At 42.5% G+C, this 72,089-nt stretch overlaps 3 protein-coding genes across 5 annotated transcripts; 1 reads left to right on the forward strand and 2 right to left on the reverse strand.

Moving 5' to 3' along the window:
• Positions 1-13,551: 13,551 nt before the first annotated feature.
• siae (sialic acid acetylesterase) lies at positions 13,552-31,652 on the forward strand. The gene is made up of 10 exons (XM_023966729.2): positions 13,552-13,896; positions 23,672-23,836; positions 24,566-24,723; positions 24,801-24,939; positions 25,050-25,230; positions 25,494-25,612; positions 25,711-25,844; positions 28,818-28,972; positions 29,194-29,380; positions 29,817-31,652. Exons 1-10 carry the CDS (start codon positions 13,839-13,841, stop codon positions 30,060-30,062), a joined length of 1,542 nt encoding a protein of 513 aa, XP_023822497.1. The 5' UTR covers positions 13,552-13,838; the 3' UTR covers positions 30,063-31,652.
• Positions 31,624-37,214, reverse strand: tbrg1 (transforming growth factor beta regulator 1). Of its 3 annotated transcripts, none has more exons than XM_023966965.2 (15): positions 36,926-37,214; positions 36,498-36,670; positions 36,235-36,292; positions 36,027-36,109; positions 35,799-35,835; positions 35,254-35,316; positions 34,669-34,905; positions 34,407-34,477; positions 34,077-34,291; positions 33,824-33,963; positions 33,404-33,550; positions 33,171-33,268; positions 32,966-33,076; positions 32,621-32,765; positions 31,624-32,427 (listed from the first exon to the last, which is right to left on the reverse strand). In XM_023966965.2, exons 1-15 carry the CDS (start codon positions 37,001-37,003, stop codon positions 32,422-32,424), a joined length of 1,662 nt encoding a protein of 553 aa, XP_023822733.1. In that variant the 5' UTR covers positions 37,004-37,214; the 3' UTR covers positions 31,624-32,421. The 3 variants fall into 3 exon arrangements, with proteins under 3 accessions (XP_023822733.1, XP_023822730.1, XP_023822731.1); XM_023966962.2 differs by having other exon boundaries at positions 32,617-32,765; positions 36,926-37,213; XM_023966963.2 differs by having other exon boundaries at positions 32,617-32,765; positions 36,498-36,741; positions 36,926-37,213.
• Positions 37,215-37,943: 729 nt separating this feature from the next.
• On the reverse strand, positions 37,944-60,459 carry mmp20b (matrix metallopeptidase 20b (enamelysin)). The gene is given in 25 exon segments (XM_024134508.2): positions 37,944-38,106; positions 42,620-42,668; positions 42,670-42,757; positions 42,871-43,063; positions 43,158-43,319; positions 43,407-43,487; positions 43,490-43,519; positions 43,610-43,752; positions 43,983-44,118; positions 44,121-44,218; positions 45,810-45,891; positions 46,196-46,338; positions 46,661-46,739; positions 46,879-46,974; positions 47,184-47,335; positions 54,041-54,140; positions 54,234-54,337; positions 54,456-54,612; positions 55,049-55,182; positions 55,282-55,453; positions 55,620-55,781; positions 55,910-56,035; positions 56,273-56,421; positions 57,007-57,251; positions 60,297-60,459. Coding segments are annotated over 25 exon segments (3,126 nt in total). The 5' UTR covers positions 60,438-60,459; the 3' UTR covers positions 37,944-38,002.
• Positions 60,460-72,089: the final 11,630 nt, after the last annotated feature.

The following is a 72,089-nucleotide window of genomic DNA, read 5'->3' on the forward strand; positions in this document are numbered from 1 at the left end:
GCCACCCTTTTCCTTGATGACAGCTTTGCACACTCTTGGCATTCTCTCACCCAGCTTCACCTGGAATGCTTTTTCAACAGTGTTGGAGTTCCCACATATGCTGAGCACTTGTTGGCTGCTTTTCCTTCACTCTGCGGTCCAACTCATCCCAAACCATCTCCATTGGGTTGAAGTCGGGTGATTGTGGATGCCAGGTCATCTGATGCAGCACTCCATCCCTCACCTTCTTGGTAAAATAGTCCTTACACAGCCTGGAGGTGTGTTGGGTCATTGTCCTTTTGAAAAACAAATGATAGTCCCACGAAGCGCAAACCAGATGAGATAACGTATCGGTGCAGAATGCTGTGGTACCCATGCTGGTTAAGTGCGCCTTGAATTCTAAATAAATCACAGACAGTGTCACCAGCAAAGCACCCCCACACCATCACACCTCCTTCTTCATGCTTCACGATGGGAACCACACATGCGGAGATCATCCGTTCACCTACTCTGCGTTGCAAAAAGACAAGGCAGTTGGAACCAAAAATCTCATATTTGGACACATCAGCCCAAAGGACAGATTTCCACCAGTCTAATGTCCATTGCTCGTGTTTCTGAGCCCAAGAAAGTATCTTCTTATTATTGGTATCCTTCATTAGTGATTTCTTTGCAGCAATTAGACCATGAATGCCTGATTCATACTGTCTCCTCTTAACAGTTGATGTTGAGATGTGTCTGTTACTTGAACTCTGTGAAGCATTTATTTGGGCTGCAATTTCTGAGGCTGGTAACTCGAATGAACTTATCCTCTGCAGCTGAGGTAACTCGGGGTCTTCCTTTCCTGTGGGGGTCCTCATGAGAGCCAGTTTCATCATAGCGCTTGATGGTTTTTGCGACTGCACTTGAATAAACTTTCAAAGTTATTTTCCGGATTGACTGACCTTCATGTCTTAAAGTAATGATGAACTGTCATTTTTCTTTGCTTATTTGAGCTGTTCTTGCCATAATATGGACTTGGTCTTTTACCAAATAGGACAATCTTCTGTATACCACACCTACCTTGTCACAACACAACTGATTGGCTCAAAGAAATTCCACAAATTAACTTTTAACAAGGCACACATGTTAAATGAAATGTATTCCAGGTGACTACCTCATGAAGCTGGTTAAGAGAATGCCAAGTGTGCAAAGCTGTCATCAAGGCAAAGGGTGGCTACTTTGAAGAATCTAAAATATAACATTTTGATTTGTTTAACACTTTTTTGGTTACTACATGATTCCATATGTTATTCATAGTTTAATGTCTTCACTATTATTCAACAATGTAGAAAATCGTAAAAAATAAAGAAAACCCCTTGAATGAGTATGTGTGTCCAAACTTTTGACTGGTACTGTACATCTACCCCTACTCGGTCCAAACAAAACAGATACACAAGAACATGATAGACCTGATAAACAACGCTTTGCAGGACATCTGTTTGAGGTAGAAAATAGTGAATTATTTCTCTCTCTCAGACATGGGGAGAGAAGCGTTAGCGTCAGCATGTGATTATTCGTTTTGTTGCTGTGTGTGTGACAGAGGTCAGTAATAATTTACTCAGATACGTTTTTGGTTATCATAAATTTTATTCATTTAGGAAATGACAATGGCAGATATGAATAATGTACAGCAAATATTTTATCCTGCCGTATTAAGGTCACGCCAGTGGTCCATCTCCTCTGCAAGGTTCCTCATCATCTGGCCCATTTTCGGTTGATTCATGATGCTACTTGTGATGTTGAATTTATTATTAACATGTCTTCTATTTTGCAGTGCACACACGGAGATGGTAGGATGATGAGAGGAGGAACGTCCAAATCAAATTCACATCAAATTGTATTGGTCACATACACATGGTTAACAGATGTTAATGCGTCTGAAGAGAAATGCTTGTGCTTCTAGTTCCGACAGTGTAGTAATATCTAACAAGTAATCTAATAATTCCCCAACAACTCCTAATACACACAAACCTAAAGAGGTGAATGGGAATATGTACATGATCTCAGCATAAAAATAAACGTCCCTTTTTCAGGACTGTGTCTTTCAAAGATAATTTGTAAAAATCCAAATAACTTCATAGATCTTCATTGTAAAGGGTTTAAAGCATGTTTCTCATGCTTGTTCAAAGAACGATAAACAATTCATGAACATGCACCTGTGGAACGGTCGTTAAGACACTAACGGCTTAAAGAAGGTAGGCAATTAAGGTCACAGTTATGAAAATTTAGGACACTAAAAAGAGGCCTTTCTACTGACCCTGAAAAACTCAAAAAGAAAGATGCCCAGGGTCCCTGCTCATCTGCGTGAATGTGCATGGTGCAAGGAGGCATGAGGACTGCAGATGTGGCCTGGGCAATATATTGCAATGTCCGTACTGTGAGAAGACAGCGCTACAGGCCGGACTGCTGATTGTTCTCGCAGTGACAGACCACGTGTAACAACACCTGCACAGGATCGGTACATCCGAACATCACACCTGCGGGACAGGTACAGGGTGGCAACAACAACTGCCGAGTTACACCAGGAACGCACAATCCCTCCATCAGCGCTCAGAGACTCTCCACAATAGCCTGAGAGAGGCTGGACTGAGGGCTTGTAGGCCTGTTGTAAGGCAGGTCCTCACCAGACATCACCGGCAACAACGTCGCCTACGGGCACAAACCCACCATCGCTGGACCAGACAGGACTGGCAAGAAGTGCTCTTCACTGACGAGTRACGGTTTTGTCTCACCAGGGGTGATGGTCAGATTCGCGTTTATCGTCGAAGGAATGAGTGTTACACCGAGGCCTGTACTCTGGAGCGGGATCAGTTTGGAGGTGGAGGGTCCGTCATGGTCTAGTGCGGTGTCTCACAGCATCATCTGACTAAGCTTGTTGTCATTGCAGGCAATCTCAACGCTGTGCGTTACAGGGAAAACATCGTCCTGCCTCATGTGGTACCCTTCCTGCAGGCTCATCCTGACATGACCCTCCAGCATGACAATGCCACCAGCCATACTGCTCGTTCTGTGCGTGATTTCCTGCAAGACAGGAATGTCAGTGTTCTGCCATGGCCAGCAAAGAGCCCAGATCTCAATCCCATTGAGCACATCTGGGACCTGTTGGATTTTAGGGTGAGGGCTAGTGCCATTTCCCCCATAAATGTTCGGAGAGTTGCAGGTGCCTTGGTGGTAGAGTGGGGTAACATCTCACAGCAAGAACTGGCAAATCTGGTCCAGTCCATGAGGAGAAGATGCACTGCAGTACTTAATGCAGCTGGTGGCCACACCAGATACTTACTGTTACTTGTGATTTTGACCCCTCCTTTGTTCAGGGACACATTATTCCATGTATGTTAGTCACATGTCCGTGGAACTTGTTCAGTTTATGTCTCAGTTGTTGAATCTTGTTATGTTCATACAAATATTTAAACTTGTTAAGTTGTCTGAAAACAAACGCAGTTGACAGTGAGAGGACGTTTCTTTTTTTGCTGAGTTTTTTTGCTAAGTATATGGATGAGCGATGGCCGAGCGGCATAGGCAAGGTGCAATAGATGGTATAAAATACAGTATATACATGTGATATGAGTAATGCAAGATATGTAAACACTATTAAAGTGGCTTTATTTCAAGTTGTATTGTTTAAAGTGACTAGTGATCCATGTATTAAAGTGGCCAGAGATTGGGTCTCAATGTAGGCAGCAGCCTCTCTGAGTTAGTGATTGCTGTTTAGCAGTCTGATGGCCTTGAGATAGAAGCTGTTTTTCAGTCTCTCGGTCCCAGCTTTGATGCAACTGTACTGACCTTACCTTCTGGATGGCAGCGGTGTGAACAGGCAGTGGCTCGGGTGGTTGTTGTCCTTGATGATCTTTTTGGCCTTCCTGTGACATCGGGTGCTGTAGGTGTCATGGAGAGGTAGTTCGCCCCCAGTGATACGTTGTGCAGACCGCACCACCCTCTGGAGAGCCTTTTGGTTGAGGGTAGTGCAGTTGCCGTACTAGGCTGTGATACAGCCCAACAGGATGCTCTCGATTGTGCATCTGTAAAAGCTGGTCAGGGTTTTGGGTGACAAGCCACATTTCTTCAGCCTCCTGAGGTTGAAGAGGCACTGTTGCACCTTCTTCACTACACTGTCTGTGTGGGTGGACCATTCAGTTTGTCTGTGATGTGTACATAGAGGAAATTAAAACTTTCCACCTTCTCCACTTCTGTCCTTTCGATGGGGATGGGGGGTGCTCCCTCTGCTGTTTCCTGAAGTCCACGATCATCTCCTTTTTCTTGTTGAAGTTGAGAGAGAGGATGTTTTCCTGACACCACACTCCGAGTGCCCTTACCTCCTCCCTGTAGGCTGTCTCGTCGTTGTTGGTAATCAAGCTCACTACTTTTGTGTTGTCTGCAAACTTGATGATTGAGTTGGAGGCATGCATGGCCACGCAGTCGTGGGTGAACAAGGAGTACAGGAGGGGGCTGAGCACGCACCCTTGTGGTGCCCCAGTGTTGAGGGTCAGCAAAATGGAGATGTTGTTTCCTACCTTCACCACCTGAGGGCAGCCCGTCACAAAGTCCAGGACCCAATTGCACAGGGCAGGGTTGAGACTTAAGGCCTCCAGCTTGATGATAAGCTTGGGGGTTCTATGGTGTTGAATGCTGAGCTGTAGTCAATGAACAGCATTCTTACATAGGTATTACTTTTGTCCAGATGGAATATGTTAGTGTGCAGTGTGATGGCGATTGCGTCATCTGTGGACCTATTGGGGCGGTATGCAAACCGAAGTGGGTCTTGGGTGGCCGGTAAGGTAGAGGTGATATGATCCTTGACTAGTCTCTCAAAGCACTTCATGATGACAGAAGTGAGAGCTACAGGGCAGTAGTCATTTAGTTCAGTTATCTTTGCCTTCTTGGGTATAGGAACAATGGTAGCCATCTTGAAGCATGTGGGGACAACAGACTGGGATAGAGAGCGTTTGAATATGTTCCGTTAAACACACCAGCCAGTTGGTCTGCGCCATGCTCTGAGAACGAGGCTATAGTGCCGTCTGGGCCAGCAGCCTTGCAAGTGTTAACACATTTAAATGCTTTACTCACTTCGGCCACGGAGAAGGAGGGGGGGGGGGGGGGGGGCACAGTCCTTGTCAGCGGGCCACGGCGGTGGCACTGTATTATCCTCAAAGTGGGCATAGAAGGTGTTTCGTTTGTCTGTAAGAATGACGTCAGTGTCCGTGACATGGCTGGTTTTCTTTTTGTAGTCCGTGATTTCCTGTAGACCCTGCCACATACGTCTCGTGTCTGAGCCGTTGAATTGTGACTCCACCTTGTCCCTGTACCGGCATGTCGCTTGTTTGATTGCCTTGCGGATTGAATAACTACACTGATTATTTTCAGCCACATTCCCAGAACTCTTTCCATGGTTAAACACAGTGGTTCGTGCTTTCAGTTTTGCGCGAATGCCGCCATCCATACACGGTCTCCAATGCACCAACATCTCCAATGCACTTCTTTATAAACACACTCACCGAGGTAGCGTATAGGTTGATGTTGTTGTCTGAGGCTGACAGGAACATATTCCAGTCCGCGTGATAAAAACAATTTTGAAGTGTGGCTTCCGATTGGTCAGACCAACATTGAATGGTTCTCGTCACTGGTACATCCTGTTTGAGTTTCTGCCTATAAGACGGTAGGAGCAAGATGGCGTCGTGGTCGGATTTGCCGAAGGGAGGGCGGGGGAGGGCTTTGTATGCATCGCGGAAGTTAGAGTAGCAGTGGTCGAGTGTATTGCCCATGCGTGTGGTGCATACAATATGGTYATAGAATTTAGGTAGCCTTGTTCTCAAATTTGCTTTGTTAAAACCCCAGCTACAATAAATGCAGCCTCAGGATATTTGGTTTCCAGTTTACATAGAGTACAGTGAAGTTCCTTGAGGGCCGTCTTGGTGTCTGCTTGAGGGGGAATGTGTCAAGCCCTGATCTGTTTCACCTGTTCCTGTGATTGTCACCACCACCTCCAGGTGTCGCTTATTTTCCCCAGTGTATTTATCCCTGTGTTTCCTGTCTCTCTGTGCCAGTTCGTCTTGTATTTTTAGTCAAGTCAACCAGTAGGATTTTCCTGTAGTCCTTTTCCTATTCTACTTTGTCTAGTCCTCCCGGTTTTGATCCTTGCCTGTTTCTGGACTCTGTACCCGCCTGCCTGACCATTCTGCCTGCCTTGACCACGAGCCTGTCTGCCACTCTGTACCTCCTGGACTCTGATCTGGTTTTGACCTTTTTTGCCTGTCCATGACCATTCTCTTGCCTACCCCTTTGGATTATTAAACATTGTAAGACTCCAACCATCTTCCTCCTGTGTCTGCCTTTGAAACTCGCCTTGTGCCTTGATAGAATGTACACAGCTGTGACTATAACTGACGAGAATTCTCTTGGTAGGTAAAATGGCTGGCATTTGATTGTAAGGAATTCTAGGTCGGGTGAGCAGAAGTACTTGAGTTCCTTGTATGTTATGATTACACCATAAGTTGTTAATCATGAAGCATACACCCCCGCCCTTCCTCTTCCCAGAGAGGTGTTTATCTCTGTCGGTGCGATGCATGGAGAAGCCCGGTGGCTGAACCAATTCCGACAACATATCCCGAGAGAGCCATGTTTCCATGAAACAGAGAATGTTACAATCTCTGATGTCTCTCTGGAAGGCAACCCTTGCTCGAATTTCGTCTACCTTGTTGTCAAGAGACTGGACATTGACGAGTAGTATACTCAGGAGTGGTGTGCGATGTGCACGTCTACAGAGCCTGACCAGGACGCCGCTCCATCTGTCCCATCTGCTGCGCCGTTGTTTTGGGTCGGCTACTGAGATTAGATCCATTGTCCTGGGTGATGGACCAAACAGAGGATCCACTTCGGGAAAGTCGTATTCCTGATCGTAATGTTGGTAAGTTGACGTTGCTCTTATATCCAATAGTTCTTCCCGGCTGTATGTAAAAAGACTTAAGATTTCCTGGGGTAACATTGTAAGAAATAATAAATAAAAACCAAAATACTGCATAGATTCCTAAGAACTCGAAGTGAGGCGACCATCGCTGTCGGGGCCATCTTGCTAGCCTCCATAGCCCACCTTGCAGGAGGAACTTGTTTCCATACACCCGACTTTGATATGTGCGTGTGCTTTCATCTGTAAATGTGAGTTACTCATTGCTACAAAGCGAATGAGTGCATGGTGTAAACAGTTAATATCTACAAAGTCTTACGGTTGTAGGTTGTGGCTGTAAAGGCAGCTTAATCCTCAGTTAACAATAAATTGATTGGTTAGTATAAAATTGTTAATGTTTTGTATTTACTGTGTAATATACGCAGAGTGTATGAAACATTCGAAACACCTTCCTAATATTGAGTTGCACTCCCTTTTGCCCTCAGAACAGCCTCAAGTCATCGGGCATGGACTCTACAAGGTGTTGAAAGCGTTCCAAAGGGATTCTGGTACATCTTGACACCAATGCTTCCCACAGTTGTCAAGTTGGCTGGATGTCCTTTGGGTGGTGGACCAATCTTGATACACAAGAGAAACTTTTGAGAGTGAAAGCCCAGCAGCTTTGCAGTTCTTGACACACTCAAACCAGTGTGCCTGCCACCTACTACCATACCCCGTTCAAAGGCACCTCAATGGCACACATACACAATCCATGACTCCATTGTCGAGGCTTAAATACATTTAAATTAAAAAATAAATGTACATTTAGTTAAAGGTTAAATTAAAAATGTAAAAATCCTTCTTTAACCAGTATCCTCCACTTCATCTATCTCCACTGATTGAAGTGGATTCAAAAAGTCAATAAGGGATCATACACTGTTAAAATAAAGTGTTTTGTAACACTAAAACTGAGCTGCCACCAACGTTAAGGAGACGAAACACATGGGTGTATGAGGTTATGAGACAGATTTAAGGTTTACATTCATCTTAACTCATGGATACCATTTGTATGTCTCTATGCCCACGATGAAGGAAGTCAGAGGTAATTTCACAAGCCAATGCTAACTAGCGTTAGTGGAATAACCGGATGTCTTTGTGTATCTGCTAGCAACGCTAGTTATCAATTGCACTTGTGCTAGTTAGCAACTTCCTTCAAACTGCACGCAGAGACATAAAAAAAGTAGCCAAGAGTTAATCTGACTGGGGAAGTAGATTAAGGGCCTCAATGCCAAAATCCCGACGTATCCCTTTAAGTTGATTTACTGCATGACTAACACCTGCAAACTTTCCTGCAATAAATTTGTATTTTTTGTGTTCCTCTTTGACTCCTTCAGATCCTCCAGCAACCAGTGCACTGCTTTTGAGATGTCTTGTGATGCACTTTTCTTGATTGAGATATGAATGTTTGGCCTGTGGAATTAGAAAATTAAACCAACTTCATGCAATACCAAATTGGTGTGCATAGAGTCATATATACTCATTACACTGGTGTTACTTGAATGTTTTTGTTCTGGATGAAGCTGTAATTGCATGAGTTAATCAGATATTAAAATCAATAAATACATTGTAACGATCTTCGTCTGGAGAAAGAGAGGAGGACCAATGCGCAGCGTTGTACGTGTTAATTTTCTTTAATAATGAACGAACACAGAAACAAAACAATAAACAATACGTGAAATACAAACCGAAACAGTTCCGTGTGGAACAAACACTGACACGGAAAATAACCACCCACGAAACCCAGGTGGAAAAAGGCTACCTAAGTATGATTCTCAATCAGAGACAACTAACGACACCTGCCTGTGATTGAGAATCATACCAGGCCAAACGAAAAAACCAACATAGAAAAACGAACATAGATAACCCACCCAACTCACGCCCTGACCATACTAAAACAAAGAAAAAACAAAAGAACTAAGGTCAGAACGTGACAGTACCCCCCCCCCAAGGTGCGGACTCCGGCCGCAAAATCTGAACCTATAGGGGAGGGTCTGGGTGGGCATCTGTCCGCGGTGGCTGCTCTGGCGCGGGACGTGGACCCCACCATAGTCTTACTCCGCTTCAGTAGCGTCTTTAGAGCGACGACCCTCGCCGCCGACCTAGGACTGGCAACCCTCCTAAAGGGCCCCACAGGGCTGAGGAGCGCCTCTGGACTGAGGGGCGCCTCCGGACTGAGGGGCGGCTCCGGACGGAGGGGCGGCTCCGGACTGAGGGCGGCTCCGGACTGAGGGGCGGCTCCGGACTGAGGGGCCGGCTCCGACTGAGGGCGGCTCCGGACTGAGGGTGGCTCCGGACTGACGGTCGGCTCCGGCGGCTCCTGACTGACGGACGCGCTCCGGCGGCTCCTGACTGACGGCTCCGGCGGCTCCTGACTGACGGACGGCTCCGGCGGCTCCTGACTGAAGGACGGCTCCGGCGGCTCCTGACTGACGGCTCTGGCGGCTCCTGGACTGACGGCTCTGGCGGCTCCTGACTGACGGACGGCTCTGGCGGCTCCTGACTGACGGACGGCTCGGCGGCTCCTGACTGAGGCTCTGGGCCCTGACTACGGACGGCTCTGGCGGCTCCTGACTGACGGACGGCTCTGGCGGCTCCTGACTGACGAACGGCTCTGGCGGCTCCTGACTGACGGATGGCTCCTGACAGACAGGCGGCTCTGACGGCTCAGGACAGACGCGGAGCGGCGCTCAGACGGCGCTGGACAGACGGGCGGCTCAGACGGCGCTGGACAGACGGGCGGCTCAGACGGTGCTGGACAGACGGGCGGCTCAGACGGCGCTGGACAGACGGGCGGCTCAGACGGCGCTGGACAGACTGGCGGCTCAGACGGCGCTGGACAGACCGGAGACTCTGGCAGCGCTGGACAGACGGGAGACTCTGGCAGCGCTGAGCAGGCGGGAGCACCTGTAGCGAGGAGACAGAGAGACAGCCTGGTGCGGGGGGCTGCCACCGGAGGGCGGGTGCGTGGAGGTGGCACCGGATAGACCGGACCATGGAGGCGCACTGCAGGTCTTGAGCACCGAACCTGCCCAACCTTACCTGGCTGAATGCTCCCCGTAGCCAAGTGCGGCCTATTCCACCTCGCCGCACTGGGCTGTGCTGGCGAACCGGGGACAAAGATATTTTCTTTGCTTCTGTTCTGGAGGTGTTCTGAATTCTTGTAATAAACCGGATTGATTTTTGATTAATATTATCATCAACAACTGCTCTCCTTTTGGTTCACCTGAAAATTCCCTTTACACGTGTTTTCCATATATCACTAATTAAGGTTATTAATTTGTGTGACATAAGTGATACTCAGGTGATCATCAGTCATTGACTGGCCATAGCGACATGTATCATTAGACAAAGGGTAATTATAATAGGAAGGTATGTTTAACAGTCTTGCAGTAAGTATCAGATATGCTAGAGGAGGAAGTGCATTTGTTGTCCATATGGTATCTGACAGCGTTTGCCTGCAGAGCACAGATGTCAGGACTGATAATGTCCTATTATCAGATAAAGTGTATCTGCCAGAGATACAGTATTGAATGGAAATTCCATTCAACGGTTGGTGCCGTTTAAGATGAGGGAGGAAGATTCGTATTTTTATGAACATAGCCTTATTTCTATTACAGCATATTGGATGACTGTCATTCATATTCCATTCACCCTGTTCAATGCAACATCAATAGATTTAGGCTCCTACATGATACTCAAATTTTCCATATACCCATCATGAGGTTGCTACAACCTAGCCTATGAATGAAAGTTTACAACGTAGGTGCACACAGGTCAAGAGAATTTTAAGGTGACAGACAGTGACACATTCAATACCGCCTTGCACACTATTTCCTGCATCTAGCTGATCTAGGGTGTAATCGTTAGTCCAACAGTTGCAAACGAGAGTATCTATTGACCAAATTCTATTGGATAAATTCATGTTTATCCCCGTTCCGTGTGCTTCAGCTTAATTAACGTTTTTCAACAGAATCGGTGGAATGTAAAACTTTACAAGCCAAACCATATAATAACCACTGACCACTACAGTCTACATCATTGTCACCATATTAGCTAAAGTAACATCATAGTCAACCTAGCTAATAGAACTAACGCGTTACTAAACCCGCTGCAATCATGCAGTACAGTCAGTAAGCAGTTTAGCAGTTTCACCGGCGGGCCCCGGTGGCAATAAATTAGTAAAACTTACCTTTACTTGGATAGTTCCAGTGTTGGATAGTTATAGCCAGCTAGCTAACATAGCATCCCTCTGTTTGAGCTGGGTGTTTGAGTTGATTAAACTAGCTAGCTGCATTTGCTAGCTATGTAAGGGAAAGTGAGAGAAAAAATCTCTTTCATTTTTGAATAAATTAATTTAAACTGTTCAATCATTTTCTCTGTCTCTCGTTTTGAGTCAACTACTCACCATATTTTATGCCAGCAGCATACCACCCTGAATCCCACTGCTGGCTTGCTTCTGAAGCTAAGCAGGGTTGGTCCTGGTTGGTCCCTGGATGGGAAACCAGATGCTGCTGGAAGTCATGTTGGAGGGCCAGTAGGAGGCACCCAGCTCAAACAGAGGGATGCTATGTTAGCTAGCTGGCTATGACTATCCAACGCTGGAACTATCCAAGTAAAGGTACGTTTCACAAATGTATTGCCACCGGGGCCTGGGGTGCTAGCTGGAGCTTATTCTTCAGTTCGAAATGCTTTCAGTATGAAATTCATTCTCTGATCCTTTGATTGGGTGGATGACATGTCAGTTCATGCTGCAAGAGCTCTGGAAGGTTGGAAGACGTCCTCTGGAAGTTGTCATAATTACTGTGTAAATCTATGGAAGGGGGTGAGAACCATGAGCCTCCTAGGTTTTGTATTGAAGAAAATGTACCCAGAGGAGGATGGACGCTAGCTGTCCACTGGCTACACCATGGTGCTACCCTACAGAGTGCTGCTGAGGCTACTGTAGACCTTCATTGCAAAACATTGTGTTTTAATCAATTGTGAATATATTTAGTATWGTTGTATCTAAAAATTATCACTTTTTAAACGTTTCACTTTTTATTTTATGAAATTCACAGAGGATGGTCCTCCCCTTTCTCCTCTGAGGAGCCTCCACTGCTGTATACAATTATTGTTTCCAGGGTCTTAGGCATTTTTATGAAAAACAAAAGATGTTGGTGTACAAAATAGAATTAGGAGGAACTGTCTGCAGCTGTGCACTTGGCCTTTTCTCTTGTAAGAAAGGCACGTAGAAATGTATGAAAAAGCATGTCTGAAAGGACGTGTATTTTGTCTGCATATTACTAGCACTTTATGGTACAGTACAACACAGGCATTCTGAGTGTGCACATACCTCCTACACACAGATGTGTGTGCTAGCGCTGCAAAATCTCTAAGTGTGTGGGATTAGAAAAACAAGATTAGTCTGCATAGCCATATTATAGTCCGGCTCAGACAAAGAAATACATTCAAAGCACTGTCTGTTAATGAAAATCCAATTATTCATATAAATATACTAACATCTAAGAGAACACACAGTTTCTCAGACATTTATAATCCTCTGAGGAGATACTGTACGTCTAAATACACAATGAAAAACAATATCCACATTTTTACAGTGTGTTGTTTATGGTAAACTATACAGTATTTGAATGGCACGTTTTGTAACTCTACTGTTAGAAGTGGTTTGCAGGTGTGCTGACAAGCTTGTAGCTTGATATGACAGCAAGTCCAATTATCAGAGATGTCTGTTGGGGAATGGCCAAGCATGAAGAACTCTAACGACATACAGGGACTTTAAAGTAAACAAATGAATTAACGCTAGCAGAAAAAAACATCTTCAGCAGATATCCAAGTTGTTTGTGAAGCAGACGTGCCAAGAGAACAATTAAGACATAAACATGTAGTATAACTAGCACCTCTCTCTGGAGAACAACTCCTTTAAAATGTATCAGTTTGTGAAATGACCACAAACATAAACGAATCACTCCTGTGTGTAGCCTTTTCATGGAGCTGAACATATGAAGTGTAATTCTCTCGTTAGTTATTGCGCCATCCAAGGCAATCTTTTCAATTATCTTCCCATCATCTATCACTAATTTCTGCTGAATGGGAAGTTTATTTTAATTATATGCATGCCAGTAAATCATGGCCTGTTCATGTCTTCACAAAAGGCCAACGTGTTAAAAAAAATCTTACATAAACACATTAATATTGTGTTTCTCATTTGTCACTTTTGACTTATTAAGTCTGTTTTACTGTGCAATAATCACAGTCGCACTATTTAAATATTAACTGGAAGAAACATGTGGCGTCAACCAATAATGAATGCAACAGTAATAACCTGCTATAGCTACCCTACTCCCCCTCTTCATTCAAGATCTTCCATTTTTTAAGATAACCAACATAATAATATGCTTAAAAATATGCCATGATGCTCATACAATTACATTTTTTATTTTCATGCAACATTTGTCTGATGCACTCACACGCTACTGAGGCACTTACCGGAGGATTCAACAACTGTCTCGGTCAGCCAGAGTTGGATGTGGACCAATGAATCTGTAGGCTACTAACATAACGTTTTCACTGTCGCACTGTTTGTCCTTTGCAGCAGCTGTAGTCTTTGCATTTTTTCCGTTCACAAATCAAAACAAAAGTTGCCGAACTATGTTAAATAGTACTGTAGCGAGCTTGATTATTATCAATGTGAACATGTGTGAGCGACAGACTGATACGTATCACACTGACCTTCAGTAGATTGTTAGAAACAGCGTTATAATGTTCCAGATGAAATATGAAGAAGAATCACGTGACATTTAGCGTTTAAAAGGCTATTACTTCCTTGTTTGGATTGTAGTGTAGCCTAGCTAACYTTAGCAACAGTAGCAAGTCAAGTTTAACAATGTGTCTGAAGATATGTTTGTGTTTTCTCACTATTTTAGGATCCTTATATGCCTCTGGTGAGTGTTAATTTCTTGTTTAATACATGTTTTAATTGCTACCCATGGAATTAGAATACTAGAACCTTCTTATGATGGTCCGAAGGTCAGCCATGTTGGTCAGGGAGTTGGTCAACCTTGCTTTGCCAGTGCTGTGATAAGATAATGTGTAAAACAATGAATGTGAAGAATTTGTGCACTGTATGTGTGTTAGCTACCTAGCCAGACAGTTTTAGAGGAATAATTCCATACACTTTTTCAAATTAACTGCCAATATGCCAACATTCCATTCAAACAATGCAGTCAATCCACAGCCATGCACTGTCTCAAATCAGTTGATGATAGGGACCCATGTCATGACTTATTTATTATTTGTTTTACCTTTTTATTTAAGTCAGTTAAGAACACATTCTTATTTACTATGACGGCCTACCGAAATGCAAAATGCCTCCTACGGGGGCTGGGATTACACATATTACGACGAGACAACACTACATAGAGAGAGACCTAAGACAACAACATAGCAAGGCAGCAACACATGACAACACAACATGACAACAATATGGTAGCAACACAACATGGTAGCAGTGCAAAACATGGTACAAACATTATTGGGCACAGACAACAGCACAAAGGGCAAGAAGGTAGAGACCACAATACATCACACAAAGCAGACACAACTGTCAGTAAGAGTGCTCATGATTGAGTCTTTGAATGAAGAGATTGAGATAAAACTGTCCAGTTTGAGTGTTTGTTGCAGCTCGTTCTAGCTGCAGCGAACTGAAAAGACGAGTGACCCAGGGATGCGTGTGCTTTGGGGACCTTTAACAGAATGTGACTGGCAGAACGGGTGTTGTATGTGGAGGATGAAGGCTGCAGTAGATATCTCAGATAGGGGGGAGTGAGGCCTAAGAGAGTTTTATAAATAAGCATCAACCAGTGGGTCTTGCGACAGGAATACAGAGATGCCCAGTTTACAGAAGAGTATAGAGTGCAGTGARGTGTCCTATAAGGAGCATTGGTGGCAAATGTGATGGCCGAATGGTAAAGAACATCTAGCTGCTCGAGAGCACCCTTACCTGCCGATCTATTAATTGTCTCTGTAATCTAGCATGGGTAGGATGGTTAACTGAATCATTGTTAGTTTGGCAGCTGGGGTGAAAGAGGAACGATTTACAATAGAGGAAACCAAGTCTAGATTTAACTTTAGCCTGCAGCTTTGATATGTGCTGAGAGACAGATGGTGTGCTGAGAGACAGATGGTGTGCTGTCTAGCCATACTCCCAAGTACTTGTATGAGGGGACTACCTCAAGCTCGAAACCCTCCAAGGTAGTAATCACACCTGTGGGGAGAGGGGCATTCTTCTTACCTAACCTTGTTCTGAACACCTCCAAAACAAACGGTAATTTGGTTAAGGGCAGGGAAAGCTTTGTTGTAGAGCGTTTAACACAAAATCCGGGGAGGGGCCAGCTGAGTATAAGACTGTATAATTTGCATATAAATGGATGAGAGATCTTCCTACTGCTTGAGCTATGTTGATGTAAATTGAGACGAGTGTGGGGCCTAGGATCGAGCCTTGGTGTACTTCCTTGCTGACAGGCAATGGCTGAGACAGCAGATGTTCTGAGTTTATACACTGCACTCTTTTATCTCCCCCTTTAAATAAAGGATGAACTGTGGCTGCCTTCCAAGCAATGGGAACCTCCCCAGAGAGGAGAGGCAGGCTTGGAGATGATAGGGGCAGCAACCTTAAAGAAAAAAGGGTCTAAACCATCTGACCCAGATGTTTTTTGGGGGTCAAGTTTAAAGAGCTCCTTTAGCACCTCGGACTCAGTGACCGCCTGCAGGGAGAAGCTTCGTAGCAAGGCAGGGGAAAAAGAGGGAGGAGCGTCGGGGCTAGTCGCGTTAGAAGGGGTGGGAGATGAGGAAATATTGGACAGGCAAGGAGGCATGGCTAAGTCAAATACGAGTCCTGACTTAATGAAGTGTCCATTGTGTCCATCTGTCATAGATCATTCTTTCAAAAGTTTTGATGATCATCCAGGTGCTTTTTGGCAAACCTGAGTCAACTTTTTGGATGACATGGGTTCCATTATGTCTGGCGAAAACCAAACTGCATTTCACAGTAAGAACCTTATACCAACTGTCAAGCGTGGTAGTGTGATGGTTTGGGGATGCTTTGCTTCCTCGGGATCTGGACGACTTGCCTTTAATAGAAGGAACCATTAATTCTGCTCTGTATAAGAGAATTCTACAGGAGGATATCAGGACATCCATATGTGAGCTGAAACTGAAGCGCAGCTGGGTCATGCAGCAAGACAATGATCCAAAACAAACAATCCAGTCTAAATGAGAATGATTAAAAAGCAACACATTTGAAGTTTTGGAATGGCCTAGTCAAAGTCCAGACCTAATCCCAATTTGATGTTGTGGCAGGACTTGAAACGAACAGTTCATGCTTGAAAACCCACAAGTCGCTGAGCTAAAGCAGTTATGAATGAAGTGGGACAAAATTCCTCCACAGCGAGGAGGAAGCATTTGGTTGCGGTCATTGCAGCTGAAGGTGGCACAACCAGTTATTGTGTGTAAGGGGGCAATTACTTTTTCATAAGAGAATTGGGTGTTGCATGAGTTTGTTAATTTTACATTAAGTATTTTTTTATTTTTTGTATACTCTGGTTCCCTTGATCTAATATTAGGTTTTAGTTTAAGATCTTATAACATTCAGTATCAAAAATATGAACAAATAGAGAAAATCAGAAAGGGGTCATACTTTTTCACAGCGCTGTGTATATATGTAAACTCAGCAAAAAAAAAAAAATCCTCTCACTGTCAACTGCGTTTATTTTCAGCAAACATAACATGTGTAAATATTATTATGAACATAAGATTCAATAACCTGAGACATAAACTGAACAAGTTCCACAGAAATTGATGAATGTGTCCCTGATCAAAGGGGGGTCAAAAGTAAGTCAGTATCTGGTGTGGCCACCAGCAGCATTAAGTACTGCAGTGCATCTCCTCTCTCAAGATTTGCCAGTTCTTGCTGTGAGATGTTACCCCTCTCTTCCACCATGGCACCTTCAAGTTCCCAGACATTTCTGGCCGGGAATGGCCCTGGCCCTCACCCTCCGATCCAACAGGTTCCAGATGTGCTCAATGGGATTGAGATCTGGCCTCTTTGCTGGCTATGGCAGAACACTGACATTCTTGTCTTGCAGGAAATCACGCACAGAACGAGCAGTATGGCTGGTGGCATTGTCATGCTGGAGGGTCGTGTCAGGATGAGCCTGCAGGAAGGAGGAGYATGTCTTCCCTGTAACGCACAGCATTGAGATTGCCTGCAATGACAAAAAGCTCAGTCCGATGATGCTGTGAGACTCCGCACTAGACCATGACGGACCCTCCACCTCCAAATCGATCCCGCTGCAGAGTACAGGCCTCTGTAACGCTCATTCCTTTGACGATAAACGCAAATCCGACCATCACCCCTGGTGAGACAACTGCGACTCGTCAGTGAAGAGCACTTCTTGCCAGTCCTGTCTGGTCCAGCGACTGTGGGTTTGTGCCCATAGGCGACGTTGTTTTGCCGGTGATGTCTGGTGAGGACCTGCCTTACAACAGGCCTACAAGCTCTCAGTCCAGCCTCTCTCAGCCTATTGCGGATAGTCTCTGAGCACTGATGGAGGATTGTGCATTCCTGGTGTAACTCGGGCAGTTGTTGTTGCCATCCTGTACCTGTCCCGCAGGTGTGATGTTCGGATGTACCGATCCTGTGCAGGTGTTGTTACTAGAGGTCAACCGATTCAGATTTTTTTTCCAACGCCAATACCGATTATTGGAGGACCAAAAAAGCCGATACAGATTTTAATAAATAATATTTTTTAATTTAATTTTATCTATTTGTAATAATGACAATTACAACAATACTGAATTAACACTAAGTTAATATAATACATCAATAAAATCAATTTGGCCTCAAATAAATAATGAAACATGTTAAATTTGGTTTAAATAATGGAAAAACAAAGTGTTGGAGAAGAAAGTAAAAGTGCAATATGTGCCATGTAAAAAAGCTAACGTTTAAGTTCCTTGCTCAGAACATATGATAGCTGGTGGTTCCTTTTAACATGAGTCTTCAATATTCCCAGGTAAGAAGTTTTAGGTTGTAGTTATTATAGGACTATTTCTCTCTATACGATTTGTATTTCATATACCTTTGACTATTGAATGTTCTTATAAGCACTTTAGTATTGCCAGTGTAACAGTATAGCTTCCGTCCCTCTCCTCGCTCCTACCTGGGCTCGAACCAGGAACACATCGACAACAGCCACCCTCGACGCATCGCTCCACAAAAGCCGCGGCCCATGCAGAGCAAGGGGAACAACTACTCCAAGTCTCAGAGCGAGTGACGTTTGAAACGCTATTAGTGCGCACCCCGCTAACTAGCTAGCCATTTCACATCGGTTACACCAGCCTAATCTCGGGAGTTGATAGACTTGAAGTCATAAACAGCTTGATGCATTGCGAAGAGCTGCTGGCAGAACGCACGAAAGTGCTGTTTGAAAGAATGCTTACGAGCCTGCTGGTGCCTACCATCGCTCAGTCAGGCTGCTCTATCAAATCATAGACTTAATTATAACATAACACACAGAAATACGAGCCTTAGGTCATTAATATGGTCGAATCCGGAAACTATCATCTCGAAAACAAAACGTTTATTCTTTCAGTGAAATACGGAACCGTTACCTATTTTATCTAACGGGTGGCATCCATCAGTCTAAATATTCCTGTTACATTGCACAACCTTCAATGTTATGTCATAATTACGTAAAATTCTGGCAAATTAGGCGTCCCAAACTGTTGCATATACCCTGACTCTGCGTGCAATGAACGCAAGAGAAGTGACACAATTTCACCTGGTTAATATTGCCTGCTAACCTGGATTTCTTTTAGCTAAATATGCAGGTTTAAAAATATATACTTCTGTGTTTTGATTTTAAGAAAGGCATTGATGTTTATGGTTAGGTACAGTCGTGCAACGATTGTGCTTTTTTCGCAAATGCGCTTTCGTTAAATCATCCCGCGTTTGGCGAAGTTGGCTATTTCTTCCTAACAAAGACAGTCTTCACAGTTTGCAATGAGCTAGGTGGCCCAAACTGCTGCATATACCCTGACTCTGTTGCAAGAGAAGTGACACCATTTTTCCTAGTTAAAATAAATTCATGTTAGCAGGCAATATTAACTAAATATGCAGATTTAAAAATATGTACTTGTGTATTGATTTTAAGAAAGGCATTGATGTTTATGGTTAGGTACACATTGGAGCAACGACAGTCCTTTTTCGCGAATGCGCACCGTAACGATTATATGCAACGCAGGACACGCTAGATAAACTAGTAATATCATCAACCATGTGTAGTTAACTAGTGATTYTGATTGTTTTTTATTAAGTTTAATGCTAGCTATCAACTTACCTTCGCTTCTTACTGCATTCGCGTAACAGGCAGGCTCCTCGTGGAGTGCAATGTAATCAGGTGGTTAGAGTGTTGGACTAGTTAACTGTAAGGTTGCAAGATTGAATCCCTGAGCTGACAAGGTAAAAAGCTGTCATTCTGCCCCTGAACAAGGCAGTTAACCCACCTAGGCCGTCATTGAAAATAAGAATGTGTTCTTAACTGACTTGCCTAGTTAAATAACGGTGTCCAAAAATACAAATTTCCGAGTGTTATGAAAACTTGAAATCGGCCATTCTGATTAATCGGTCGACCTCTAGTTGTTACGTGGTCTGCCACTGCGAGGACGATCAGCTGTTCGTCCCGTCTCCCTGTAGCGCTGTCTTAGGCGTCTCACAGTATGGACACTGCAATTTATTGCTCTGGCCACATCTGCAGTCCTCATGCCTCCTTGCAGCATGCCTAAGGCACGTTCACACAGATGAGCAGGGACCCTGGGCATCTTTCGTTTGGTGTTTTTCAGAGTCAGTAGAAAGGCCTCTTTTTAGTATCCTAAGTTTTCATAACTGTGACCTTAATTGCCTACRGTCTGTAATCGTCTTAACGACCGTTCCACAGGTGCATGTTCATTGAAAAAGCATGGGAAACGGTGTTTAAACCCTTTACAATGAAGATCTGTGAAGTTAATTCGTAAAAATCCAAATATCTTTGAAAGACAGGGTCCTGAAAAAGGGACATTTCTCTTTTTGCTGAGTTTGTGTATGTTTAATTGCCATGTAAATGCACTTATATTCTATCGTATAATAGCGCTGAGCTTTCCAAGAAAACAAAATCGGAGAACTTACTACAAATAATTGATAAAAACCTGTATAAACTGAATATATATATTTGACACTATTTCAGGTTGACTATAATTCCATTTACATTTTGGATACATCACATGGCTTTTATTTTCCTGCATAAGTAGAAGCAGAAAATGCATTGCCTCTACTGCCATTCATTCCAATTAGACTGGTTTTGGATCTCTCCCTGACCAAGATGGCTGCTATTTTGGAACTTTGAGGGTTTATGACATAGCCTCTCTAGTAATTTAATAGGATTGCCAGAATGRGCAGCATGAGCTGTCAACAACATGAATCAGTCACGAACTGTAGCTATGACTATTTATTCCTTCTAAAATGGTGTGGCAACTGTAGGCTCAATCTTTGATAGATTGTATCATTGTTTGTAGCTACACTGCATTTGGGAAGTATTCAGACCCCTTGACTTTTTCCACATTTTGTTAAGTTACAGCCTTATTCTAAAATGTACTAAATTGTTTTTCCCCCTCATCAATTTACACAAAATACCTCATAATGACAAAGCAAAAATGGGTTTTTAGACATTTTTGCAAATGTATAAAAAAAATCAAACTGTCACATTTACATACAGTACCAGTCAAAGGTTTAGACACCTCATTCAAGGGTTTCTTTATTTTTTTTACTATTTTCTACATTGTAGATCAAAAGTGAAGAAAGACATCAAAAATATAAAATAATGTAGTAACCAAAAAAGTGTTCAACAAATCTACATTTTAGATTCTTCAAAGTAGCCACCCTTTGCCTTTAACAGCTTTGCACACTCTTGGCATTCTCTCAACCAGCTTCAAGAAGAATGCTTTTCCAATAGTCTTGAAGGAGTTCACACATGTTGAGCACTTGTTGGCTGCATTTCCTTCGCTCTGCGGTCCAACTCATTCCAAACCATCTCAATTGGGTTGAGGTTGGGTGATTGTGGAGGCCAGGTCATCTGATGCAGCACTCCATTATCTCCTTGGTGAAATAGCCCTTACACAGCCTGGAGGTGTGTTTTGGGGTCATTGTCCTGTTGAAAAACAAATTATAGTTGGGACTAAGCGCAAATCAGATGGGATGGTGTAATGCTGTGGTAGCGATGCTGGTTAAGTGTGCCTTGAATTCTAAATAAATCACAGACCGTGTCACCAGCAAAGCACCATCACACCACCTCCTCCATGCTTCACGGTGGGAATCAAACACGCAGATATCATCCGTTCACCTACCCTGCGTCTCACAAAGATACGGCCAAAAATCAAAAATTGACTCATCAAACCAAAGGACATATTTCCACCGGTCCATTGCTCATGTTCCTTGGCCCAAGAAAGTCTCTTCTTATTGTCCTTTAGTAGTCGTTTCTTTGCAGCAATTCGACCATGACGGCCTGATTCACGCAGTCTCCTCTGAACAGTTGCTGTTGAGATGTGTCTGTTACTTGAACTCAGAATTCTTTTTGAGGGGGGCTGCAATCTGAGGTGCAGTTATCTCTAATGAACTTATCCTCTGCAGCAGAGGTAACTCTGGGTCTTCCTTTCCTTTGGCGGTCCTCATTAGAGCCAGTAATGATGGACTGTCATTTCCCTTTGCTTATTTCAGCTGTTCTTGCCATAATTTGGACTTGGTCTTTTACCAAATAGGGCTATCTTCTGTATGTCACAGCACAACGGATTGGCTCAAATGCATTAAGAAGGAAAGAATTCAACAAATTAACTTTTTAACAAGGCACACCTGTTAATTGAAATGTATTCCAGGTGACTACCTCCATGAGCTGGTTGAGAGAATGTCAAGAGTATGTAAAACTGTCATCAAGGCAAAGGGTGGCTACTTTGAAGAATCTCAAATATATATATATTTTTATTTTTTATTTTTTTTGGTTACTACATGATACCATATGTTATTTCATAGTTTGACTTCACTATTGATCTACAATGTAGAAAATAGTAAAAATAAAGAAACCCTGGAATTATTAGGTGTGTGTACAAACTTTGACTGGTACTGTAAATATTCAGACCCTTTACTTTGACAGTGATTACAGCCTCGACTTGTTGGGTATGATGCTGCAAGCTTGGCACACCTGTATTTGGGGAGTTTCTCCCATTCTTCTCTGCAGATCCCCTCTAGCTTTGTCAGGTTGGATGGGAAGCGTCGCTGCGTAGCTATTTTCAGGTCTCTCGAGATGTTTAAGTCCAGGCTCTGGCTGGGCCACTCAAGGACATTCAGGGACTTGTCCTGAAGCCACTTTTGTCCTGAAGCCACTCCTGTGTTGTCTTGGCTGTGTGCTTAAGGTCGATGACCTGTTGGAAGGTGAACCTTCACCCCAGTTTTCATCAAGGATCTCTCTGTACTTTGCTCCGTTCATCTTTCCCTCAATCCTGACTAGTCTCCCAGGCCATGCCGCTGAAAAACCATCCCCACAGCATGCTGCCACCATGCTTCACCGTAAGGATGGTGCCAGGTTTCCTCCAGATGTGACACTTGGCATTCAGGCCAAAGACTTCAATCTTGGTTTCCATCTTGGTTTCATCAGACCAGAGAATCTCGTTTCTCATGGTCTGAGTCCTTTAGGTGCCTTTGGGCAAACTCCAAGCAGGCTGTCATGTGCCTTTTTTTTTACTGAGGAATGGTTCCGTCTGGCCACTCTACCATAAAGGCCTGATTGGTGGAGTGTTGCACAGATTGTTGTCCTTCTGGAAGTTTCTCATCTCCACAGAGGAACCCTGGAGCTCTGTCAGTGACGATCTGGTTCTTTGTCACCTCCCTGACCAAGGCCCTTCTCCCCCGATTGCTCACTTTGGCCGGGCAGCCAGCTCTAGGAAGAGTCTTGGTGGTTCCAAACTTCTTCCATTTAAGAATGATGAACTGTGTTCTTGGGGACTTTCAATGCTGCAGAAATGTTTTGATACCCTTCCCCAGATCTGTGCTTTGACACAATCCTGTCTCGGAGCTCTACAGACAATTCCTTTGATCTCATTTCTTTCTCTGACATGCACTGTCAGCTGTAGGACCTTATATCGACGTGTGTGCCTTTCCAAATCATGTCCAGTCAGTTGAATTTACCACAGGTGGACTCCAAGTTGTGGTAACATCTTAAGGATAATCAATGGAAAGGATGCACCTGAGCTCAATTTCGAGTCTCATAGCAAAGGGTCTGAATACTTATGTAAATAAGGTGTTTTTCTAAACCTGTTTTCGCTTTGTCATTATGGGGTATTGTGTGTAGGTTGAGTAATTTTGTTTTTATTTAATACATTTTAGAATAAGGCAAAAAAAAAATGTAGCAAAAAGTCAGGGGTCTGAATAATTTTTGAATGCACTGTACATTGAATGATGCATTTTACTGTCAAGGCAACTGAACAGGTAAATGTGTCAAGATTATATTTTATTGGGCTTCATGCATACTGTCAACATTGAAAGAGTAACTTTGAATATGTGTAATGATTGTTTGTTTAATTGACTTGGATAAATATGTTCTAATACAGTAGATTTAATATTGTTTTTGTTTCCAGACGGTGGGTTCCGCTTTGCCTCCTATTATGGCGATCACATGGTTCTGCAGAAGGCCCCAGAGAGGGCTGTGTTGTGGGGCTATGGACCCGATGATGCTGAGGTCACAGTCTTTCTATCAGGAGGACCAGTCACTAACAATGCACCTGCTGTCAGTGTGGCTGCCGGTGAGTTATCTGATCCCAACAATGCCTTTAGTTTAGCGTGCCTATCCAGTCATGTCATGAAGTTGAGGATGAAGTAAGCAGAACTGTAATTTCAAGAAGAGTTGATAAAACCCTAAGCTCTTGTCAAGGTATTTTTCTAACAAATGTTATTATCGTACTGTGAAGGTGACTGACGTCTGTCAGAATGAGGGAAAAAGCTGAGGAAGTGTGAGGGACAAAAAAAACACYTTGTTTGAAGTTAATTGTGCTCAGTGTCCCACTTTTTCTGCCTTGCAATGTACTGTACAGTGTATTTGGAAAGTATTCAGACACCTTTACTTTTTCCACATTTTGTTACGTTATAGCCTTTATTCTAAAATGGATTAAATAAAAATAATGACAAAGCGAAAACAGGTTTTTAGAAATGTTTGCAAATGTAATTTGCTTTGTCATTATGGGGTATTGTGTGTAGATTGTTTCCCCCCATTAATGTAATCCATTTTAGAATAAGGCTGTAACGTAACAAAATGCAGGAAAAAGGGATTCCGAATATGCTAAGGTATTGCTGTTTTTTGTTTTGTCATTTTGGGGTATTGTGTGTAGATGAGGAATTGTTTTTATTTCATCCATTTTAGAATAAGGCTGTAACAATGTAGAACGGGGGAAGGGTTCTGAATACTTTCCGAATGCACTGTATATTAAGACATTAGCGTAACCTTCACTGATCCATGGTTTTGGATCTCTTCCCAGGGATATGGAAGGTGGCCCTTGTCCCAATGGAAGCTGGCGGCCCCTACAACTTGACTGCAGTCCTCCAGAACAACCACAGTATCACTCTCACAGATGTGCTGTTTGGGGATGTCTGGCTGTGTGGGGGACAGAGCAACATGGCTTTCACAACTTCTCAGGTATACTCTGCAATGTTCAAGTAAGTCTGAGTTTGCATAGTTGTAATAATAACCATTATTATGTCTTGTCTTCCAAGGTGTTCAATGCATCAGAGGAGCTAGCGCTGGCCTCCAAGTTCCCCCAGGTGCGGATCTTTATGGCTGCCTTGGAGCAGAGCTACACTGAGCTGACTGACCTGGCTGGAGTGGAGGTGCCCTGGTCTGTCCCCACAGCAAGTATGGACAGGCTCATACAGTCTATTAGCTCAATTAGATGTGAAATGTCATGCAAATGGTATTAATACATCTAGTTGATAATGGGAATTAATCTTAAACCTCCTGAACAGAGTTGCTGGGTGGTGGGGATTTCAAGCACTACTCTGCAGTGTGCTGGATGTTTGGGCGCCACTTGTACAAGGTGCTGAAGTACCCCATCGGCCTAGTGACGTCCTGCTGGGGAGGCACACCTGTAGAGGCATGGTCCTCCCCACGAGCACTCCAACACTGTGACCTGGATAGGATTAACGGGTAAGTGTACAGGGACCCTGGAGCTTTACTCTTGCAATTGAGATGTTCGGTAGGTATGCTACTTTACATCTTACATCAGCAATTATAGACATCTTCTTAAGGATTGTAGATGGGCAGACTAGTGAATATTTTTGTCTTGTTTCTTTTGGACTAAGTTAATGTGAACATTGTTACAGAAATTTGCAGGTAGCATGCACCTTAAAATATCCTCTCACCTATGGTACTTGATATCAGTTGGCCTATGTCTTGTTCTTTTCATCCAGATTCCCCATGCCATATACACCTTCAATGTATTTGTCTGTGTGGACTAACTCTATTTTGTGGAATGCCATGATCCATCCACTTCTCAACATGACCATCAAAGGAGCTATCTGGTACCAAGGTAAAACAGCTTGGGGTCACATCCTGTTTTCTCCCATCTTTTAGCATACAGTAACAGCATAGAAACTGAAGACATGTCTGACCTGACCCCTGTGATAGGTGAGGCCAACACAGACTACAATCAGAAGAAATACTCCTGTTCCTTTCCCTCCATGATTGATGACTGGAGGATGGCTTTCCACCAGAGCTCAGGGGGACAGACTGCACCAGATTTCCCCTTTGGATTTGTACAGGTACTGACTAAATGTTATGGTTATAGTTTGAGACTGAGACTGAGCTGATAACATATCTGTGATTCTGCAGCAGCTGATGTTGAGACGTCCTACAAGCCTCTCGGCTGGTGTTTACAGAACATTCAGTGCTGTGTGATAAGGCCCTTATCGTGACAACACCTAATCCCCTGTGAATGTAAACTCAGCAAAAAAAGAAACGTCTTCTCACTGTCAACTGTTTATTTTCAGTAAATTTAACGTGTAAATATTTGTATGAACAAAAGATTCAACAACTGAGACAAACTGAACAGGTTATGACTAACATAAATTGAATAATGTGTCCCRGAACAAAGGGGGGGTCAAAATCAAAAGTAAGTCAGTATCTGGTGTGGCCACCAGCTGCATTAAGTACTGCAGTGCATCTCCTCCTCATGGACTGCACATGGACTGCACCAGATTTGCCAGTTCTTGCTATGAGATGTTACCCCACTCTTCCACCAAGGCACCTGCAAGTTACCAGACATTTCTGGGGGGAATGGCAATGGCCCTCATCCTCCGATCCAACAGGTCCCAGACGTGCTCAATGGGTTTAAGAGCCGGGCTCTTCGCTGGCCATGGCAGAACACTGTGTCTTGCAGGAAATCATGCACAGAACGAGCAGTATGGCTGGTGGCATTGTCATGTCAGGATGAGCCTACAGGAAGGGTACCACATGAGGCAGGACGATGTCTTCCCTATAACGCACAGCGTTGAGATTGCCTGCAATGACAACAAGCTCAGTCCGATGATGCTGTGAGACACTGCCCTAGACCATGACGGACCCTCCACCTCCAAATCGATCCCGCTCCAGAGTACAGGCCTCGGTGTAAGGCTCATTCCTTCGACGATAAACACGAATCCGACCATCACCCCTGGTGAGACAAAACCGCGACTCGTCAGTGAAGAGCACTTCTTGCCAGTCATGTCTGGTCCAGCGACTGTGGGTTTGTGCCCATAGGTGACGTTGTTGCCGGTGATGTCTGGTGAGGACCTGCCTTACAACAGGCCTACAAGCCCTCAGTCCAGCCTCTCAGCCTATTGCGGATAGTTTCTAAGCACTGATGGAGTGATTGTGCGTTCCTGGTGTAACTCGGGCAGTTGTTGCCATCCTGTACCTGTCCCGCAGGTGTGATGTTCGGATGTACCGATCCTGTGCAGGTGTTGTTACACGTGGTCTGCCACTGCGAGGACGATCAGCTGTCACAGTACAGACATTGCAATTTATTGCCCAGGCCACATCTGCAGTCCTCATGCCTCCTTGCAGCATGCCTAAGGCACATTCCCGCAGGGACCTTGGGCATCTTTCTTTTGGTGGTTTCAGAGTCCGTAGAAAGGCCTCTAATGTCCTAAGTTTTCATAACAGTGACCTTAATTGCCTACCTTCTGTAAGCTGTTAGTGTCTTAATGACCGTTCCACAGGTGCATGTTCATTTAATTGTTTATGGATCATTGAACAAGCATGAGAAACAGTGTTTAAACCCTTTACAATGAAGATCTGTGAAGTTATTTGGATTTTTATGAATTATCTTTAAAGGACAGGGTCCTGAATCTCAGCAAAAAAATAAATCTCCCTTTATCTAGCATAGTAGCAATCACTACATTGCTTTGTCAATGTATCATATCAGGATGTTATCAACTGCTGCTTATGCTGTTACATTGATTGTGTCTATATATTTGTCCTCAGGTCTCTACGTCTAGAAAGATTGAAAAAGTATGTGACACCCTAGGCTAATGACTTCTCCAAGCTAATTGGAGTCAGGACTCCGCTAACCTGGAGTCCAATCAATGAGATGAGATTGGAGATGTTGGTTAGAGCTGAGTTTGCTATTCATAAGAAGCATTGCCTGATGTGACCCATGCCTCGAACAAAAGAGATCTTAGAAGACCTAAGATTAAGAATTGTTGACTTTCATAAAGTTGGAAAGGGTTACAAAAGTATCTTTAAAAGCCTTGAGGTTCATCGGTCCACAGTAAGACTAATTGTCTATGAATGGAGAAAGTTCAGCACAGTTGCTATCTATTCTCCCTAAGAGTGGCCAACCTGCAAAGATGACTTCAAGAGCACAGTGCAGAACGCTCAATGAGGTTAAGAATCCTAGAGTTTCAGCTAAAGACTTACAGAAATATCTGGAACATGCTAACATTTCTGTTGACGAGTCTACAATACGTAAAACACCAAATAAGAATGGTGTTCATGGGAGGACACCATGGAAGAAGCCACTCCTGTCCAAAAAAAACATTGCTGCACGTCTGAAGATTGCAAAAGTGCACCTGGATGTTCCACAGCGCTACTGGCAAAATATTCTGTGGACAGATGAAACTACAGTTGAGTTGTTTGGAAGGACCACACAATACTATGTGTGGAGAGAAAAAAAGGCATATCACACCAACATCAAAACCTCATCCCAACTGTAAAGTATGATGGAGGGAGCATCATGGTTTGGGGCTGCTTTGCTGCCTCAGGGCCTGGACAGCTTGCTATCATTCACGGGAAAATGAATTTCCAAGTTTATCAAGACATTTTTCAGGAGAATGTTCACCAATTGAAGCGCAACAGAAGTCGGGTGACGCAGCAGGACCATAACCCAAAACATAAATAAATCAACAGAATGGTTTTAAAAGAAGTGGCCTGACTTCAACCCGCTTGAGATGCTTTGGCAAGAGAGCAGTTCACACCAGACATCCCAAGAATATTGCTGACCTGAAACAGTTTTGTAAAGAGGAATGGTCCAAAATTCCTCCTGACCGTTGTGCAGGTCTGATCCGCAACTACAGAAAACGTTTGGTTGAGGTTATTGCTGCCAAAGGAGGGTTAACCAGTTATTAAATCCAAGGGTTCACATACTTTTTCTTGCCGCTATCTAGCATAGTAGGAATCTTGACAATTTATCACTCCAGGATGTTATCCACTGTTGCTTACGCTGTTATGTTGATTTTGTCTATATTTGTCCTGAGGTCTCTACGTATAGAAAGGCCTCCTTAAGTGAGGGATTTCCAAACATACGCTGGCACCAGACTGCAGACTATGGCTTTGCTCCCAACCTGCGTATGAAGAACACATTCATGGCTGTTGCTATGGACTTAGGAGATGAAATGTCTCCTTTTGGCAGGTAAGTAACAATCATAGAATGGATACCACAGTATTTGATAGGCCTGTACTCTTCTAAAAGCTTTAAGCAGTTCACATAAGAATACTGTGAGAATACAAGGCTACGTTCCAATATGGAAACTAACATACCACTTAGGATGCATGTATTGAATCATTCTAAGTGGTATGCTAATGAGGGTATTAGAATGTGGAACAAGATGTTTACCAGTGACTTTGTTCCAGTATCCATCCCCGGGACAAGCAGGACGTGGCCTATAGACTGTCTCTAGGGGCGAGAGCTGTGGCTTATGGGGAGGAGGGTGTCTCATTCCAGGGGCCTTTCCCTAGCCGGGTTCTGGTCAATGACCAGTATATCAACGTAACCTATGACCAGAGAGTGTCTGTCACTCAATCCAAAGATATCTTTCAGGTAAGTGTGATGGCTGTAGTTGTAATGTGTTCTAAAGTATGGGGTAGCATTTAGCCTAGTGGTTAGAGTGCTTGGCTGGTAACCAAAATGTTGCCTGTTTGAATACCCGATCCGGCAATGTGAAAAATCTGTTGATCTGCCCTTGAGCAAGACAATAAACCCCCATTTGCCCCAGAGGCACCACACTACTATGGAAGACCCTGTAAAACAACACATTTCACTGCACCTATCCGGTGTATGTGACAGTACAACATTATTATTATTATTATTATTATTAGTGTTTCTACTGACCATGATCAGGTTGGGCTGGATGAACTGGGTCTGAATTCTTTCTTTGTCATTGTCAGTAGCTTGGCATGTTATCATGTAGGCTTTTCCACCTTGTTAAAAAAGTGTCAGGGGAAACCATTTCTTAACCAGACTGTTTCTTCCTCAGATTTGCTGCTCAGTGGTGAGGGCACCCTGTGACTCTCTGTCACTGTGGGTCCCAGCTCCCATACTGCAGTGGGGCCTTAGCGCCGTCCAAGTGTCCACGAATTACTGTTCCATGAATAATGTAGCCGGCCTGCGCTACGCATGGAGGGACTGGCCTTGTGACTTTAAGGCATGTCCTGTTTACAGTGCTGATGGGGTTCTACCTGCACCTCCCTTCACTCTCAACCGCTGGCCAGACAAGCAGTGAGATGAGAACCCCCCTCTGCTAGGAATGGATTATTCCACCCAAATATGGTGTGGTGGTTAACAAGATGCACTTGTGTCAAGACTGGAAATGAAATGCTTACATTTCCTCTTGAGTCATCAGTGTGAAGCTGATTGCAGTCTTTCAGTGTGTGTATTTTTGAATTGTCTTGACATAATTATGTAGTTATCTACAAAAACCAATAACCTCTTTGGCTTGTTTACAATTGCACTGAAGCTGAATCATTCTATAATTTTTCATATTGTATTCTACGTTTATTTACGCAGTGGGAAATGTGTTTTGAATGATACAATGAGCAATGGTTGCCAATCACTATTGCCTTATTTCATTTTACTATCATTGATCATCAAATAAACAAGTTAGTGGGTTTTTATTGAAATGCCAGGTGTTGTCCATCTACATTGTCCACCAAATCAATTATAGTTCTATCTACACAGTGCTACAGGGGTCAGCTTGAAGGTGCTCTACACAAAGAGACCAGATTAACTGTTTCTTTCACATGATAGCAACAATGTGGTATGCTAATGAGGGTATTAGAATGTGCAACGAGGTTTACCAGTGACTTTGTTCCCGTATCCATCCCCGAGACAWGCAGAACGTGGCCTACAGACTGTCTCTAGGGGTGAGAACTGTGGCTTATGGGGAGGAAGGCGTCTCATTCTAGGGGCCTTTCCCTAGCCGTTACCCATGAGCAGAGTCTGTCACTCAAGCCACATATGTATATACTACCGTTCAAAGGTTTGGGGTCACTTAGAAAAGCACTCTTTTTGTCCATTAAAATAACATCAAATTGATCGAATATATCTACAGAGGCCCATTATTACTCTTCTAAAAGCTTTAAGCAGTTCACATATGAATACTGTGAGAATACAAGGCTACGTTCCAATATGGAAACTAACATACCACTTAGGATGCATGTATTGAATCATTCTAAGTGGTATGCTAATGAGGGTATTAGAATGTGGAACAAGATGTTTACCAGTGACTTTGTTCCAGTATCCATCCCCGGGACAAGCAGGACGTGGCCTATAGACTGTCTCTAGGGGCGAGAGCTGTGGCTTATTTGGAGGAGGTAGTCTCATTCCAGGGGCCTTTCCCGAGCCGGGTCTTGGTGAATGACCAGTATCTCAACATTATTTATAACCAGAGAATCTTGGTCGCTCAATCCAAAGATATCTTTCAAGTTTGATGCTGTACTTGTAATGTGTATTAATTATGTTATGGTATAGTGTTTCTACCGAATATGAAGAGGATGAGCTGGATCAACTGGGTCTGAATTCTTTGTTGTCATGCAGGCTTTTCCACCCAGCTCCCATACTTCAGTGGGGTGTTAGCGCCATCCAAGTGTCCACGAATTACTGTTCCATGAACAATGTATCCGGCCTGTGCTACGCATGGAGGGACCGGCCTTGTGACTTTAAGGCATGTCCTGTTTACAGTGCTGATGGGGTTCTACCTGCACCTCCTTTCACTCTCAACCGCTGGCCGCTTTGTTTTTGAATGATACCATATTACCTTGTTCTATTATTTGATGATAGTAAAATGAAATAAAATGTTTTTATTGAAATGCCAGGCGTAGTCCATTTTACATTGTCCACCAAATCAACTATAGTTAAGCAATAAGGCAGGAGGGGGTGTGGTATATGGCCAATATACCACAATTAAGGATTGYATACAGCTCTTAGCCTTGGTATATTGGCCATATCACAAACCCCCAAGGGGCCTTATTGTTATTATAAACTGGTTACCAATGTAATTAGAACTGTAAAAATAAATGTTTTGTCATACCCGTGGTATACCAATCAGCATTCAGGGCTCAAACCACCCATTTTATAGTACTAACTACAGTGGTACATACAGGGGCAAACTTGATCATCTACACAAAGAGACCTGCAGAGGGCGGTCAGATCAACTTTCTTTCACATGATAACAACAACGTACATTGATCGTTTAAATGTAAGAGAACATGATTCTGTAGTCTCCTCTTCTTGGTTCCTTCTAGAACTGTCAATGTCAGTACAGACGCAACTGGTCCTATTGAGAACCTCCACACAGGTGTCACCAGGCTTTCTAGAGCAGTGGTGTAGTGGAGGGTAAATGCCATTTAATTTATTTTGCACAAGCATTTACCCACCTATCACAAATAAATGCATTGAAAATATATGGAGCGTTACTTTATTAACCGCAAAAGGCGATCATCGTTTACCAGTTTTTTCTTTACCACTACTTCACTGGTCTGGAGGTTGAAGAGGAAAGGATCAGTGGCTGAAGTAAGATGTAGAAGGTTGCAGGGTGGGTGAGTTTAGAAGATGCTGGTGAGAGGAACCAGGGGATTGTGGAGTCATGCCTGGGGAAAGAAGATGGGATTGAGTGGTTGAAATCAGATCTTGACTGGATAGTTGACCCATAATATCATTGCTTTCTATTTCTGCTAGCAGACAACAAGAATAATAAACAAAGGCCATTATATGCTAAATTATGAGGTTAGGGGGTGTACAGGTAGGTAGAGAAAGTGTGGCAAACTGCTCGGCCTCACCTACTAGATTGTTCTCCCCCCTGATGGTGTCATCAAAGCCCTGGTGTTTCTGGTAGGCCTCAAAGCTGACCGAGGCATCGTCCTCAGACAGGCTGTGTGGAACCTGGCCGTCGCCTGGACGACACACCTCAAAACGGATCCACTGATAACTACAGGGACATATCACACCAATAAGCAACACATAAGTCGTTCAGCTACATGTACTTTAGCAGATATGAGAGAGAATATTAAAGGTCAGTTCATCTAAAAAAGGAAATGCACCAATTGCAATCTCCACAAAGATAATGTGCAATGTTCAATTAATTTCCTGTGAGGTAGATGACATTATACTTGAGTACTAGAGACGCACTTGCTGCACTTGCGTGCTCCTGGGCAGCTCTGGATCAGGTTCTGGATGGTGGGGTGGGAGAAGCCAAAGAAGTCTGCTCCTGAAGGCACGATGGGTGCCACCGGTTTAGATCTGTAGGGGTATAGATGTAAGATAATGAGAGAAAAATCATACAATGAAATGCATCCACTGATTCTATAAGCCAGTCTGTACAGCAAGCAGGTACCTTAGAGCACCAATGGCCTTCAGCAGGTTGGAATGGCAGGTGAGGGCAGAGGAGGCAGCTATGGCATTCTGAGGGTCTTCCTCAGGCACTATCTCAAACTGGGAGGGGGGGGGGGGGGGTGGTTTGATAAGGAAAACACTCCTCACAAAAACATAAGCTGTCTCACAGCACCTAATTGACTTACTTAGCACATGACTTCATAATGTTTTATAGCTCCATTAGTGCGAGTGTACCTGTGGGCCACCACCCCCGTCCTTAATCTGGCAGGTGTAGAGGCACTGCTGATCAGGGCTCTTCATGCTGGCGAAGAAGCGTGTGCTACAGAAACCCACTGGGTAGATGGCACACTGGTCATGGAACAGCATCCTGTCTGTGATAATCTGGAACAGAGAAGGACATCATTCTCTAGCCACTGATCTGAGAAGTCATGGGCTGTGTCCCAACAGTCTTAAATAGCCTCTCCTGGTCTCCTTTCATGGACACTGATCCTGACCAACATGATAAGGGAGGGCAATATGGTGGAAATCTGTTCAGTACTTTCAACAGAATGGTTATGCAAGTGAGGAGACAAGGAAAGGAGAACAATGTAAGATAAGTTGGACAGTTTTTATAAAGAGAAAATGTGAGGCATAAGTATGAGTTGAGACACAGACCTCCCCTAGACTGTACACAGTCAGACCCCCCAGTACTATGGGGAAGACAGGACGTCCTGAGGAGTCCAGAGCGATGGGCTGAACCAGCTTACGAGACCCCGCGTCAGCAAGCTTACGCTTTTTTGACATTCTTTTTMGACCTGAGGGAAATGTATTTTATGGAGTCAAAGAAAATACTGTGCTACCCATCATTACTAGACATAAGAATCTGTCTTATCTACAGGTAGGCTGATACGAACATGGCTCTACCCACCATCCTCTTTTCCATTCTCCCTGCCTCGTTCCTTCTTAGGCTTCTTAGGAAGGCCCTCCTCTGCCCCAGAGGCCAGGTTATGACCCACAGGCAGGACTGATGCCCCCGTTGGGACGGAACTGAAGATCACAGGGGTGTGAGAGCTGGTAGTAGCAGCGGTGAGCAGCTCCCCCTCTGACACAGACTGGTACTGCATCAGCGATTTCAGTAAGAACCTGGAAAACAAAGCACAAGAGATGCCCGATTAGACAACAAAAACTGTTTTCAAAGTACCTATCAGTGTCCAAAAGTTTTTTTTTAAATGCATCAATATAACACAGTTAAATTCACCTGCGCTCCTCTTTTGCTCGCACAAACTTCTCCTCTAAGTGTGCAACTTCATCACAGAGAGCCGCATTCTCCTGTGGGATATTCAGTTAGTGACTTCAGCCCTCAGCCTATAATACCATAGTCTACTACACATCTCCAACATTTCTCTTCCATACATCTAAGTGTTATGGGGGACACATGTAGCATCTGAACACATTGTGTTACAGAAATAACTTGAATAATACTCATTCAAGTGATTGTCTTTAGTATGTAGAGTACTCACAAAAATCATGGACAGTGCTGCTTTGCGTAGTCTGAGGTACTTTAGTCTGTACTTTTCGTTCTGGTTCTTGCGTGGGCCTTTCTTGGTCTTGGGCCTGGTCTCAGAGAGACCCGTGGGGGAGGGGAAGGGAGGCAGAGAGGCTGCAGAGCCAGAGCTGGAGAAGGTTGACTGGGGGGGAGACCCCATGAAAGACTGGGTGGTGAAGGACTGTAGAGCCTGCTGCCCCTCATCATCTGTCTGTGGATGGAGAGAGACCAAACTCAGTGGGCATTGCATCATAACGCCACATTCAAATACTAGTGGCAATGTAGGCCACGATCCACATATGATTGTGCATACAATGACAATGTTATGTAGATGAGGTATATCTGGAACAGTAACTTATACAACGCAAAATGAAAACTGTGACAAAGCAAAGTAACATGGCTACAATGACTATATAAAGGGAACAAATTATAATGTTAATTATCCAAACACATTGATCTTCCACTGCACTCTCCTAAATGTCTATATTTGTCAGATCAGCAGTGATAGAATTGAACTAAAGGGATTTCTTCTGACATCCTTTGCATAATGATAACTTACCAACAGTGCAAAGACTCCATTTCTGTTCTCAATCCTCTTGAATCTCCTGCTGCCTTTCTGTGTCTGCAACATAGTGGGATACTAAGGCCAGGGCTAGGTGTTGGGGAACTGACAATTGTCTTAAGGGTAGGTCTCACTGTTGTAACCTTGAATGACTAAGATCTAGCCTGTGTTATCTGCTACTTAAGAGCATCATGATGAATGTTCTAATCCTGGCACACTAGAGCACCATTGCATTCTCTCTGGTTCAAGGCACAGGCCATTGATGTGCAAACCTGTCCTACGTTCAACTAACGGCCTTTCTTTCAATAACAAAAGGAAGGGAAAAGCAACAGAGTGAAATGATATGCAGAAAGCAAAAAAAAAAACTTGTTTTAATACCGAAATATCCACTTCGATAATGTACAGCACAAATAACGAAAATAAAGTGAACTGCTTCATTTATAGTGGCCTTGGTGTGGAGTCCATTGAAGTACAGCAAAGAAAATGGAGATGCTATAAGCTTTGGACCTATCACGGCCATTGAAGTGTCTCATTAGTCTTACCTCACGGTACATGACAGCCTCAAGGCTCGACTTCGCACTGTCCAGAAATAGAATATAAATGTGGTTATGGGCAGTTGAGGAATGATTACTGGGAATATCATGCTGTTGATCTATCAGGAATGTTTTTTAAAGTTTAAAATACGTTTGTTTAAATGGATGCAGTTGACGCATTTTGTCTTTCTTTAAAATGCATTCTATATCTATAGAATTGATAATGTTGTACTGTACTTGGACTGAACCAATCCCCTGTCAATGATTTGCTGTTTGATCTCCTTGATGTGCATTGGGCGTCCAGCTGCCTCCAGTACAATCTGGGAAAGAGCAGACTGTTGTATTGCTGCTGCATTTCACTGACAGACAGCAATCTGATTTTAAATGTCAACATGGTACATACAGTAGCCTACAGACAGTGCTGTGTTAAAAAAAAATACTGTACCTGCGCAGCATCAAGCCATGTGAGATTGGGCTTGTCTGCAACATCATTAGCTGGTTCACTGGAAAAAGAATGAATAGACATTCATATTTAGGTAGACAGTTTAAGACAAAGCAAATAAATATTAATGTAAGAGACTTATCCTCATATAATACTAGCAGAAAGACCCAACATTATCTTTCCTGTGTAGTGGCAGCCTATTTGTCCTCCCACATACAACAGAATAAGGACGTGTGTGTAGATGCTGTTAATTTGGTATTGCTTACCTCTCTAGAGCCTCGGCAGCTCCTGCCAGGCTGGCCATGTTGTCCAAGGCAGGGAAGAGAGAGTAGTTTCCCTGTCCGTCTGGCTCCATCTCTGACTCAAAGTTGGACAGTGTGTTCAGTGGGTCCATAGGTGAGAGAGGAGTTCCTGTGGTCTGGTTTCTGCTCGTTGAGGGCTGGAACGAAACGAAAACACACATCCAAGAACTCTGGTCATCTAGATGATTTTGTAGAACATAGCTACTCCCTGGGAAAATAAGAAGAGGCATGAGGATGTTTTGGAAATGAGCTCGTCGTAGATCGGCGACGGCGCATGAGCAGCTACTACCAGCTAGTTAYCTATCAATGATCGCAGATAACGCGTAGATAACGCGGCAGTTTACGCGAATGAACGTCTGTACGAGTATTCGTTATATTTTGCAAAAACTTACCCCACTCCTGTCAATTCGTGCTTGCTCTTTTCCGTGAATCATCGGAGAACCCTGAAGCACTTCTTCGCTTGTCTCCATTGCATTGTTTACATAACTTACACGTTGCAGCAAAAGCTTGACGCTAGCAAACAAACACGTTTTCCGGAGAGTATGTTTGTTAATGTTTGTTTCTTATCTCAACAATTACTATGATGAAAGGTTTGCAAAAATCCAACAACGCGTTGTGCAGTCGACTTGTTTTTATCGCCTGAACTATTTCAGAAAACTGACGGAAACTACGCTTCGGAGGAATTAAAACGAGCACCATGCCTTTCCTGTCATTAAATTGCATTAAAACATTTTTGGGAAATGTAGTTCTTTATGCAGCCTGTTGTCAACAGCTGATGTGCTCAAGTATGCTGTATCTGTAGTTGGAACTGAGTATGAGCTACGTTCACAATAATACTAAACAATATTTGTATCAATTGCATTTATTTAATGATAAATGTTTTATCAATGAACGTCTCGAATCTTGCTCTCTGACAACAGATATGATCAAATGAGAAACAAACAAGTGCCAGCAGTCCTGCCAATGCCAGAAGGTACAGTAAACATGTCGACTTACACAACATCTGACTTTTATTTGAATCCCTAGGCTATGCTGACAGGAGTTTGACAATAATGAAGAAATAGACGAACAACCCTTGATCTATTATACACATACCCAACAGTTATATGCACGTAATTTGATATAAATCAAATACAGCAATCACTTATTTATTGCATTTCAATTTTATTTTGACAGGGAGTCAAAATTAGAGATGAGCCCATACATGAGCCCATACACATATTCATATTTATGGATGAATATCAAAGTAGACATACACTCTATAATAGCTTTCCCTTGTTTTGTAGTGATAGACAAGCAAGAATCACAGTAGTAAGCCTACAACAGTTTTGCAATTATTTACAGAGATAGAAAATTAGCGAAATACTGCAGTTTGTAATTTTTTTGCAGGAACATATAGAATGTTCATAACTAAATCGTATTAACTAAATCGTATTATCAATAGTAGTAGTAGTAGTAGTAGTAGTATCTTAGTAGCAATCCAGCCAGCCGTAGTTCAGAAGAACACCAATCACCCGTTTGTACGCCAGATAGTACTCACTCTGCCTTGGACCATCTGAGAAGTAAAGGTAACCTATAGGAAGAAACATTGGCTTCATCAGCAAAAGTTTTGTCCAGAGCAAATGTTGTGCTGAAGGCTTTATAAACTCATGTACAGTGGGGAGAACAAGTATTTGATACACTGCCGATTTTGCAGGTTTTCCTACTTACAAAGCATGTAGAGGTCTGTAATTTTTATCATAAGTACACTTCAACTGTGAGAGACGGAATCTAAAACAAATATCCAGAAAATCACATTGTATGATTTTTAAGTAATTAATTTGCATTTGCATTTTATAATCCACACAGGTGGATTTTATTTAATTAATAATGTGACTTCTGAAGGTAATTGGTTGCACCAGATCTTATTTAGGGGCTTCATAGCAAAGGGGTGAATACATATGCACGCACCACTTTTCAGTTTTTTTTTTTCCTTCACTAATTTGGACTATTTTGTGTATGTCCATTACATGAAAATCAAATATAAATCCATTTAAATTACAGGTTGTAATGCAACAACATCGGAAAAAATGCCAAGGGGGATYAATACTTTTGCAAGGCACTGTATTTGTCACATGTGGAAATATGAGACCAAATCAAATCAAATTTATTTATATAGCCCTTCTTACATCAGCTGATAACTCAAAGTGCTGTACAGAGACCCAGCCTAAAACCCCAAACAGCAAAGCAATGCAGGTGTAGAAGCACGGTGGCTAGGAAAAACTCCCTAGAAAAGCCAAAACCTAGGAAAAAACCTAGAGAGGAACCAGGCTAAAAGGGGTGGCCAGTCCTCTCCTGGCTGTGCCGGGTGGAGATTATAACAGCACATGGCCAAGATGTTCAAATGTTCATAGATGACCAGCATGGTCAAATAATAATAATCACAATAGTTGTCGAGGGTGCAGCAAGTCAGCACCTCAGGAGTAAATGTCAGTTGGCTTTTCATAGCCGATCATTAAGAGTATCTCTACCCCTCCTGCTGTCTCTAGAGAGTTGAAAACAGCAGGTCTGGGACAGGTAGCACGTCCGGTGAACAGGTCAGGGTTCCATAGCCGCAGGCAAAACAGTTGAAACTGGAGCAGCAGCACGGCCAGGTGGACTGGGGACAGCAAGGAGTCATCATGCCAGGTAGTCCTGAGGCATGGTCCTAGGGCTCAGGTCCTCCGAGAGAGCGAAAGAAAGAGAGAATTAGAGAGAGCATACTTAAATTCACACAGGACACCGTATAAGACAGGAGAAGTACTCCAGATATAACAAACTGACCCTAGCCCCCCGACAAATAACTACTGCAGCATAAATACTGGAGGCTGAGATAGGAGGGGTGAGGAGACACTGTGGCCCCATCGGATGATAGCCCCGGACAGGGCCAAACAGGAAGGATATAACCCCACCTTGCCAAAGCACAGCCCCCACACCACTAGAGGGATATCTTCAACCACCAACTTACCATCCTGAGACAAGGCCGAGTATAGCCCACAAAGATCTCCGCCACGGCACAACCCAAGGGGGGGCGCCAACCCKGACAGGAAGATCACGTCAGTGACTCAACCCACTCAATTGACGCACCCCTCCTAGGGATGGCATGAAAGAGCACCAGTAAGCCAGTGACTCAGCCCCTGTAATAGGGTTAGAGGCAGAGAATCCCAGTGGAGAGAGGGGAGAGACAGCGAGGGTGGTTCGTTGCTCCAGAGCCTTTCCGTTCACCTTCATACTCCTGGGCCAGACTACACTCAATCATATGACCCACTGAAGAGATGAGTCTTCAGTAAAGACTTAAAAGTTGAGACCGAGTCTGCGTCTCTCACATGGGTAGGCAGACCATTCCATAAAAATGGAGCTCTATAAGAGAAAGCCCTGCCTCCAGCTGTTTGCTTAGAAATTCTGGCATCTCTGTTTTGTCCGAGTTTAAAAGTAGAAKGTTTGCAGCCATCCACTTCCTTATGTCTGAAACACAGGCTTCTAGCGAGGGCAATTTTGGGGCTTCACCATGTTTCATTGAAATGTACAGCTGTGTGTCATCCGCGTAGCAGTGAAAGTTAACATTATGTTTTCGAATGACATCCCCAAGAGGTAAAATATATAGTGAAAACAATAGTGGTCCTAAAACGGAACTTTGAGGAACACCGAAATGTACAGTTGATTTGTCAGAGGACAAACCATTCACAGAGACAAACTGATATCTTTCCGACAGATAAGATCTAAACCAGGCCAGAACTTGTCCGTGTAGACCAATTTGGGTTTCCAGTCTCTCCAAAAGAATGTGGTGATCGATGGTATCAAAGGCAGCACTAAGGTCTAGTAGCACGAGGACAGATGCAGAGCCMCGGTCTGACGCCATTAAAAGGTCATTTACCACCTTCACAAGTGCAGTCTCAGTGCTATGATGGGGTCTAAAACCAGACTGAAGCATTTCGTATACATTGTTTGTCTTCAGGAAGGCAGTGAGTTGCTGCGCAACAGCTTTTTCAAAAGAAATTGAGAGGAATGGAAGATTCGATATAGGCCGATAGTTTTTTATATTTTCTGGGTCAAGGTTTGGCTTTTTCAAAAGAGGCTTTATTACTGCCAGTTTTAGTGAGTTTGGTACACATCCGGTGGATAGAGAGCCGTTTATTATGTTCAACATAGGAGGGCCAAGCACAGGAAGCAGCTCTTTCAGTAGTTTAGTTGGAATAGGGTCCAGTATGCAGCTTGAAGGTTTAGAGGCCATGATAATTTTCATCATTGTGTCAAGAGATATAGTCCTTAAACACTTGAGTGTCTCTCTTGATCCTAGAGTTGTGCAGACTCAGGACAGCTGAGCTTTGGAGAAATACGCAGATTTAAAGAGGAGTCCGTAATTTGCTTTCTAATGATCATGATCTTTTCCTCAAAGAAGTTCATGAATTTATTACTGCTGAAGTGAAAGCCATCCTCACTTGGGGAATGCTGCTTTTTAGTTAGCTRWGCGACAGTATCAAAAATAKATTMKGGATTYTTRTTATTTTCCTCAATTAAGTTYGAAAAATWGGATGATCGAGCAGCAGTGAGGGCTCTTCGATACTGCACAGTACTGTCTTTCCAAGCTAGTCGGAAGACTTTCAGTTTGGTGTGGCGCCATTTCCGTTCCAATTTTCTGGAAGCTTGCTTCAGAGCTCGGGTATTTTCTGTATACCAGGGAGCTAGTTTCTTATGACAAATGTTTTTAGTTTTTAGGGGTGCAACTGCATCTAGGGTATTGAGCAAGGTTAAATTGAGTTCCTCAGTTAGGTGGTTAACTGATTTTTGTCCTCTGACGTCCTTGGGTAGGCAGAGGGAGTCTGGAAGGGCATCAAGGAATCTTTGTGTTGTCTGAGAATTTATAGCACGACTTCTGATGCTCCTTGGTTAGGGTCTGAGCAGATTATTTGTTGCGATTGCAAACGTAATAAAATGGTGGTCCGATAGTCCAGGATTATGAGGAAAAAAATTAAGATCTACAACATTTATTCCATGGGACAAAACTAGGTTCAGAGTATGACTGTGACAGTGAGTAAGTATGTCCAGAGACATGTTGGACAAAACCCACTGAGTCAATGATGGCTCCGAAAGCCTTTTGGACTTTTCCATATGAATATTAAAATCACCAAAAATGTGAATATTATCTGCTATGACTACAAGGTCCGATAGGAATTCAGGGAACTCAGTGAGGAACGCTGTATATGGCCCAGGAGGCCTGTAAACAGTAGCTATAAAAAGGGATTGAGTAGGCTTCATAGATTTCATGACTTTTTCTCAAAAGACAAAAACGTTTTGTAAATTGAATTTTGCTATCGTAAATGTTAGCAACACCTCCGCCTTTGCGGGATGCACGGGGGATATGGTCACTAGTGTAACCAGGAGGTGAGGCCTCATTTAACACAGTAAATTCATCAGGCTTAAGCGATGTTTCAGTCAGGCCAATCACATCAAGATTATGATTAGTGATTCGTTCTGTAACGGCAGCCTTCCCTCTCTTCACGAGAAGAGGGATCAGGGATCGGACCAACACGCAGCGTAGCCAGTGCTCAACATGTTTAATAAAACGATAAACACGATACAAAATAACAAATGTGGCAAACCGATACAGCCCTATCTGGTGCAGAGAAAACACAAAGACAGGAAACAACCACCCACAAACCCCAACACAAAACAAGCCACCTATATATGATTCCCAATCAGAGACAACACAAAACACCTGCCTCTGATTGAGAACCATATTAGGCCAAACATAGAAACAGACAAACTAGACACACAACATAGAATGCCCACCCAGCTCACGTCCTGACCAACACTAAAACAAGCAAAACACACAAGAACTATGGTCAGAACGTGACAAGTTCATTGACTATAACTGCCTTTGAAGTGAGGGATCTAACATTAAGTAGCCCTATTTTGAGATGTGAGGTATCACGATCTCTTTCAATAATGGCAGGAATGGAGGAGGAAGGAAATACTGTTTGTAGAAGAGAGAGTTTGGGAGTGGGAGTACACAAATCAAATTTAGCTGTCATTTTTTGGTGCTTTTGACATTCCTGTCATTACTGTACCTTCAAACAGATATACCACATATTTAGCTGGGACTTCATAGGCAGCATTTAGCTGGGACTTCATTCATCTGAGCCCATCTCGAGCTCACTTTAGTCAGCCTAATTCCTTGGACAGCCGTGCTCTTCAGCCAGTAGTACCTATAATGACAGAGAATCAGCTTGAAACACAGGTTGCAATCATACAGGCCTTTTCTTACAAGATAATGATAAAATTGTCTTGCATTGGAAATGTTTGCAAGGATCCAACTCACTCATTTTTGAAGAAGTACAGTTCTCCCCTGATCGAGGAGGCTGCGTCAAACACCAGGTCCCGGTTGCACTGCTCGTCTTTGGGTTTGGGTCTGGAGTCTGGCTTGGGGTTCTCTGTTGGCTCCTCCGGTTCTGGCTCTGGTCCTGGTTTGGGTTCGGGCTTGGGTGTAGGCTTGATATGAGGTGTACGGGTACCTTTAAGATAACACACACCGCACAAAATCCATAAAGATAGTAATAAAAAACACATGTAGTGAACATAATTATTCTATAGAAATTGATTGATTACCATTGAGGGCTTGGACCCCACGTCTGTCATCACCAGGCAGTGTGTATCCATTGGTATTTACATACTGATAGGTGGGGAACATCAGAGCTCTCCTGTCCCTGGAGTGGTCAAGTCCCAGAGCGTGACCAAACTCATGGGCCGCCACCAACTGCAGATTCACTCCTGAGGACAACATTACACGTGAGTCTGTTGAATAAGTGAATCGGGCAACACTATGTTTTAAATATTGTTGTGTGTTCAGATGGTCACCCCTCTAGCTCATTGTCCAGGTTTCGTCATCATCAAAGTGTGTGTCCCGTCCAGGGGAGTTGGCAAGGGCTAAGACACCATTCGGCCATCAAAAGGATAGAAGTCCCCATGATCTGTGTTTGGAGAAGCGAGATTTAAGATATTTTGTCAGTAGTGTATAGAGATGGTATTGAATCCATACCATTGTGATAGTCCATACTCACATCAACCCTTGAAGAGGATCATGATGTCGGCAGTGTAGATCTGTTTGAAGTCTTGAGGGATTACATCACTGTAGATTTGGAAGGCCTGGGCTATAGTTGCATCTACATCACTCTGCCTCAGGTCTGGTGTATACTGAGTGATTCTGTTAAACACAAGTCATTCAGCACTCACTCATTGACATTACCTGACAAGTTAAAGGGACCCATTTTACTCCTGCAGTGCAGTGCAACCTAGGCATTGCACAATGACCCAGGCTGGGTAACAACGGATTTGACATTTCAGCAGATGATCAACAATTATCCATGAATACCATATTATTTTCCTTTATTTTTAGCTGTCAAACTTAATGCACTTAAAGAGCTTTTACTATACCTGTAGGTGACAGTGCTCTTCTCCCATTTTGGTTTCCTGTGGAAGTGTCCATATCTGCTGATGTCAGACACTCCACACCTGGACTCTTTCATCACCTCCAGAGTGTTTTTGTCCAGAACCCCAGTGGCTTCCAGGCAAAGAACGCCTACATGGCCTCCAGGCTCTTGTGAATGTCAGGCTTGATAATAATTCGGGAAGTTGATTTCGTCAACCCCACATCTGTGTAGTATTGAGACCTGTTGTAGGAGGAGGATTAGAGACAACATTTTAAACTATCATGCCTATTAGGACTCTCATGCAAAACAGTACAAGCATAACAAGTAGGCTAACAAGTATTTTCTCGCCTCATTCTGAGATAATACTGACAATACGGGTAGCAACACACTGAGCCATGTGATGCTAAATTACCCCAGCAACTGTCTTGTCGTCCTCTGGTGATGTTTGGACCTCTGGAGTGCTGGTGAGGGCAGCCTGACACAGACCCAAACAGGCCAGAAACAGGACCGCGGAACCCATAGGAAGACCCATAATTTACAAACCTGTGGTAATGCAGAGAGGGGAGACCCTCTCTTTCTCMATCACCCTGCCCTGTCCACACTCTCTTTTATATGATCCCTAACAACCTGTGGTGTACATGGTTCCAATCAGAACATGAGTGAGATGCCAAAGTCGGCTTTGTGCTGTTGAACATTGCTGTAAACGTTAGGACAAGCCCCTATTCTCAAGGAAGAGGGATCGTCCTCCTGATAACATTTTTGGAGGTGGTGCGTAGAGTTTGGGGTGATTGTTACGGTGAGGTTTAGGCATACTGTAGGTACACATTGTCAGGATAATACAGTGGTTAGTTTGAATATCTTTGATCAGTCAATGGAAGCACATCTATTAACATTCAAACTTCTAAATACCTTTTTTATTGAAATACAATTCAAAATTGTAACATATTACTACATTATAATACAATTAATACATTTGTATTTTATGTTCTGTACACATACAGAAAGATACCACTGGGATTTAAGTGAACTGGCCTTGAAGATGGTTGCTTGATGATGTAATTTAACATCTTGCAACACTGTCATCAACATTCAACTGATGAGTTATCTTGGTTCATGCAAGGTGAGGTGCTCTGGATAAGAGCGTCTGCTAAATGACTTAAATGTAAAATGTCTGTAAGTAGTATTCCTTTTCATGAAGGAGTGTAGGGTTACGTCTAGTGTCTTTGACAGATATGTTAGCAGCCCAGCCATGCATTTGCTAGGATTCGACTCAGCTCCCGGTTCTGTCTGTAGTCATAGTTGTATGCTTTTTTTCCACTGAAGAGGTAGATAGTACCTGTTGATGAGAAAACATGATAATGTTTTGTTAAAGTGGGCCTAGTAATCAAAATAACACAAATGTGTCATGATATCAAAATGTATGCAATTGAAGGCAAGGTGACATGGCAAACTGTTTTATAGGCTACCTTGTAACTCAAATGCAGCATCAACACTCCTCCCAATACCTGGCCAGTCTGATGAACGTCTGTGTTCATCGTATCTATACATTGTATAAAAAATAAACATTGAACTTATAAATGATGGATTGCTTATGTGCAGTTGCTTTCTAACATGTCTCATTGTTAAACACTAGATGGCAGTCTTTGCCTCTCAGGAGCTGGAATGCCTATTCATCAAACACTGCAACAGTCAAGACATACTGCTCTTACCAAAACAGTGGACGTTTGGAAACATTATATTTTCTGCACCAGAATACTGTATTATACTGTAATTACCATTCACTTTATGTTTGTCATTTACCCAAAAACATTTTGTTAGAGACTGTGTTTACCTGTAGTAATCGTGTCCTATGAAGAATACGGTTTTTCCATATTCACTGATATGAACAGCAGCGTCAATGTTCCTTACTCTGACTGGGAATACATAGTCATATATGGAGCCAAAGTGGCTTTTCATCTTAAGCTGTCAAACCACCCAGTACTTAGGACCTGAAACACAGAGCACCGCCACTGCCTTTGGAACACGATGAAAACCATACCACAAGAACTGCCAGATGGCAATAAGCTTTGTGAGTTTCTTGCATGAGGTGCGACATTTTTGACATAGGGCTATAATTTAGGTCCAGTTGTTCTTTGAAACAGTTTTCTGTTTCAAATCTAGCCTTGTCATGCTGCGAGGCCTAAGTGAGGCCTTTGAGGCGATCCGACTGCACATTACCAGTGAAGACATATGCAACGCCTTTGGCAGAGATGTCATCGGCCGCACCCACAGGAGAGTTGATGCTGGGAAGGTATGTGCTGCTGGGGCCCTCTCTCAGACAGTTCCAGTATGTCGTCCATGTTGTCCTCAACCACATGTACCTGGAGGGAAACAAACCGCTGTGTTGGGGCAAATAAGAATTTATACTACAGAAATCATATTGCATAATTCAAAACTCCTTTACATGTTTTTTAAAGAGAACTATCTCCTTCCCGAACACTGCCACTGCATCAACAGAGAAGTTGGGATCGCACTTCTTAGGAAGGTTAGGTGGATCCTGTTTTCTGACTGTCTTGCCTTGGAAATAAAAGCAAAGTCTCCAATGTTTAGATAGAAATCCACCAAAAATGGACCATGTGATAACTATGGTGATTTRAACTCAACTGCTGGAGTCCCAGCGCGTCACCTCATGGCAGTGTGTACTGTGCTCCATTGTAATACTTGTAGTTGGGGTACATGAGAGATGAGGGGTCTTTGGAATGGGAGAGACCAAGGTAGTGGCCTGACTCATGGTGAACAACCTAAAACAACATCCAATGAGAAAATGTTTATTTGTCTATAATCATATTTGAAATCCTATTTTATTGTGTTTTATAAAAACAATTCAGATCCTCATGTTATGCTTGGAGCAGTGGCCCTACCTAGGTTGCAATGCCCCATTGTCCAGATTTCATCCTTGTCAAAGTGCACGTCTCCACCCATGCACTCCCTTGGCTTGAAGGCGTGAGCCAGAACACCTGTTGGGCCATCAAAGGGAAAGAAGTTTCCATGAGCTACGATGGATAGATGGAGAGAGATGTACTAACAGTCATGTACCTGGAAACTGGCTCCAGTAAGTATATAATTATAGCGCAATTAAAATGTCACATGCAGCCACACACATTCTCTACCACCTCTATTAGAAACTACACTGAACTGAACAGAGACTGATTTAGGGTCAGAATACTCTTTCTTGCGAAGGAGAGGACAATGTCTGCCTTGTCGTGGTTGACATTGATGAATTTCAGTGGGGCCGCGTCACTCCAGATTTTCAGGGCCAAACGGAATGAGGTATCCACCTCTTCCCTTGTAAGGTCAGGGGTGTACTGAGCAATCCTGCTGGTCATTGGCACACAGAAAACACAGAAAAGCATGAAGCAACCTAAAAGAAATATGACTAGTTATATCCAGTGAGTTGGTCATCTATTGGCAGGTATTGATTGTTGCAATTCAGTGATGAAACAAAACTGTGAAGTTATGATAACTTTGTTAATGTTGTGTATTATGTAATTCCTCTTATACACTGAATGTTCAAACATTAGGAACAGATTCCTAATATTGAGTTGCACCCCCTTTACCCTCAGAACAGCCTCAATTTATCGGGGCGTGGACTCTACATGGTGTCGAAAGAATTCCACAGGGATGCTGGCCCATGTTGACTCCAACGCTTCCCACAGTTGTGTCAAGTTGGCTGGATGTCCTTTGGGTGGTGGACTATTCTTGATACACACGGGAAACTGTTGAGCGTGAAAAATCCAGAAGCGATGCAGTTCTTGACACACTCAAACCGGTGCGCCTGGCACCTACTACCATACCCCGTTCAAAGGCACTTAAATCTTTAGTCTTGCCCATTCACCCTCTGAATGGCACACATACACAATCCATGTCTCAATTGTCTCAAGGTTTAAAAATCCTTCATTACCTGTTTCCTCCCATTCATCTACACTGATTGAAGTGGATTTAACAAGTGACATCAATAAGGGATCATAGCTTTCACCTGGATTCACCTGGTCAGTCTATGTCATGATCCTAATGATTTGTACACTCAGTGTAATTCCCTGCAGTTAAAACATATGAAAGTCTGTTTTGGGAAGTGACAGTGCTTTCGGAAAGTATTCAGACACCTTGACTTTTTCCACATTTTGTTACGTTACAGCCTTATGCTAAAATGTATTTTAAAAAATTTAATCCTCAGCAATCTACACACAATACCCCAAAATGACAAAGTGAAAACAGGTTTTTAGAAAGTTATGCAAATTTATTACAATTAAAAAACAGAAATAGCTTTTTTACATAAGTATTCAGACCCTTTGCTATGAGACTCGACATTGAGCTCAGGTGCATCCTGTTTCCATTTACCATCCTTGAGATGTGGTAAATTAAAATGTTTGGACATTATTTGGAAAGGCACACACCTGTCTATATAAGTTCCCACAGTTGACAGTGCATGTCAGAGCAAAAACCAAGCCATGAAGTTGAAGGAATTGTCCGCAGGATTGTGTCGAGGCACAGATCTGGTGAAGGGTACCAAAAAAGTTCTACAGCATTTAAGGTCCCCAAGAACACAGTGGCCTCCATCATTCTTCAATGGAAGAAGTTTGGAACCACCAAGACTCTTCCTAGAGCTGGCCACCTGGCCAAACTGAGCAATCAGGGGAGAAGGGCCTTGGTGAGGGAGGTGACCAAGAACCCGATGGTCACTCTGACAGAGCTCTAGAGTTCCTCTGTGGAGATGGGAGAACCTTCCAGAAGGACAACCATCTCTGAAGCACTCCACCAATCAGGCCTTTATGGTAGAGTGGCCAGACGGAAGCCACTCCTCTGTAAAAGGCACATGACAGCCCGCTCTGAGTTTGCCCAAAGGCACCTAAAGACTCTCAGACCATGAGAAACAAGATTCTCTGGTCTGATGAAACCAAGATTGATGGATTGATGGCCGTGGATTGATGGCAGCATTCGCGTGAAACTGAAAGCTCGAACCACTGCTTTTAACCAGGGCAAGGTGACCGGAAACATGACCGAATACAAACAGTGTAGCTATTCCCTCCGCAAGGCAATCAAACAAGCTAAGTGCCAGTATAGAGACAAAGTAGAGTCGCAATTCAACAGCTCAGACACAAGAGGTATGTAGCAGGGTCTACAGTCAATCACGGATTACAAAAAGAAAACCAGCCCCGTCGCAGACCAGGATGTCTTGCTCCCAGACAGACTAAATAACTTTTTTGCTCGCGTTGAGGACAATACAGTGCCACTGACAAGGCCCGCTACCAAAACCTGCGGGCTCCTTCACTGCAGCCGAGGTGAGTAAAACATTTAAACGTGTTAAACCTCGCAAGGCTGCAGGCCCAGACGGCATTCCCAGCCACGTCCTCAGAGCATGCGCAGACCAGCTGGCTGGTGTGTTTAKGGACATATTCAATCAATCCTTATCCCAGTCTGCTGTTCCCACATGCTTCAAGAGGGCCACCATTGTTCCTGTTCCCAAGAAAGCTAAGGTAACTGAGCTAAACGACTACCGCCCCGTAGCACTCACTTCCGTCATCATGAAGTGCTTTGAGAGACTAGTCAAGGACCATATCACCTCCACCCTACCTGACACCCTAGACCCACTCCTATTTGCTTACCGACCCAATAGGTCCACAGACCTACAATCGCAACCACACTGCACACTGCCCTAACCCATCTGGACAAGAGGAATACCTATGTGAGAATGCTGTTCATCGACTACAGCTCAGCATTTAACACCATAGTACCCTCCAAACTCGTAATCAAGCTCGAGACCCTGGGTCTCAACCCCGCCCTGTGCAACTGGGTACTGGACTTCCTGACGGGCCGCCCCCAGGTGGTGAGGGTAGGTAACAACATCTCCACCCCGCTGATCCTCAACACTGGGGCCCCACAAGGGTCCGTTCTGAGCCCTCTCCTGTACTCCCTGTTCACCCACGACTGCGTGGCCATGCACGCCTCCAACTCAATCATCAAGTTTGCGGACGACACTACAGTGGTAGGCTTGATTACCAACAACGACGAAGGCCTACAGGAGGAGGTAAGGGCCCTCGGATGTGGTGTCAGGAAAATAACCTCACACTCAACGTCAACAAAACAAAGGAGATGATTGTGGACTTCAGGAAACAGCAGAGGGAGCACCCCCCTATCCACATCGACGGGACAGTAGTGGAGAGGGTAGTAAGTTTTAAGTTCCTCGGTGTACACATCACGGACAAACTGAATTGGTCCACCCACACAGACAGCGTTGTGAAGAAGGCGCAGCAGCGCCTCTTCAACCTCAGGAGGCTGAAGAAATTCGGCTTGTCACCAAAAGCACTCACAAACTTCTACAGATGCACCATCGAGAGCATCCTGTCGGGCTGTATCACCGCCTGGTACGGCAACTGCTCCGCACAACCGTAAGGCTCTCCAGAGGGTAGTAGGTCTGCACAACGCATCACCGGGGGCAAACTACCGCCTCCAGGATACCTACACCACCCGATGTCACAGGAAGGCCATAAAGATCATCAAGGACAACAACCACCCGAGCCACTGCCTGTTCACCCCGCTATCATCGAGAAGACGAGGTCAGTACAGGTGCATCAAAGCAGGGACCGAGAGACTGAAAAACAGCTTCTATCTCAAGGCCATCAGACTGTTAAACAGCCACCACTAACATTTAGTGGCCGCTGCCAACATACTGACTCAACCCCAGCCACTTTAATAATGGAATTGATGGAAATGTATGTAAAATGTATCACTAGCCACTTTAAACAATGCCACTTAATATAATGTTTACATACCCTACACTACTCATTCATATGTATATGTATATACTGGTACTCTATATCATCTACTGCATCTTGCCATCTTTATGTAATACATGTATCACTAGCCACTTTCAACTATGCCACTTTATGTTTATATACCCTACATTACTCATCTCATATGTATATACTGTACTCTATACCATCTACTGCATCTTGCCTATGCCGTTCTGTACCATCACTCATTCATATATCTTTATGTACATATTCTTTTCCTTTACACTTGTGTGTATAAGGTAGTAGTTGTGGAATTGTTAGGTTAGATTACTCGTTGGTTATTACTGCTTTGCGGAACTAGAAGCACAAGCATTTCGCTACACTCGCATTAACATCTGCTAACCATGTGTATGTGACAAATAAAATTTGATTTGATTTGAAGATTGAACTCTTTGGCCTGAATGACAAGCGTCACGTCTGGAGGAAACCTGGCACCATCCCTATCCAGAAAACAGCTTTTGCTTGATCAAAAGTAGCCATAACTTTTAGTTGTCCTAAAGTGCACCTCCTACTGTAAGTATACTCAACTTTTACCATTGAAAAACAGAAAATAACTAGAATTGCAATACCTTGAGGAATTAGTCAAAACAATCAATGTACTCCAATACAGTTTTTTAACTATTTTCCAGAAGATTTTCAAAAGAGTGGATGAAGACACAAAACTCAGCCAGTTCCATGTCCTCAGGCCTTGACCATTGTTCCATAAATGGGTAATGTCCACACCAGGTCTGTGAGCACTAGAATACACAGCACATGGATCCAGAGCCACAGCCGCTCCATCTTTAAATGAACAAGCTCTTTACATTTTAGCCCATGGCTTTATAGATAGGAGCATGCTTAAGGTCTGTGGTGAATCACGTGGTTTCAAAGTCTTCAAACCTGCAGTTGCTGCCACTATTACCATGAGGTGTGTGGTAGGAATAATTTTTCTATAGAAAGCCCTGAACTATATATAGGTCTTAAGAGTATGAAACAGGACTTAAAGGGTGTCTTATGGCCCTATCTGCCAATGCTGGGATTGTTACTTTGGTTATCAAGTACAGTTGAAGTCAGAAGTTTACATACACTTAGGTTGGAGTKATTAAAACTAGTTTTTCAACCACTCCACAAATTTCTTGTTAACAAACTATAGTTTTGGCAAGTCAGTTAGGACATCTACTTTGGGCATGACTCAAGTAATTTTTTCAACAATTGTTTACAGACAGATTATTTCACTGTATCACAATTCCAGTGGGTCAGAAGTTTACGTACACTAAGTTGACTGTGCCTTTAAATAGCTTGGAAAATTCCAGAAAATGATGTCATGGCTTTAGAAGCTTCTGATAGGCTAATTGACATCGTTTGAGTCAATTGGAGGTGGCCCTGTGGAAGTATTTCAAGGCCTACCTTCAAACTCAGTGCCTCTTTGCTTGACATCATGGGAAAATCAAAAGAAATCAGACAAGACCTCAGAAAAAAATTGTAGACCGCCACAAGTCTGGTTCATCCTTGGGAGCAATTTCCATACACCTGAAGGTACCACGTTCATCTGTACAAACAATAGTATGCAAGTATTAACACCATGTGAACACGCAGCCGTCATACTGCTCAGGAAGGAGACTTTGGTGCGATTAGTGCAAATCAATCCCATAATAACAGCAAAGGACCTTGTGAAGATGCTGGAGAAAACAGGCACAAAAGTATCTATATCCACAGTAAAACGAGTCCTATATCGACATAACCTGAAAGGCTGCTCAGCAAGGAAGAAGCCACGGCTCCAAAACCGAAATAAAAAAGCCAGACTACGATTTGCAACTGCACATGGGGACAAAGATTGTACTTTTTGGAGAAATGTCCTCTGGTCTGATGAAACAAAAATAGAACTGTTTGGCCATAATGACCATCATTATGTTTGAAAGAAAAAGGGGGATGCTTGCAAGCTGAAGAACACCATGTTGTGGGGGTGCTTTGCTGCAGGAGGGACTAGTGCACTTCACAAAATAGATGGCATCATGAGGAGGTAAAATTATGTGGATATATTGAAGCAACATCTCAAGACATCAGTCAGGAAGTTAAAGCTTGGTCGCAAATGGGTCTTCCAAATGGACAATGACCCCAAGCATACTTCCAAAGTTGTGGAAAAATGGCTTAAGGACAACAAAGTCAAGGTATTGGAGACGCCATCACAAAGCCCTAACCTCAATTCTATAGAACATTTGTGGGCAGAACTAAAAAAGCATGTGCGAGCAAGGAAGCCTACAAACCTGACTCGGTTACCCCAATTCACCCAACTTATTGTGGGAAGTTTGTGGAAGGCTACCTGAAACGTTTGACCCAATGTCACGCCCTGACCGTAGAGAGCTTTTTATGTCTCTATTTTGGTTTGGTCAGGGTGTGATTTGGGTGGGCATTCTATGTTCATTTTCTAAGTTTTGTATTTCTTTGTTGTTTGGCCGGGTGTGGTTCTCAATCAGAGGCACCTGTCTATCGTTCTCTCTGATTGAGAACCATACGTAAGTAGCTTTTTCCCACATGGTTTGTGTGGGTAGTTTTCTGTTTTGTGTCTGCACCAGACAGAACTGTTTCGTGTTGTACTATTTTTGTTATTTTGTCTCAGTGTTCAGTTTTAATAAAAAAAGCATGAACACTTACCACGCTGCGCTTTGGTCCACACCTTCTTCAACAGACGATCGTTACACCCAAGTTAAACAATTTAAAGGCAATGCTACCAAATACTAATTGAGTGTATGTAAACTTCTGACCCACTGGGAATGTGATGAAAGAAATAAAAGCTGAAATAAATCCTTCTCTCTACTATTATTCTGACATTTCACATTCTTAAAATTAAGTGGTGATCCTAACTGACCTAAGACATGGACGTTTTACTAGGATTACATTTCAGGAATTGTGAAAACGTAGTTTAAATGTATTTGGACTGGTTTCATATCTTCATTACAATCTCAAACACACTTGCTGATGTGTGATCTGAAATATATGATCTAGTCAATGTTTATGAAATGAGCCATATAAACTTACCCATTCATTTCTGTCTAATGTAATGTATGTTGGTATTATGTAACACATTCTTGTCTCACAGTTTATTCATGAACATATTAACTAAATGTTATCCTTACAGGCAACCTAATACATTGGACTTAATTCAACATGTTATAATTATGCATACAGTTTTGTACAGCTTTGCATAACCTTTATTGCATTTTGGACAAAAACATTTAAATTCCCATGAATTCACTAGCATCCGAGCCAAGTATTTGCTTTCTCAGTTCCAACAACTTGTTTCTGGGTATAATCGTACTTGTACACGTGTGGTCCAACGAAGAAGTAGATGACACCTAGGATGAACAAAAATGTAACCATTAGAAAGAGTTTTACAAAATTAGATGTTCAAATTGAGTCTTTGTTGTCGTGATGTAACAGTAGCTAACCATCTTTGTAGACAGCTGCATCGATAGTAGTATTGAGCCCTTGGAAATCATCACTGATGTACTGTGGGTATCCAGCATCCATCACTCTTCGGTTTTCATTATAACTGAAAAAACAACGTCCACAATACAGTTTCTCTGCAATATATTCAATATGCTATGATGATATTTTGTACTGTAGGCTAATGACTGTACACTGGTGATGTTTCAGAATGCCAGGCTCACCTGTAGTAAATGTCGTGAATGAAGAACAGCGTGCGTCCTGTTTTTACGATGTGTACCGCTGCATCTACTTTCTGGACCCATGGTGGGAAGCCAAAGTTGCCGATGGGTTTAGGTTTGCCTTTCACAATGGAACCCTTCACCGTCCAGTACATGGATTCTGGAACAAACAGAGGATGGCTCATAGTTAGAAAGGAAACACCATGTAGAAATATGTTTAACCTTTTATTCAATTATTAATAATGCAAGTCTTGGCGATATAGGCTCTCCTCATTCAGGGTAGCTCACTGCCCAAGCAAAGCGTCAATATATAAAAGGACTTACAAGCAGTGAAGCGCGGTAGACTATACCAATCCCCCAGTAGGAAACAGAACCTAACAGGTGGAGCCTGGGGTGGTGGTGGGAGCAAAAGAAGGATACACATACTAGCAGTAGCAGCAAGCGGCAGCAGGGTGTCTGAGCAGAACCGGTCAGCTGAAATAGGCCGCCAAATAAGGTAGGTGTGATTGATACACTTTATTTTCTGAAAATGAGTCCTATACATTTGTTACACACTGTTAACCACGATGGGGTAGTATGGTAGGCGATGTCTGTACCATGAATCAGGTAAGCAGTGGATCGCCGAGGGACCCAGAAGGCAGCATCAATTTTGGATTCAATCTTTGGCATGAAGTTGTTGATAGGACCTTCTTTTATATCATATTGCTGGTTGTGCTTGATCCATAGATACCTCCAGAAGGGGGGAAAAAACATGACATTTGGAACCCCAGATTTGTTTGCTTTTCATTCATCAATACTATTGGCATTTCAACAGGGTGGATGGACATACTTGTCTTTGAAAAAGAAGGTGGCATCCCCCAGGGTAGAGACAGCATCAAAGGACAGGTCAGCTGAACATTTGTTCTGCATCATCAGAGGGAAGTGGGAACCCAGGAACCAGGGGTTGTAAAGTGGATTCCAGCCATGTCTGGAGTAGTAATATGGCTGACTGTTTTTTGGACCTAAGGCACACCAAAATAAACATTTAGACTGTGTCCGAAATTGCTATTCCCTATGTATACACTATGCACTATAGTGCACTACTTTTAAACAAGCGCCAAAAGGCCATTACTGTATGATCTAATCTTAGATTCAGAATTTGAATTTGTTGAATGGTCTCCTCCTTACCGTAAAGTGAGTTGATTATTGCTATGTCCTCTTTGGAGAGCAGGTTGTGTGAACTGCGACTGGATTTGTATGTAGGATACATCAGTGACTCTGGGTTTTGGGAGTGCCTTAAGCCTAAGGAATGACCAAACTCATGGGCTGCCACTAGATACAGGTTGAACCCTGAAATCACACAAACAGGAACATGCACAATCAGTTTATTTGGTCATTCTCTCGTTTAAAAAAAAAGTAAACTACTGATCAGTACATCGAAGAAAATTCAAATGATTCTGTAAAATAAAAATGGATACCCTTTGACCCTGCCGTCCAAGTTTCATCATCGTCAAAGTGGGCATCGCCTCCAATTCCCTCTCCAGGGCCAAAGGCATGTGCCAAAGTGCCCTTAGACCCATCAAACGGGTAAGCATCACCGTGCTCTTTATGTCCCAGAGGTTAGAGAAAACACACAACAAAATGTCAGAGTCAAAGCAATTGTTTTTGCTACTCCCTTGTTTTGGAGCTGAGTATTAGAAGCATCAAACAGCAAGTTAAATGTTTATTATTGATTCATAAAGTATCTGTAAATCTATAAATAGTCAAAGTATATAAACCCTTTATAAAGTATATATTCATGTAAAGTGTTATCTAGAAAGATCACTATAGGTGTTACCCACCAAAGGTAGCAAACTCCACCATGATGTCGGCCCTCTGTGTGCGTGACCTGACAAAGGTCAGAGTGCTGGCACTGGCCCAGACGCTGAGCGCCGACTCGATCAGAGAGTCCACCGTGCTGTGAGGCAAATCACTGGTGTACCTGCCAATGCTACAAGATCAAACAATTACATTTAAAAAATGTAGAAGACACTCTTATCCAGTGCCACTTACAGGAGCAATTAGAGTTAAGTGCCTTGCTCAAAGGCACATTGGCAGATGTTTTAACTAGTCGGCTCAGAACTTGAACCAGCAACCTTTTGATTACTGGCCCAATGCTCTTAACCACTAGTCTACCTGCTATAGCCTCCAGTGAGCTAATAGACAAATCCTGTGATAATATCATGCCTTCCAGTTGCCATGGATCTAATTTCAGAAGAATAGGGAAAGGGGGATACCTAGTCAGTAGTACATCTGAATGGATTCAACTGAAATGTGTCTTCCGCATTTTACCCAACCGCTAACTGTTACCTGTAGGTGATGACGTTGTTGTTCCGCATTTTACCCAACCGCTAAATGTTACCTGTAGGCGATGACGTTGTTGTTCCGCATTTTACCCAACCGCTAACTGTTACCTGTAGGTGATGACGTTGTTGTTCCGCATTTTACCCAACCGCTAACTGTTANCCAACCGCTAACTGTTACCTGTAGGTGATGACGTTGTTGTTCCGCATTTTACCCAACCGCTAACTGTTACCTGTAGGTGATGACGTTGTTGTTCCAGCGGTTGACTCGGTTGTTGTGACTGTAGTCCTCCACATCAGAGACCCCACAGCGAGGGGTCCTCATCACCTCCAGGGTCTCAGAGTCCAGACTGCCTGTGGTGTCGAGGCCAAAGAAGCTCTGCATGTCCTTCACCTTGGAGGTGAACGAGGGCAGGTACCTCTTGATCCGAGCCAAAGGTTGCTCTTTCTTCAGGTTGTAATAATGCCAGAGGTACTCCTGAGAACAGATGAAAGCTTCTGTAGTGTCTCACTATCATATAGCGTAACATCTTAAATCAATATTGTGCTGACTGAGTAAGGACTCAAACACTTTGTTACAACTTCTTGTTGTAAACACTAGACATGTGGAAACACTGTACCAAGGACAAACTTTATAGGGAATTGGAGGCAAAGGGTTCATATTATTTTCCCCATTCTTTCTAGTTCTGATATTCTAGCACAACTGTTGCGTGAGACTTGGCATAGCAGAACCATTAATGCTCAAACATCATTTTACGTCTGTGGTTCAGCAATAATGTATAGTTTGCTCAAATCCATAAAATAAATATAGGATTTGTTCAGACGCAACCTTGAAATAATCACAATTATCCTGCAGTTTAATGGTCCCACAGTGCATATCACATTTACATTCTAAATTAAAAACAGATTTATTTTGGAGCCTTGCCTTGCCAATCTTGGAACATATACTGTGCTTGATTGTGAGGGCATGTACATTCTGAGGTAATTGTGTTTAGCTCCGCCTCCCACCCACGACAACAAAAAAGGATAAAAAAAGATTATCTCAATATCTCACACATTGTCTTTACAGTATTTTGGGGGGGATTTTATTAGGATCACCATTAGCCAACGGCAATGGTGACAGCTAGTCTTACTGGGGTCTGACACATAACGAAAAATACAAAAGACTTTACAATTTACATACTTTTAAAAACGCTGACATGTGTGCATGTGTGTGCGTGTGTGTGTGTGCATCTATCAGTTACACGTCAGTACATACACACAAAAAGTAGGTCACATGGGGGAGAGGCATTGTGCCTGAGGTGTTGCTTTATTCGTTTTTTGAAACCAGGTTTGCTGTTGCTCTCACTATATGAGATGGAAGGGAGTTCCATGCAATCATGGTTCTGTATAATATTGTACGTTTCCTTGAATTTGTTTTGGATCTGGGTACTGTGAACAGATCCCTGGTGGCATGTCTGATGGGGTAAGTGTGTGTGTCAGTGCTGTGTAAGTTCAATATTCAATCAATTTGAAATTTCCAACAAATTGTTTCTTATAAAAACAAGAAACAATGCAGTAAATCTTTKCTCAATTCTTAGCCAAGAGAGACTGGCATGCATAGTATTGATATTAGCCCTCTGATTACTTTGAAGAGCAAAACATACCGCTCTCTTCTGGGCCAACTGTAGATTAACTAGGTCTTTCTTTGCAGAACTTGACCATATGACTGGACAATAATCAAGATAAGATAAAACTAGAGCCTGCAGGACTTTTACTTACTAATTATAACATGTTGAATGTAGTCCAATGTATTAGGTTGCCTGTAAGGATAACATTTAGGAAATATTTGCAGGGTCATGAATCAAAACTGTGAGATAGGATATTATGTGTTACATAATATCAACACACCCCCAGCACATTAGACAGAAATCTTTACAACCATTGAATCAATATGTTTTGCTCATGACAGTTTACAATCTAAGGTAACACCAAATAATTTAGTCTCCTCAACTTGCTCAACAGCCACACCATTCATTGAGACATTCAGCTGAGGTCTAGAACTTAGGGAATGACTTATACCAAATACATTGCTCTTAGTTGTAGAGATGTTCAGGACCAGTTTATTAATGGCCACCCATTCTAAAACTGACTGCAACTCTTTGTTTAGGGTTGCAGTGATTTCACTAGCTGTCATTGCTGACAAGTATAGGGTTGAATTATCAGTATACATGGACACACAGGCTTTGTTTAATGCCAGTGGCAGGTCATTGGTAAAAATAGAAAAGAGTAGAGGCCCAAGAGAGCTGCCCTGCGGAACACAACACTTTACATGTTCAAAATTAGAGAAGCTTCCATTAAAGAACACACTCTCTCTTCTATTAGATAGATAGATAGATAGAGAGAGAGAGAGAGAGAGAGAGAGAGAGAGAGAGAGAGAGAGAGAGAGATATAGATAGATCTGAATCCACAATATGGCAGAGGTTGAAAAGCCATAACACGTATGTTTTTTCAACAACAGGTCATGGTCAATAATATCAAAGGTTGCACTGAAAACTAACAGTACAGCTACCACAATCTTCTTGTTATCACTTTCTTTCAACCAATAATAAGTCATTTGTTTCAGTGTAGTACATGTTGAGTGCCCTTCTTTATAAGCATGCTGAATGGCTGTTGTTAATTTGTTTAAATAGAAATAGTATTGTATTTGGTCAAACACAATTTGCTAAGAGCTAGCAGCAAACTGATATGTCAGCTATTAGAACCAGTAAAGGCAGCTTTACCATTCTTGGGTAGAGGAATGACTTTGGCTTCCCTCCAGGCCTGACACTTTTCTGTAGGTTCAGATTAAAGATATGACAGATAGGAGTGGCTAATACTGGCTATAGATTCAGTTACCATCCTCAGTAGCTTTCCATCTAAGTTGAAGTGATTTGATTCAATGATCTGATTCGATGAAAGTATGAGGTGAATGTATCTTTCTGCACAAAATAATTTTCTGTCATTGTTTATATCATTGATCTTGGCTTCATAATACAGATTATTATTATTTTTGAGTTTAGTCACAACATTTCTCAATTTGCAGTAAGTCAGCCTGTCAGATGTGCAGCCAGACTCCTTAGCCACTCCATTTGCCTCATTTCTTTCAACCAAAAGTTTTTCAATTCCTTATCAATCCATGGAGCCTTAACAGTTCTAAGAGTCAGTTTCTTAACAGGTGTATGTTTATCAATAATTGAAAAATCTTATACACAATTTTATACACTAGCTTTTGGAGCCTTTACTTTCTGTGATATAGCCACTATATTGTGATCACTGCATCCAATGGGTACAGATACATCTTTAGAACAAAGTTCTAAAGTATTTGTAAAAATGTGATCAATACATGTGGATGATATAGTTTTTCCACATCCGCAGTCATCCGCAGTCAAACGTTAACATGTTATTTAAAAAGTGCATTTTTACGTACAGTAAACAATGTAACATGCAGTCCTTGTCAAATGTCTGTAATTTTGTAATTTAACTCATTCAATTATACACTTACTGTGGCCAGGTTTAGGTCCTCTTGGGTCTGTCCTGTGAGGAGTGCCGTGACCTCTTCTTCAGGAATAGATGTAGGAGCTGTAGAACATGGACCAGGCAGAACCAAGACCAGAACACAGGTCCAACAGAACAGAAGATGCATTTCTAATAGTAACCACACAGGATTGAAGTGGGGCTAGTTTGCATAGAGTAGCAAGTCCTGGTTAATGGGAAAGCCTTTTAACTGGTTATTATGAGTCATACTCACTCTGCCAAAGCCATGGAAGCCTCAAACAGCAGTATGGAAATAGGGAGGGGTTTAGTTAGAGCAAAGGGAGAGACAAAATGCATAAAAAATCATATCAAATGTAATATTTCATTGACGTTTTTATATAGTATGATAATACTGTATGATATGTTTCCCTTTGACTACTGAAATTGATATTAAAAGGATATATCTTAATGATATTCTCTGTCAAGCTATGTCCATGACTCTGTGCTGATGTTGTGACGTGGATAAGTCCCTAAGACCCAAGTTTCTGTCGACAGTTAGTGAAATAAGTTGCTAACCCAGAGATAACCCCAGAGAAATGATGAAACTGATGCAGTAGTGAGGAAAACAGATTTGTTTTCACAATTTTTCACAAAATATATTTGTCAGTAGACGGAAATAATTATTTTCTTCCAAAATCAAATGATAAACATTTGTAATTTCATCATTTCTGATAGCTACCTTCACTTTGTATTGCATGTGAACTGACACAACCAATATAGCTATGTTGTCCACTGACGCATTCCAGTGTCTCCTGAAATACATTTAAAAGTTAACTGTTGTCCTAATTTAGCAAATCCATGTAACTCGTTTCTATGAAGAGCATCTAAAAAGGAACTCAAACTGGCTGTAATTGTAACTGTTGCAACTGTGGTTGGCTTTGGGCCTTAGATAAAGACAATGGCTGCCAGCCAGGATGCCTGCAGTAGGCCTGGTGGTTCCATGGCAAATTCAGGCTACAATTAGGCTTGATTGGGTGCTTCTGAGCTGAGATTTATAGCATCAGCAACATTCCACTGCTTGGCAGCATCCTCATTCTACATGGATTTTTCTCTGCCCTCCGTAGCAGGACTGCAGAATGCATCAGTGCATGATTTGTGTTATGATTGAATTTCATAGTTCTGAAACATACACTTTAAAATATATACAGTGCTAGCCAAAAGTTTGGACACACCTACTCATTCAAGGGTTTTTCTTTATTTTTAAAACATTTCTACATTGTAGAATAATAGTGAAGACATCAAAACTATGAAATAACACATGTAGTAAGCAAAAAAAGTGTTAAACAAATCAAAATATATTTTATATGTGAGATTCTTGAAAGCAGCCACCCTTTGCCTTTATGACAGCTTTAGATACTCTTTTGTGTGTAATTTATTTCCTTCTTAATGCGTTTGAGCCAATCAGTTGTGTTGTGACAAGGTGGGGGTGATATACAGAATATAGTCCTATTTGGTAAAAGACCAAGTCCATATTATGGCAAGAACAGCTCAAATAAGCAAAGAGAAACGACAGTCCATCAAGGTCAGTCAATACTGAAAATTTCAAGAACTTTGAAAGTTTATTCAAGTGCAGTCACAAAAACCATCAAGTGCTATGATGAAACTGGCTCTCAGAGGACCGCCAATGGAAAGGAAGACCCAGAGTTACCTCTGCTGCAAAGAATACGTTCATTAGAGTTACCAGCCTCAGAATTTGGTAATTAACTGCACCTCAGATAGCACCTCACAGAGTTCAAGTAACAGACACAGCTCAACATCAACTGTTCAGAGGAGACTGCGTGAATCAGGCCTTCATGGTCAAATTGTTGCAAAGAAACCACTACTAAAGGACACCAATAAGAAGAAAGAGACTTGCTTGGACCAAGAAACAAAAGCAATGGACATTAGGCTGGTGGAAATCTGTGATGAGTCAAAATTTGAGATTTTTTGTTCGAACTGTCGTGTCTTTGTGAGACGCTGAGTAGGTGAACGGATGATCTCCACATGTGTGGTTCCCACTGGGATGCATTGAGGAGGAGGTGTGATGGTGCTTTGCTGGTGACACTGTCGGTGATTTATTTAGAATTCAAGGCCCACTTAAACTTCTTGTCAATAGGGGGGGCCATTTCGACTTTGTAAAAATTTCGTTCCCAAATTAAACTGCCTCGTACTCAATTCTTGCTCGTACAATATGCATATTATTATTACTATTGGATAGAAAACACTCTCTAGTTTCTAAAACCGTTTGAATTATATCTGTGAGTAAAACAGAACTCGAGTTGGAGCAATCTTCCTGTCAGGAAGTGAGAAATCTGAAATGGGAATTGTTCCTGGGTCAGTTAAATAATTTGCAATTATTCTATTGGTCGACAAGCACTGCATACGATTTTCCCTAGATGTCAGCAAGCGTTGAGAATTGAAATGGTGTTGCTAGGTAGATCTGAGGCAGTATAAATAAGCTTGGCACGAGGGGTGCACCCTTTTCATCGTTCGCCATGACGCAAGACAGACCTCAGGATGGCATTCTGAGAAGCTCACGTTATCGGCGTTAGATATATCCGGCTCTGATTTTATTCGATATAGGTGTTAGAAACATCATAACGTAGTTATTTTAAACCGAGTTATATCAGTTTATATGAGTATATTGCGATTTTCGGAATTTTCTTTGTCCTGCGTTTTGAAGAGTTGGGCATGTCTGGGCCACATAGCTAATGTTTGCTGCTAATTACACGGTTGAAGACGACATTCTACAGGCGAGCAACGATTATTATGGACAAAGGACACCTTGCCCAAGATTCTGATGGAAGCTCAACAAATAGTAAGAAGTCTTTATGCTGTTAATTCGTATTTATGTTGAAAAATGTTAAACAATAATTTCGCCATTAATTTCGGCACGGTCTCGCTGTAACGCACGCTGTATGTCGTAGTAACGTCAATTAAAAAATCGAACACAGCGGTTGCATTAAGAACTAATGTATCTTTCATTTGCTGTCCAACCTGTATTTTTTAGTCAAGTTTTACGATTAGTTATTGATTCGATTAGGTGCCTCTCCAAGATGCGCGCGGACAGATTGCTTGAAGTTTGGCTACTAATCACACTGTATAACCACGATTTGTGCGCTACATATGCACATTTTCGAACAAACCCTATATTGCATTGTGTAATATGATGTTACAGGACTGTCATCTGATGAAGTTATTGAAGGTATTCAAAAATTATATATCTTTTGCTGGTGTTTACGATCGCTAACCTTTGCTGCTGGTAAATGGCTTGTGTTTCTTGGCTATTGTGGTAAGCTAATATAATGCTATATTGTGTTTTCGCTGTAAAACACTTAAAAAATCGGAAATATTGGCTGGATCACAAGATGTTTGTCTTTCATTTGCTGTACACCATATATTTTTCAGAAATGTTTTATGATGAGTATTTAGGTATTTGACGTTGGTCTCTGTAATTATTCTGGCTGCTTCGGCGCTATTTCAGATTGCAGCTGCAATGTAGAACTGTGTTTATACCTGAAATATGCACATTTTTCTAACAAAACATATGCTATACAATAAATATGTTATCAGACTGTCATCTGATGAAGTTGTTTCTTGGTTAGTGACTATTTATATCTTTATTTGGTCGAAWTTGTGATAGCTACCTATGCAGGAAAAAAATGGTGGAGAAAAAGAAGTTGTGTCTTTTGCTATGGTGGTTAGCTAATAGAAATACATATTGTGTCTTCCCTGTAAAACATTTTAAAAATCAGAAATGATGGCTGGATTCACAAGATGTGTATCTTTCATTTGGTGTCTTGGACTTGTGATTTCATGAACATTTTATTATATGATATCCCTGTGGCTTTAGGCTAGGCTATGCTAGTCAGCTTTTTTGATGGGGGGGATCCCGGATCCGGGTTTGTGACTTTAACCAGCATGGCTACCACAGCATTCTGCAGCAATACTCCGTCCCATGTAGTTTGAACTTATCATTTGTTTTTCAATAGGACAATGACACAACACACCTCCAGTCTGTGTAAGGGCTATTTGACCAAGAAGGAGAGTGTTGGAGTGCTGCACCAGATGACCTGGCCTCCACAATCACCCGACCTCAAACCAATTGAGATGGTTTGGGATGAGCTGGACCGCAGAGTGAAGGAAAAGCAGCCAACAAGTGCCCAGCATATGTGGAAACTCCTTCAAGACTGTTAGAAAAGCGTTCCAGGTGAAGCTGGTTGAGAGAATGCCAAGAGTGTGCAAAGCTGTCATCAAGGCAAAGGTTTGCTACTTTCAAGAATATAAAATATAAAATATATTCTGATTTGTTTAACACTTGTTTTTTTAGTACATGATTCCACATGTGTTATTTCATAGTTTTGATGTCTTTACTATTATTCTACAATGTAGAAAATAGTAAAAATAAAGAAACACTTTTGGATGAGTAGGTGTGTCCAAACTTTTTACTGGTACTATATATCTTTATTTTTGAGAGTTACGGTAATGAAAGCTGATGTTTATAGTTTATTAGGCTGTTAAGTGTCATTTTGTGTGGGAACATTTGAGGGCTTGAAGTCATTTGTGGGCCCCCAGATTGGGGTAGAGAGGAAATGCGCTGAGAGAGTGAGGAGGGTAATTAAACAAGCAGGAGCAGTGTCTTTCCTTTCCCATAGTCATGTTTGCCAGAACAAAACCATTGCCAGATTTGCTCTGAGTAAAACATTGGAAATTATTCAAAATCCCTTATGAGAAATATTCTATTCCAAATCGTATCTCTTTTTATATTTAATGAGGGAATGTAAGGCAAGATCATAAAACTATTACTCATTATGTTGTGCCCCTCCGATCAGCATCAGGCTTCTTGGGGCTTTGTTCCTGTATTGAATTCTGGTTCTTAGCGATGTTGAGTCCTCTCAGGTTGGAAATCTATCCCTAGGGGTAAAAGTTCTCTTATGGTCTGTCAGAGAGATGGCAGATATAAGATGACTATGTTTCTAAAGCCAGTGTTATAGGTATATCATTGACCTTAAACTGTAGTGTGTGTGTAGTGTTTATGTGTAAGAACTAAGAACAAAGCAAAACAGTCGTGCCTCTGATGTCTTCACAATCAGAATGTTTTCTGCCACTAAGGGCTTTCACAATCCATAGCCTAAAGCAGATGAGCCATAGAGGATATGCAGGCGCCCTAAGCACACCGCTTGCATTGCACAACCCAGACTCACAGGAGCTTGCTTTTAACCACTGAAAACCACTTAATCACCAAAACAAAAATGTCAACACAATAAACTACACCAAAGGCACAAAATGTCAACAATTTATAAAAAGACTATTAACTAACAAACCATTCTCAGTAGCTTCATAACCATATCCATTGCAGATGTACAATATTTCAGTTGGACAACTGACTAGGTATACCCCTTTCCCTTTCCCAAAACGTTAGGTGTTATTGTACACTACATGACCAAAAGTATGTGGACAATTGCTCGTTGAACATCTCATTCCAAAATCATGGCCATTAATATGGAGTTGATCCACCCTTTGCTGCTATAACAGCCTCCACTATTCTGGGAAGGCTTTCCACTAGTTGTTGGAACATTGCTGCGTGGACTTGCTTCCATTCAGCCACAAGAGCATTTGTGAGGTCGGGCACTGATGTTGGGCAATTAGACCTGGCTCACAGTCGATGTTCCAATTCATCCCAAAGGTATTTGATGGGGTTGAGGTCAGGGTTCTAGACAGGCCAGTCAAGTTCTTCCACACCGATCTTGACAAACCATTTCTATATGGACCTCACTTTGTACACAGGGACATTGTCATGCTGAAACAGGGAAGGGCCTTCCCCAAACTGTTGCCACAAAGTTGGAAGCACAGAATTGTCTAGAATGTCATTGTATGCTGTAGTATTAATAGTATTAAGATGTATCTTCACTGGAACTAAGAGGCCCGAACCATGAAAAACAGCCCAAACTATTATTCCTCCTCCATCAAACTTTACAGTTGGCACTATGCATTGGGGCAGGTAGCGTTCTCCTGGCAAACCCAGATTTGTCCATCGGACTTTCAGATGGTGAAGCTTGATTCATCACTCCAGAGAATGCGTTTCGACTGCTCCAGTCCAATGGCAGAAAGCTTTACACCACTCCAGCCGATGATTGGCATTGCGCATGGTGATCTTAGGCTTGTGTGCGGCTGCTCGGCCATGGAAACCCATTTCATGAAGCACCTGACTAACAGTTATTGTGCTGAAGTTGCTTCCAGAGGCAGTTTGGAACTCGTTGCAACGGAGGACAGTCCGGTCCTGTGAGCTTGTGTGTTCTACCACTTCGCGGCTGAGCCTTTGTTGCTCCTAGACGTTTCCACTTCACAATAACAGTGCTTACAGTTGACCTGGGCAGCTCTAGCAGGGCAGAAATTTGATGAACTGACTTGTTGGAAAGGTGTCATCCTATGACGGTGCCACATTGAAAGTCACTGAGCTCTTCAGTAAGGCTATTCTACTGCCAGTGTTCGCCAATAGAGATTGCATGGCTGTGTGCTCGATTTGATACACCTGTCAGCAACGGGTGTGGCTGAAATAGCCGAATCTACATACTTTTGTATATACAGTATAGTGTTTTTTTGTGTGTTGTTTGTGTTAATTGGCTACTTTACCATGATATAGTCCTACAGTAATTAGTAGATCACCAGTGAACCTCTTCATAATGTTTACATCAATGATCTAAGCTGCAGGTGTATCAGTGATACAGGATGTTTGGAGTTTACAGTAAATGTGATAAGCAAGCCTATACACTATGTGCTGGTTTACAGACAGTGATTAAGCCTAGTCCTGGACTAAGAAGTTATCTTCACTAAAGGTACATTTTAGTCCGAGACTAGGCTTAATCTGGGACCAATATATGATAAGCCTACACAGTAATAACACCATACAGTGGCTTGGGAAAGTACTCACCCCCTTAGCATTTTCCTATTTTGTTGCCGTACAACCTGGAATTAAAATACATTTTTTGGGGGGGTTGTATCATTTGATTTACACAACATGCCTACCACTTTGAAGATGCAAAATGTTTTTTTGTGTGTGAAACAAACAAGAAATAAGACAAAAAAACGTAAAACTTGAGCGTGCATAACTATTCACCCCCCACCCCCCCAAAGTTAATTATTTGTAGAGCCACCTTTTGCAGCAATTGCAGCTGCAAGTCTCTTGGGGTATATCTCTATAAGCTTGGCACATCTAGCCACTGGGATTTTTGCCCATTCTTCAAGGCAAACTTGCTCAAACATAAATTAGATTGGTTCCGCTGGTTTACAGCAATCTTTAAGTCATACCACAGATTCTCAATTGGATTGAGGTCTGGGCTTTGACTAGGCCATTCCAATACATTTAAATGTTTCCCCTGAAACCACTCAAGTGTTGCTTTAGCAGTATGCTTAGGGTCATTATCCTGCTGGAAGGTGAACCTCTGTCCCAGTCTCAAATCTCTTGAAGACTGAAAAAAAGGTTTCCCTCAAGAATTCCCCTGTATTTAGCGCCATCCATCATTCCTTCAATTCGGACCAGTTTTTCAGTCCCTGCCGATGAAAACCAAACCCCCAGCATGATGCTGCCACCACCGTGCTTCACTGTGGGGATGGTGTTCTCGGAGTGATGAGAGGTGTTGGGTTTGCAACAGACATAGCGATTTCCTTGATGGCCAAGAAGCTCAACTTTAGTCTCATCTGACCAGAGTACCTTCTTCCATATGTTTGGGGAGTCTCCCACATGCCTTTTGGCGAACACCAATTTTGCTTATTTTTTTGTTTAAGCAATGGCTTTTTTTCTGGCCACTCTTCCGTAAAGCCCAGCTCTGTGGAGTGTACGGCTAATAGTGGTCTTATGGACAGATACTCCAATGTCCGCTGTGGTGCTTTGCAGCTCCTTCAGGGTTATCTTTGGTCTCTTTCTTGCCTCTCTGATGAATGCCCTCCCTGCCTGGTCCATGAGTTTTGGTGGGCGGCCCTCTCTTGGCAGGTTTGTTGTCGTGCAATATTCTTTCAATTTTCTTATAATGGATTTAATGGTGCTCCGTGGGATGTTCAAAGTTTCGGATATTTTATAACCCAACCCTGATCTGTACAGCTCTACAACTTTGTCCCAGACCTGTTTGGAGACCTCCTTGGTCTTCATGGTGCCGCTTGCTTGGTGGTGCCCCTTGCTTAGTGGTGTTGCAGACTCTGGGGCCTTTCAGAACAGGTGTATGTCTACTGGGATCATGTGACAGATCATGTGACACTTAGATTGCACACAGGTGGACTTTATTTAACTAATTATGTGACTTCTGAGCTTTTGGATTCAACATTTTGAGCCTTGAGATATTAAATAAATGATAAGAAAGAAGTATAGATTTAAAGGACAAAGAGACTGGGCCTCTGTAGAAAGACAGATAGCTGTGGAATGTGTTGGAATGGGTTGGGGGAAGGGAGTAGAGCAACGGTTGAGATAGGGGAGACAGATGGACATCTGTGGACTAGGGGAAGGAACGGTTGAGGTCAGGAGGTGAGGTCAGTTCCCCTTAAGGGAGTAATCAGGGTTTAGTATCTGGTTACCTTCTTCCTGTTGAGCATAAGATGTAAGGATTGGAGAGAAGGGGGAGTGTCTTAATAACCTTTCAGTGATACCCATCCCGGATCCGGGAGCATCCTCATCAAAAAAGCTGACTAGCATAGCCTAGCCTAACGGGACAGGGATATCATATAATATAATTTTCATGAAATCACAAGTCCAATACAGCAAATGAAAGATAAACATCTTGTGAATCCAGCCATCATTTCCGATTTTTAAAATGTTTTACAGCGAAAACACAATATGTATTTKTATTAGRTAACCYCAATAGCCAAAGACTCAACRGCATATTTTCACCATGTTTCTACCGCATAGGTAGCTATCACAAAACCGACCAAATAGAGATAGAATTAGTCACTAACCAAGAAACAACTTCATCAGATGACAGTCTTATAACATGTTATACAATATATTTATGTTTTGTTCGAGAAATGTGCATATTTGAGGTATAAATCATAGTTTTACATTGCAGCTACAATCACAAATAGCACCGAAGCAGCCAGAATAATTACAGAGAGCAACGTGAAATACATAAATACTCATCACAAAACAAATACATGGTGTACAGCAAATGAAAGATAAACATCTTGTGAATCCGGCCAATATTTCCGATTTTTTAAGTGTTTTACAGCGAAAACACAATATAGAATTATATTAGCTTACCACAATAGCCAAACACACAAATGCATTTATTCACCGCAAAAGGTAGCTATCGCAAAAACCAGCAAAAGATATAAAATGAATCACTAACCTTGAACAACTTCATCAGATGACAGTCTTATAACATCAGGTTATACAATACACTTATTATGTTTTGTTCGAAAATGTGCATATTTAGAGCTGCAAACCGTGGTTATACATTGTGAATATGTAGCAACATTTCCCCAGAATGTCCGGAGCTATTTTGGACACTCACCTAATCTGACCAAAGAACTCATCATAAACTTTACATAAAAATACTTGTTGTATGGCAAATGAAAGATACACTGGTTCTTAATGCAACCGCCGTGTTAGATTTTTAAAAATAAATTTACCATAACATACAGCTTGCGTTATTACGAGACAGTGCTCACCAAAATGGCGGAGAATAGGAATCAACATTTTCCACAGAAATACGAAATAACATCATAAATTGTTRTTACTTTTGCTGAGCTTCCATCAGAATCTTGTACAAGGAGTCCTTGGTCCAGAATAAATCGTTGTTTGGTTTTAGAATGTCCTTTTCTTCTGTCGAATTCGCGCCACAATGCTAGCCAAGGTTGATAACGTTCCCACCCTCTCTTGACGCAAAGAATGGAAAACTCCAAAAGTCCCAATAAACGTTGAATAAACTGATAAAACTCGGTTGAAAAAAACTACTTTACGATGTTATTATCACATGTATCAAATAAAATCAGAGCCGGAGATATTCGCCGTGTAAACCGAAAGCTTTTCAGAAGCTAATGTCGAGCTCCGCCTCGCGCCTTGGTAGACAAAGGAAATTCCTGACCTGCCACTCCAAAAGCTCTCATTCGACCTCAGATCAAGCTAGACACCCCATTCCACATTCCACCTTCCACTGCCTGTTGACATCTAGTGGAAGGCATATGAAGTGCATGTATATCGATAAATATAAGCCACTTGAATAGGCAGGCCCTGAAACAGAGCCCCATTTTCAGAATTTTCACTTCCTGTCTGGAAGTTTGCTGCCAAATGAGTTCTGTTTTACTCACAGATATAATTCAAACAGTTTTAGAAACTTGAGAGTGTTTTCTATCCAATAGTAATAATAATACACATATTGTATGATCTAGAATAGAGTACGAGGCCGTTTAAATTGGGCACAATTCTTTCCAAAGTGAAAACAGCGCCCCCCTATTGACCAGAAGTTTTAAGTGGGATATAAATATCTGGATGGGACAAATGTTGGGTTGCCTGATTACAGCTGTACAGAACCTTTGGGACGAATTAAACTTGGTTAAAGCTTCTCTAGTGTCCGTGGGTTATTTATTCAGAAAAATAAGAACCTAACAGATCTTATTTAGGGGCTTCATAGCAAAGGGGGTGAATACACATGCACGCTTCACTTTTCAGTTTGAAATGTTTTGCAAGATTTTGAAACAAGTAATTTTTTTCATTTCACTTCACTAATTTGGACTATTTTGTGTATGTCCATTACATTAAATGCAAATAAAAATCTATTTAAATGACAGGTTGTATTGCAAAAAAAATGGAAAGATACCAAGGGGGGTGAATACTTTTGCAAGGCACTGTATACAATATGATTGGCCTATACAGTATATATCACACCATATACAATATCACACCCTCTCATGTATTGTTACAGTTTTTCCAAATTGATTACACACTAAAACTGTCCCATGAGGCACAATGACACAAACCTTTGTTGGAATCGGCTAAACTTTGATCATTGAGATAGTAAATGCATGATAGGAAATGAAAGAGACTGGGTTTTATGTCTCTGAGGAAAGACAGATGGACATCTGTGTATTAGATGAAAGAGGGGTTGAGGTCAGGAGGTGAGGACAGATTCTCTTAAAATAATAAATGTTTGTAATCCTCTTACCCTCTTAATTAGCTTCCTGTAGAGCCATAAGATGTAAGGATTGGAGAGAAGGAGGAGTGTCTTAAGTGGGATATATATAACTGTGATGTGAGAAATGTTTTGATGTCTGAATTACAGCTGTACAGAACCTTTGGGAAGAATTAAACTTGGTTAAAGCTTCTCTAGTGTCCGTGGGTTATTTACTCTGAAAAATAAGAACCTAACAGATGGCGCTGCAAGCAGGGTTCACCACGATGTATAGTCAAGCCATGGAGTCCAGATTAGTGGAGCAGAGCTGGCAACAAACAAGGTAGGCTTAGTTCCTATATCTGTTTCCACTCATTTTGACATCTTGGGGAGATGAGAATTGTTGGCTGAACTAATTATGGGATACGGACCTGGAGAGCCTAAGTTTATTTCTATAGGCCCATTATGTAACGACCGGTCATAGCTTTATGGTAAATGGTAAGGCCCGGAAGGTAAACTCATACAGGCTGGTACCTGTAGGGTAAGTCCTAGGGGGTAACTGCCTAGTAGGTTGGTTCCTGCTAGTACTATAAAGTCAATAGTAAATCCCAGTGGATTAATACCTGTGATTACTATTAATATAGGGTGAGTCCCGGAAGGTAAGCTCGCGCAGGCTGGAACCTGCGAAG

Source organism: Salvelinus sp. IW2-2015, linkage group LG22, assembly GCF_002910315.2.
Source record: "Salvelinus sp. IW2-2015 linkage group LG22, ASM291031v2, whole genome shotgun sequence".
Classification (NCBI taxonomy): domain Eukaryota; kingdom Metazoa; phylum Chordata; class Actinopteri; order Salmoniformes; family Salmonidae; genus Salvelinus; species Salvelinus sp. IW2-2015.

Bases quoted from the DNA above. Each gene is read 5' to 3' on its own strand.
- siae (XM_023966729.2), top strand. From the start codon at position 13,839: ATGTGTCTGAAGATATGTTTGTGTTTTCTCACTATTTTAGGATCCTTA. The intron at 25,231-25,493 runs GTAAGTGTACAG...CTTTTCATCCAG, and splicing joins GACCTGGATAGGATTAACGG to ATTCCCCATGCCATATACAC. The intron at 29,381-29,816 runs GTAAGTGTGATG...TTTCTTCCTCAG, and splicing joins AATCCAAAGATATCTTTCAG to ATTTGCTGCTCAGTGGTGAG.